Genomic DNA, 62,997 nt, shown 5'->3' on the forward strand with positions numbered 1-62,997 from the left:
ATGTAATAAAAGAAACAAAAGTAAATAAATATTACAATTTTGATCAAGCAAAAAAAACAACTAACACATAGGAAACAAACAAACAATGTTAGTAAATAATAATAATAAAAATCTGCTTTGTTTTTTTTTTTCCAAGACAACCGAGTTGTCATGAGGGATAAACCATGGGTCCCCAGTGGAGTCGTCAGCTGTAGCTACATGGTTTTCGTCATTATGACGGCCACATCTACTAAATATTGGAGTCGCCACCATTCAAATTGGAAGTGGGTGTGAATGGTCACCCGAGGTACATTTTTCAAATAATGGCATTTTTGGCATTTTAGTGACTCACAATGGATAAGGGGTGGTCAAACCTTGAGATTCGGATAAGCGGCTTGATTGGAGAAAAGGGAAGGTGTTAGGCACCCTTTTCTCCCCACCAAATGGCGGTAAACTCAAAAAACTCAGTCATTTTAGTTTTTAAAAGAAAGTGAAAAGTGTGCCACGTGGGCGCATTTGTTCCCTAATTAGGGATTTAATTTTAGCTTGATCATAGGGTCATTTCATTTATGGAAATGACCCTTATGAACCTTTAGCCTTGGGGTCTAATCATTACAAAGGTAAAATAAAATAGAAGAGGGGATGTTAGAAAAGGGAAGAGGAGAAGGTTAGAGAGAGAGGGGAGGGGGAAGTCTAGGACCCACCTTGAAGCTTATTTCCTCTTCTTTCTTCTTCTTCTAGATCTTCTTAGGTCCTTAGTGAAGTATGTGAATGAAGTTACTTTTTAGAAGGTAGTATGAGAGAGTAGTAGAGTAGAAGAGGGGTGAGTAGATTTTATTTTTTCTAAGACTTGGTAATCATTTTTGGGAGGAGGAGAGGGGTATTTATAGGTGTTGGGAGAGTATTTGGGGGTATAATGGGGTGAGAGGTTGAAAAGATGGATAATAACATAGATTTTAAAGGTAGGGGTATGAAATTTAGAATGGAAGTGGGGGTAATTGTGTAATGAGTGGAAATGGGTATTGTTTAGATCCAAATGGTTTGGATCTTACCCAAACCATTTGGGTTGAGTGTTTGGTGAGGTGAGATGATGGGTATTTAAGAGGGTGGTTGGTTGATTGAGTGGTGTTTGATTTTAAAAGAATGGAGGGTGTAAGAGGGTGGTTGGGAGGTTGAAGGAGATGGTGACATATGGCATGATGTGTGGATGTTCGAGATTTAGATTTAATTTATGGGAGAGGTTGAGTGTTTGATTTGAGAGGATGGGTGTAGGTTTAGGTTGTAGAGATGGGTTTATAGGAAATTATGATAGTAGATTAGGGAGAGATATGATGATGGTAGGTTAGGGGGAGGTGTGGGTTGATGTGTTTGATTTGAGAGAATAGGGATTAGGGAGTTATGAGGGTAGGTTAGGGGAGTGTGGGTTGATGGTGTTTGATTTGAGAGAATAGGGATTAGGGAGTTATGAGGGTAGGTTAGGAAAGTGTGGGTTGATGTGATTTTTTAGAGAAAAGGTGATGTGGGTAGTTAATTTTTTGGAGAAAGGTGATGGGTAGTTGGTTTGATGAGGGAGGTGAGAAGGGATAATGACATGTGTCACCTTTTGATGGTAAAAGAGTAATTGGTTGATGTGGGTTATGATTTATGGGTTAAGGTTGTGGGTTAGATATGAATTGGATATGGGTTTGGGCTTAGAGGCATTGGGCTTGGGTTTTAAGAAAGGTTAGGGGTTTTTTGGATTGGGTTGGGGTCATTTTGGATTGGATTTTTTAGGGTGGGTAGGTTTTAGGTTTTTAGATGGTGTGGGATTGGATTTAGGTTAGGGATGAGGTGGGAAATTGATTTTTGGAGAATTAAGGGTTCGTGGGCTATTGGTGGGCTTAGGTTTTTGGATTTGGAGATGGAGCGGTGAAGGGATATAGGAGGTGGTAGGCGTCCCCAGGTCTCATTTTTTTATTTTTATTGATTTTTGAACTCATTGATTTGATTAGAAATGCCACGTGTTGGCAAATCGGGCTTTTTAGGCCCGTTGAAGGGTTTTATCGATTTTTTTTATGTAAGCGTGAAGTGGTGAAGGTTGGGTCATCATGGGATGGGTCCAATCCCTTTGGCGGGTCCCTCAGACCATTGGGTGGTCTTGGGGGCCTTGGTTCAATGAAATTGTCACTTTTTAGTGATTCGGGCTTTGAGGCCCGTTGGCTCATTTATTTGGAAAATCGATATTTTGAATGGGACGGGGTAATGGGAGCATGCCGAATCCTTTTAGTGGACCTACTAACCCATTGAGAGGTGTTAGAGGCTTTGATTCTGGCGAAGATGTCATGTTTCGATGATTCGGGCCATCGAGGCCAGTTGGCCAATTTTATTGAAACATTGTTATTTTTGGGCCCTTTCGAATATGGGCTCGTTCAAATTGGGGTGTCTACAAGAAGTGATAAAGGAGGTTAATATGAAGTACCCATTGGTGAGTTCTGTTTAGAACATGGTATTATTCACCAAACTACTGCTCCTTATTCATTACAATCTAATGGTGTTAGTGAATGTAAAAAATCGAACCTTAAAAGAAATGATAAATACTATATTGATTAAGTTCTGGTTTACCCCAAGATTTATAGGGGGAAACAATCATTTCAACAAATCATATTCTTAACAAAATACTTCACACAAAATTAGACCAAACTCCATATGAGTTATGAAAATGTTAAAGACCATCTTATAAATATTTAAAAGTGTGGGGGTGTTTAGCTAAGGTAATGATTCCTAATCCTAAAAAGGTTAAGATAAGATAAAAAACCACTGATTGTATATTCATTTGTTATGCACATAATAGTAGTGCATATTGATTCCTTATGCACAAATTTGACATTCCAGACATTCATCCTAATATCATTATTGAATTAAAGAATACTTCATTTTTTTAGAATATTTTTCTGTGTAAAAATGTACAAGAAATAAGTTCTCATAAAAGAATTTATGATACTGTGATTATTAGTCCACAAGATAATATAGATAAAAAATCTAAAGTGACTAACTCATTTGGTCATTGTAGACACCCCAATTTGAGCAGGCCCCTACTCGAAAGAATCCAAAAATACTGATTTTTCAACAAAGGTTGCCAACGAGCCTCAAAGGACCAAATCATAAAAAAAAAATGATATGTCGATCGAAACGAGATTCCCAAGACCCCTGATAGTTTAGTGGGCCCACTCAAAAAGATTTGGTGTACCTCCATCTTCCCCGTTTCGCTTTCGAAACTAAAAATATCAGATTTCAATAAAAGTCGCCAATAGGCCTAAAAAGCCCAATTTGCCAACACGTGGCATTTTAACTTAACGATCCCCAAAATCCCTAAAAAGATAAATAAAATTAAAATGAGACTTGGGATACCCACTATTGTCCATAAACCTCACTACTCTACCTTCGAATCTGAAAAAAATCTTAAGCCCGTTCAAAGCTTACAAACCCTCAACTTTCCAACCTACTCACCCTAAAACCTAAATTCAATCCCATATCACTTAAACCCTAAAACCGACCCACCCTCAAAATTCATTCCTAAAACAATCCTACCCAATCCCAAAATTTTTTACAACCTAAGTCCAATACACTAAAAAGCCTACAAACCCTTATCCATATCCAATTCATATCTAACCCATAATCTTAACCCAGAAACCACTATCCACATCAATCAATCATCATTTTGACCATCAAATATGACACATGTTATCACCTCCTCTGACCTCCCTCATCCAACTACCTACTCCCATCATGTTTCTCTAATTATCCATCTACCCACATCACCTCTCTCCAAAAATCATCTCAGCCTATACCATTTCCTAACCTAATGTAGACACCCCATTTTTGCATCTGTCTGATTAATCAACTCGTCAACCCGATTGCAACGGTTCCCACTGATGGATGATCATTCCAATACTTTATTTTGTTATCAGATATGTTTCATAAATCCGGATAAAGTATCTCGAACTAACAAAACTATAGAAATCATGATACGTTAGGAAAATATAACCCCAAAAGCTTAGAAATAATTATTTTTCAAACAAAAAGAAGCTTCACGATAAAAATCACTAAAAAATGATCAAATTACCAAAAGTCCCATAACTTTAAAACATCCCTAGAGCCTACGTTACACTTAGAAAAATCATTTCGAACACATAAAATAACAAAATGAAATCAAATAAACCATTTCGTCAAGTTTCACAAAATTCAACAAAATTACGAAAATGCCCCTCATAAAGTTTAAGACCATTTCGCACAAAAAATTTCATAAATGACACAAACCATTTCTTACAAAATCATTCTCACAAACCTAACCAGCACTCCTCCTCCCCAATCAAATACCTACTCTCACCCATCAATTCATCTAATCACCCCATCTCCCCATCCTTTTAACATATGGCATCATCTCATTAATCTTCCCAAATTTAAACACTTTGCCTCTTCAATAAACCTAACACTCAATCAAACACCTAACACCTTACACTCTCATTCTCTCCATCTCATCTCATCAAACACTCTATCCAAATGGATTGATTAAGATCCAAACCATTTGGATCCAAGTACTACCCATTTACCCTCATTCCAACTATAAATTTCGTACCCCCCACCTTTAAAACCTATGTCATTCTCTACTCTCCCAATAATTCAGCCCATTATACTCCTAAAATATCCTCCCAACACGTATAAATACCCCCTCATCCCCTTCCATAAATGGTTACCGATTCTCCCCCCAAGTTTCACAAAAAAAAGAACTCAACTCAACTCTACTCTTCTCTTCATTATTCGCTTACATTATCTTCTAAAGAAGAATTTCATTCTCATAAATCATTAAGGACTCAAGAAGAATTAAAAAGAAAGAATCTAAGAAGAAGAAGATAGAAGTTTCAAGGTAGGTTCAAAGAAACCCCATCTCTTTTTCTCTCTACCCTCTCCAACTCCCTCTTCTACTATCCCCCTCATTTCTTTATTTTATTTTTAAAAAGACCTAAAATGTAATGTTTTCCCTCCCCTATCTCCGGTAGAACGGACTTTGGTTCGGTTGAAAGTATATGAGTTGTAATCTCTTTTAAAAATAAAAATCGGTTTTAATCCTAAAACTATTTTGAGACAATTGGAATACAGATCCTCCTCAATTCATGATAATGGATTCATGATCTTAGCCAACACTTTCCAAATATTGATTATGTCCAAAGCTAATGCCCTTTGGGATCATCTCTTTCGATGAGATGACCCTTACAAGCTAAAGCCAAAAACAAGTCCCTACTCAGGGAACAAGCCCCCGACACGTGGCATTTTATTTTGTTTACAATTTTATTAAAAAATGACCGAGTTGTGTTAAGGTTATCGCCACTTGGCAGGGAGAAAATGGTGCCTAACACCTTCCATTTTCTCCAAACGACCCGCTTACCCCGATCTCAAGGTTAGATTGGCTTTTTATCCAACGAGAATCACTAAACGTCAAAAATAACATTATTTCAAAAATATACATTCCGAGTGACCATTCACACCCACTTACAATATGAATGGTGGTGACTCCAATCCTTAGTAGATGTGGTACTCGTAATCGAGGATCACATATCTTTAGTTATGATTTTCTAACTTTTTTGTTATAAAATAAACCTCAAACCTTTTAAGGAACCCATATCTATACCTTAAACACCTTATAAAGGCTGTGAATAGCAAAATTGATTCAATTTTGCAAAATCACAATTAGAAATTGGTGGATATTCCACCAAGTAGCAAGCCCAAATGGATGTTCAAAAAAATATAAAACTTGATGGTTCCTTAAACAAGTATAAGGCAAGACTTGTTGCCAAATGGTTCAAACAAAAAGAAGATTTGAACTATTTTGACACATATTCACCAGTTATAAGAATAACATTCATTCGCATGTTGATAGTTATTGCAGCGTTGCGTAACCTAGAAATACATCAAATGGATGTTAAAACTATTTTTTTTTTAAAGTAACTTAAATAAAAAAATTTATATGAAACAACCAAAAGATTTTATTATCAAAGGATAGGAAAGAAAAGTGTGCAGACTTATTAAATTACTTTATGGATTGAAACAAACACCTAAATAATGGTATGAAAAATTTGATAGTGTAATATTGTCGAATGGTTTCAAAATTAATGAATGTGACAAATGCGTTTACCTTAAAAGCATTAAAGATGCTTATGTCATTGTTTGCCTTTATATTGATGATATGTTAATTTTAGGAATTAAAAAAAATATCATCAAGTCAACAAAGAAAATGTTGACTAATAAATTTAAAATGAAAGACTTAAGTGTTGTAGATGTTATACTAGGAATAAAAATTAGTAGAACTTCAGAAGGACTTGTACTATCTCAATCACATTACATTGAGAAAATGTTTAAGAAATTTAATCAATTTAATTGTAGCCTTGTTAAAATACCAATAGAAGTTAATTTTCATTTGAAGAAAAATACTGGTGAGAATATCTTTCAGTTAGAGTACTCTCATATAACTAGTAGTTTAATGTATCTCATGAACTGCACAAGGCAAAACATTACTTACTTAGTTAACAAACTAAGTAGACATACAAGTAATCAAGGATCAGATCACTAGAAGGCATTAGTTAGGAGTTTAAGTTACTAAAAATTTACTTTGGACTATGAGTTGCACTACACTAGGTATCCAACGATACTTGAAGGATATTGTGCTGCCAATTGGATATTAGATTCTGAAAAACCAAAATCCACAGGTGTATATATTTTCACACTTAGAGGCGCGGTTGTTTCTTGGGAATCTTCTAAGCATGTATGTATAGCCTGATCCACCATGGAATCAAAATTTATAACTTTAAATAAAGTAGGAAAAGAAGCTGAGTAGTTTCAATTTTTTTTAGAGGATGTTTCATTACGGCCAAAAACCATGCCCACCATCTATGTACATTGTGATCATCAAGTAACGATAGCAAGGGCACAAAAATAATATGTATAATAGTAAGTTTCGACATACTCTTCATAGACACAATACTCTTAATCAGTTGCTCTCAAATACAATTATAATTATATAAAGTCTAAGGACAATCTTATGGATCCGCTTACCAAAGGTCTAACAAAAGAGCAAATATACTACATATCGAGGTGAATGAGATTAAAGCCTACATAAAAGGGTCATCACAATGGCAATCCAACTTAGTTAATTGGAGATCCTAAGATCTAGGTTCAATAAGACAACAAGTTATGTGTGACTCACTAGTAGCACTGAGAAGATAAACCCTCCTATTCACTCATATGATGTCATGGTGTTGCTTGTAGCAGTTTTTAGGTTAAGCTTTGCTTTTAATGATGCCTATAACTTGATTCTCAAGTGGGGTACAACATGATACCCTTAATAGGAATCACCTATGTGAGTATGAAGTTAGGCCACTTCCATGAGAATTTATAAAGGCTAAGCTTCTCTATAGCACTCATGAATCCAAGATTGTTAGGACCAAAATGAGCAAAATCGTGAGAATTGACTATGTCAGAAAAGAAACTATATGAATTTTATTATCTTGATTTACACTTAAGGTTAAACAGTTTAAGATATCGTGTTCAATGATTAGCTAGTAAATCATATAGTTTTTACTAGGGAAGATTCGAAGCCACAAGCTACTTATCCCAATGTAGTATATTTCCTATTTGTAATCTCTTTGTTTTGTTTTATCATCATTTAAGTTGTCGTTATTTTCATTCATGTGGAGAGATTGTTGAAAACATCTGCAGAATTTTTTAGACTTTTGTGACCAAGTAGGTCTCTTTGAACTATGATTTAAGTAGGTCCCACACTTTGTTTTAGACGGGACCACTTGGAAACTTATTATTCTCTTTGAAGAGAATAATTTCATTTATTTAGTTGTCGAAAATCCTTTTTGAGTGAATGAGAATCGGTTCCAAACAACTCCTACTAGTCATGGTTTGTTATATGTGATTTGTAGAACTATTGAGTTTGTTAGTGAAACATTTTAGTCCCATATCGGATAGGAATAAGAAATTTCTATAGTTCTTATATAGAACTTCTCATATCACTGAAGTGAATATGAGAGAGAGACTTAGATAAGCCGACACACGTGCAAAGGGCCCATAAGCTCAAGAAGGATTTAAACCATTGGTCCAAAAAATCTTTAATGCATGTACATGTACAAGATGCTCGTGTGGGGGGGTCGTAAATTTTGACAATTTGATTTTACGTGGGTATGCGCAACGGGCCCTTTTCCTAATTTAAGTGTTGGGCTTAGGCCTGAACTTAATTCGGATTTTCTTTTGAAGAGGCGTACAATTTAAATCCTATCATGATTTCCATGGGTGCCTGTTTTTCCAAGAAGGTTGTCTTCAAGAACGTACCTCTTTCCTTTTGGTTTTTGGGTTGTCTCTTAAAAGGCACCTGTCCTTTTCCAAGAGACATCATGTCTGTTACAATCCTTATATTTTTAAGAGACACCATGTCTCTTCCTTTTCTATAAATAGGTCATTTCAACATTGATTTGTTCATTCAATTTTTTTTTCTCTTATCTCATGTTTTAACTTGCATTCTGAATTTCTCATCGACATTTTCTTGAGAGTACAAATTTTACGTTCGGTTCGTTAGATGTGTAGATTGAAGTGTTGCCTCTGCACGTGTGATCGTTGTATCCTAGGAGACAATTATTCATTGATCCGTGGGCACTAAATTGCGGGAAGAAAATTGTCTTAAGGACATTGTGTTCAACACAAGCCTTGATCAATCTTTATTTTATTCACTTCTCGGGTATCTAACAAATAACAATATATCTATCATATATCATAAAAAAACGAAACGAAAACTCTAAATTCCAGGTTATATGGATTTACCTTTTATTTTGCTCAAGTAACAATTTAACTAAAAGAATAACATCTACGACTTTGATTTCTATCCAGATTCCTATCAGTTATAGTTCCAAAATCACAATCACACCCCTTCATTTTTCTTTAGGGGATTACACAATCATATACATTGCTAGACTCACTAATAAGGGCTACGCCAATCTTGCTTTAGCCCATTAATAAAATGTGCCAGATTTGGGTTATGTAACATTAAATTAAAATTTATGTTAGGCCATGCATTTCCCATTATTGTATCTACAAGTAGGTGGCACTAGCAAATGCATATATATTCAAAAATTAAGATTTATGCATGATAAAAAAATTTCTTATCCCGAGGCCCATCTTTGTCTCAATCCTTACTTCATAAAGGACATCTCTATAGACAATTTTCAACTTTACCGCAGTTTCTCTTTTACTCCCATTAACCCCAAAGAGGATGCCCGCCATGGGAAACTCTAGCTGGTGATTTAATATGCTACAAAGTTCTTTTTATAATTTAAAATTATAACTAAGGTGAGTTTGAAGTTAACCGTAATAAAAGATATTTTTGTAATTTACATAACATTTTAGGCTGTCCATTAAATTAAACATACCATAAGTAAGATGCATATTAGATCATTTTTTAAGAGTCCGGAGCATTATTTAAGTTTACTAGTTTAGTACACTTAGTCAATATAAAATTCATTTGAGTCTAGTTAAAGAGTTTTGATTCTTAGAATCAAGCCACGTACCTTGACTATTTCATACATTGACAACAAGGCTTAGAATAGTTAGGTGAGGCATCTAAGAAACTTAATCATCTATTAGTTGTCGAATTATGCCATGTCTTCTTGTCTTTAATTCGATTTACCTACGTGGAATGCACGTGGCATTTTTTTCCCCCTCATATTTTGGTTATTGGGCAAATGAATATGGACACGAACTCATTCATCCTTTCTCTGTTTACTCTCATATTAGTCACAACCCTTGCATATATCTCCTTAACTATGTCAAATGTGTCCATTCAGCACTCCATTCTTTCCTAATACTCACTAAATTAGCTCCGATGATTTTGGTATTTGAAATATAATTGGTCTCTGTTTTAAAGAACCCAAATGTTGAATAGATGATTCAGATGGATTGCAAGAAAGTAGCACCTGCAATTGTCAAGTGTCTCATTGCATTTACATCTCTATACCTCTGCTTAGTTATGATCTGAAATAATATTTGAGTTTGTATTATTGCTCTAACAACTAGTAGTGATTTGTTTGTGGTCTTCCCAAGTGAGAAAATTCACCTAATTTTGATTGAGCTTGTTGTCTAAACATTTTGCGATGTGTCGTCTCTATCACTTAGAGACTCTTTGGCATTTATTTCCTGGTTTCAACTATCATGAAGAAGCATTTGTAGTCTTTAATCAATCAAGGTACCAATGCAGATCCACAAATTTGAAATTCACCCATATCGATACAATGTTACATGTGCCATAAAACATACAATACAGGTGGGAATTGAAAAACTATTACCGACCAGCAAGAGCTAAAGCATCAGTAAGTAAAGAAACAGCCAACCAAACTTGCAAGCAAATTTGATGACCAGCCATAGATAAAGGGTTGATGTGTTAAACTGTTATCTCACTAGTAGATTGAAGAATACAATGATTAAAGGGTTGATGGAAGACAAATCCCTGATCTATTTGTGTTCAGCAAGAGGTTCTTACCTTTGGAAGTCAACAGAGATCGATCGGACCTCGAACAGAGCAAACAGGTACAGCATATTGGTTGCCTTAAAAGGAGATGGTGAAATCCCTCAGTCTTGTTTGCATTGCCAATAAAACAGCTACGAGTTTCATTTATAGTGTACATCGTCGCCTAATGGTAATAATAAAATCAATTATTATATGTTAAAATTTTATACTTCAAATATATATGCTACAAAAAAAAAAAAAAAATCAAAATTAACCAATACTCACAGTTGCTGAATTACCAAACTCTGTGGTTGAAATATCGTCGTAAGTGAGCACCTTCTCCATTGATTTCAGAAGGAGATGAAGTTGCTTAAGATGTCCCCATTTTGGTTGATTTAAGTTGCCCATATGATTCATTATTGGCTAACTAAGTATATAATTTACAAAATAATTTTTTATTTCATTTTATTTATATAAATTTTGGTGAATATTAACCATGTAATAATTTTGGAAAGTGCCTCCAAACTGAAAGAAACGAGCAATGGCAAATGCAAGATCTTCAGCAGTTCTGTGTGGATCTTTACCACCCCAATTCTTATACCTGAACTGAAAAAAAAAAAAACCCATTTTAAAATACCAATTTATTTATGATAATAAAATAAGTAAAAATAAATCAAAATAATAATAAACTCACCAGCCAGTCCAATTCTCAGTCCACATCTTTGGACTATTTGGATTATTAGGCTCAAAACCATCACAGTACCATCCATTGCAAGTGTTGATCTGTTTAGAAATATTAACATAATTTATATAACCTCTATGAGTAAATATAAATAAAATTAATTGTGAAAATATGCAAAGAAATGGTAATTAGTGATTATTTAGACTAAAACAATAATAAAATAAGTACCATTGGCTGAGGGGGCATCTTCCTGTTGGCACATAATCCATGGGACACCGATGGATATTTTTATGCACGAGTCCCTCCGTCTTAATTATTTTTAAGACAAATGAGCATAAACACAAGTGGAGGGATGACAGCCGACAACGATCATGAGCAACCAGCCACACGTGTTAGTTATTCCATGCCCTGCACAAGGCCATGTGATGCCTCTCATGAAACTCTCATGTTGCTTGGCTGATAGAGGGTTCAAGATCGCATTTGTGAACACTAACGGCATCCATGCTAGAGTCATCATGGCAGCTTCACCAGTGAAGGAAAATGAGGTTGGAAAGATATGTTTAGTTTCCATTCCAGATGGGCTTACACCAGAAGAACGGAGTGATTCCTTGAAGAAATTTGACACCATCCCTAAAACCATGCCGGCCCAATTAGAGAAACTTATTAGGAAGATCATCAAATCTAGTAGAAGTGAGAAGATTGCATGTGTCATCGCCGACACAACCGTAGGATGGGCGACCCCAAATTGCATTTTCCAAATAAAAATAACATTGTCCAAATTTGATGGACTTATATCCTCATGATTGTGTATACAAGGTAAGCATCATCTTTATGCAAATAACATTGTTACTAGTGGTAATAGCATGACATGCATTGAGATTACTTTAGAGGCTTCTAACAATGAAGTAATGACACTCATTCCATACCCACAGCACCTCACCCAATTTTCAAGCCTCAATACATTGGGATCTAGACAGTCTTAAGGTTTTCAAATTAGTTTCAAGCTTTCAAGGCAACAGCCTAACATATTGAATCAGCAATCTGAAAATTTTCGTTAAGCGTTAAGCACAACTTTAATGCAACTATAAGATAATGGGATATATATATATATATATATATTTTTTTTTTAATTGATTATTTAATTTATCTACTTGCAAACTAAAATATGGGATTTTATACTCGAACACTTACCTCACTTTGAGAGCAGCAGTGGCAGTGCACTGTACCTGGATGCTATAACCAGTGCAGCCACAATATATTTTTTCATTTGAGATGGCAAGGCACTTAACATGTTTGTTGAAGTTTATGTTCTTTGGAACTCCACCCCACTTATATACCTGCAAACAAAGAATTTGATTAAGGAAGCGTACTTGTTTCAATTGTTCAAACAGCATCCCACTACAGGAAAATAGGGCTATAGCGACGGTCGCGACCGCCGCTATAGGTAAACAAACCGTCGCAAAAGCATCTAACAACAGCCAAGGAGACCGTCGGTAGTCGTCGCTAATAATCCCATCGCTAAATGTTATATCGACGGCCAAAACAGAAACGTCGTTAGGTACATGACTTATAGCGACAGCCGCTATTGGCCGTCGCTATAAGGTAGTCTTTTTAAAAAAAATAAAAAAAAGTTATTCTTCAGCCGCGGTAAAAGCTTTTGAAAAAAATAAATTTAATTTTACACCAGCCCCCTCATTTATTGTTGAATATTGGTGATATCCTATGTTTTGAAATTGATGACCACAACCCCAACTATCAATATGAAAAGAACCAAATGCCCTCTCTATTAGAGCTCATTGTGTTACTATTACAGACTGATAAAAATTCTCACAGAATCCAACTCACACACACACATAATAAAATGGTCACCGGAATCCAACTCACGCACAGGCACGCGTGCACACACACACTCCAACTCACACAATATGAGCCCTTCACCCTCTCTCTCTCAGCTTTCCATCTCAATATCAATCAACTTAAAAGAAATAGAAGGGAAAAAAAAATTAAAAAAACTCTGCATTCAAGTTGACCTCTTCAAGAAAATCATGCTTCAGATTCAGAGTCAGAGGAGTTCAAACCAGAGGAAGTATCATCACAACTACTCACATAGGAGTTGGGCAACAACAGAAGTTTCTGTTGTCGAATCCCTTAGCACGTATTCAAGGACGGCTTCAATTTCATGTACTGCACAAGAAAACAAACATGGCCAATATAAGTAAAAATATGCAACACAGTGTATATACGATTAACCAAACAACTTCAACTAAATCAAATGGAAAACACCGAGTGATGAGGATTCAGTACCTCCTTGTAGAACTCATTGATCTCTCCTCCTCTGTCAGACATTCCACTTCAGAATTTTCCTTCCACCCAAGTAATCGAAGCAATGCAACCTCCTTCTCATCCGAATCAACAACTTCAAAGCCATTTAAGTGCTTCTCTCCATTGCTATGGCATTTCTGAGACTCTTGACAGGCATCACCATTATTGGCAATGTTAACTGCTGTCTCAGTTGACCAATCCAGACAAGAGGGATCTGACGAAGGAGATTCACAACTCTGAGGGCTAACAGGAACAGTAGCAACCTTTGTGATCGATTCCCCGGACCTTTCCAAGGCAGTTGATGACAATACAGGACTTGGATCTGAGGCAGTAGAAGAAACGTTTATTGAACTTTTCTTCCTCATGAGATTGAAGAACTCATTACGGCTCTGGGTTTGAGACGTAATGGGCCTCTTCTCCATGGAAGATGTCCTGGTGGCAGCAGTAAGCTTTTGGTTGTTTGGGCTCCTAAGAGGTGGTGCAAGAAGAGCCGAAGGAGCAACTGTAAATGGATTATTTGCTACTCTGCCACCGGCATTTGTTGGACTCAAACCGTCCTTGGAAGTAGGTGAGATGCCATTATTCTCTCGTGTAGCTTTGAGGACCTGAAGCTTTCCAATGTGGAATGATTTTGTAACATCAGATCTGGCAGCTCCGCCATGATTAACAAGTTGTGATGATGATGATAGCTGTTGGTTCCCAATCTTGGAAGCCAGACTCATCTCACTTTTGGATGTTACTTTGGGTTTTGATTTATCTGAATTCAAGACCTGAAAAAGAAATTAGATGGTGTTTATCCATTTTGACAATATTGTATTTATCAGCCTAAAACAAGAAATAGATACGGTTTTTGACAAGGTAAAAAAAGGCATACCTGTTCGATTAGGACAATTAGTTTCAATGTGTGCAATAATGGTGATGGAAACGAAAAATGGTGAGTGGATCAGCCGTAAGTTCATTTCTTTTTTGCACTAACTATTAATAGAGTTACACACAAAATAAAATGAAATAAAACAGAAGTTATTGATGGCTTTACTCCTCAAATTCTATAAGCAGATGATGCCATGTTTCTTGATGAAACTAGAGATGAAGTAAATGCAAATCTGGACTCTGAAGGGACAACATATAAAATAAAGATTTTAAGATGGGAGAGTACAAAATATAACTAGTGCAACTTTGACAATGACACTCAAAAGGAAGATGTGTTAGCGAAGATCAACAGGAATGGAATACCCCAAAGCCACCACTTCGATCATTAGGTTCAATGAGCGATAAAGAAGGAGAGATTGGTAAAGATGTTAGCCACAAAATTAGTGTTAGGTAACTAAAGTGAAGACATCCTATAAGATGTTAGCCTCAAGGGCACTGATCTACCCCTGAAATATCCATAAAGGAAGACGGCATTACAGATTTACAGTATCATACTTATAGTGGTGATTCATTCAAGACTTACAAGTAAATATAGAATATTTCAGTATTGTGGTTACTTGTTTAGCTCCTATAAGTAGATATAGAATATTTCAGTATTTTGGTTACTTGTTTAACTCACAAAATGGAAAATAAGAATAAGAAGAAGAAAAAAATCTTGCCTCTAGAGCAGCAGATGCTCCATTCCTTTCCATTTGAATCTTACCTTCCGCTCTCGAAGCAGTCCAATAGAATTAACGAGCGTTGCTTCCATTTGTTTGAGTAGGACCGGATCATTAACAGTTTCAGGATTAGTCCAATGGCTGCAAGTATTTTACCAATCACAATTATAACCAAAATACTGAAGTGAAAGAAGTGCAACCCAAAAAAAGGGCCTCTATGCTACCATATCCTTCGAGCAAAGGCTAACAAAGGACAAATAATCAAGATAAAACATTTTCGCATTCGAAACACGTTGAATTGCACACGAAAAAGAATGAAATAAATACTGACTTATACAGATGAAGATCATGTCTATAAATGTCCATTGTAATTTTTGGCATCCCTATTGATTCAGGATCCTCACACAGGAACCCTCTTGCTTCTGTACCTATCTAAGAACTGCATAAAGAGAAACAAGCAAATCCCAATTTAGACAGGGTATAGGCTTCATTATGAATTTGATGGACACTGCAGTGGACTAAGGGCTGTCAATGTATTGGATTAGATAAAAAGTCTAATCTGTTCCAATATGATAACTACAGAATGGTGTCCCATTCCTATTGCAAGATACATTCATAGTGACAAAAATCTTTACACAGTAGGACACACATTAAAAACAAAAAGAAGCATAAAGAGAGAAAAAAAATAGAAAATATGGAGTCGTGGACGACAACATCCTTGCAATTTCTGTTTGTTTGAGTATCACCATAGTTGATAGAAAAAAAGTTTACATTTGTTATTAAGATTAAGATAAGAGATGTTAACACCACCAAAAAAATTGGATTAACTAGAAGCACTAAACAAGAAGCTCACTTCTTTTTTTATAGCTTTTAAGACCAGAACTAAGAAAACATAACTGACACAAAAAGAGTTGGCTAAGATTGTTTTAGATCATTATTGTTAGAATCATAGTTTAAATCATCATACGATTTAAGAATGTACTGGCCGATACAAACAATTATTTGAATCCTCCTATGCAAAACCTATCTAAGATCAAATTTTCAATGAATGTTCGGTTTTTCTTGAAATGTTCTGGAAATGTCTCAGAATGTTTCAATAGAAACATTCCAAGGCAAACCAAAACATAATAAAACCAAATCAAAAATGAGGATCACTTTCTTTGTGACCCTCCTAATTATAGTTTCCAACCGAAATTGAACCATGAATTCTATGAGTAACATGTCAATAACAATGCCTGAGCGAACAAAACAATATGCAAGTTAACTAGAAGAGGCTTTATGATAGAGGAATAAAAATAAAGGCTAGAAGTCAGAATATATTAAGAGCAATGTAAGCCTGGCCTCACATAGTTTCAGCAATTCTGTCTATGAACTATGACCACATGAGTTTATACGACCCTTGTTTATGTAAATAAAACTAACGCTGGCATTTAAATCCATTGTAGTATTTTTCAATTCCTAGAGGTACAGAGGTACTTTCAATTCCCATCATGTAGGTCACCAATTTATATTGTTTTCTAGTTTTCATTATGTTTTCTTTGCAAAAAATCCATCTTAAATTGGTTTGCTGGACTTGAAAATTTATTGTCATGTATACAACATCTAATTGATTATTCAACTATGAAAGACACTAAATATGTAACTCAAAAATAAAAAGGCCCGAAACAAATTGGAATGTGTAGAAGGATAAAAGTAAAATACTATAGAAGTTGGGTTCAAACATAAACAAATGAGTCCACAAGAATGCTGGACAAGGATCTTTCAGCATTAACAAAATTTGTTAAAAAATGAAAAAAAAAATAAAAAATCTACAAAGACATATTGCTTGATGATGTTCAATAAATTAAATCCAATACCTCTTTAGGATCTCCTAACATCGAGACAATGGCAGTATCAATAGCATCTTGATTTTCCAATCTTGAAGCTCTAGCAGCCATCAGTACAACCATATCCTTGACAACACCTTTTGCAAAAACCTGTGGCAACATAATAATTTCTTGCAAATCCAACCAGAAACTTCACTCTAAACTCAAATACATGTTCGAACTCTTCGAATTCATAATCGAGAACACAGATTCAGCCACAAGGACAATAATGTCATCAATTTAATTGGTTTGATAGAAAAAAATCAATATCTGAGTTCAAATTCAACTGGAAAAGGTACAAATCATGAAGAAATCCAATCATTAAAGCTCAATTAAGTGTGACAGAGGTAGGTTTCGAATGCAGAATCACATACCTAGAAGAAAATTTTCTGCTATTTTGAGATCTAAATGGTTTGTTGAATCCATCCCTCTAACTTCGAAAATCACACAACGTGAGTCAAAAATCGAAACCCTAATGTAATTTAATTAGGGTTTGAGACTGTGGCAATGGTGGCAAAGATTCTCAGGTCACTGATCGAGAAAAGAAAGAGAAATTGGAGAAAATCCAAAATGAACATACAAAAATACAGAGAAGAATCACAGAAAAAATAAAATAAAAAATTCTTACCCGATTTGCAGGATTTTTTGGCGATGGTGGCAGCAAACACTTCGAACCTCGAAGAGAGAGAGAGAGAGACAGAGAGAGTTATAAAAAAAATGAGAGAGAGGCGATGGTCGCAGCAAAAAGACTCTTCGAACCTCAAACGAGAGAATACCGTAACGACGGATGAGTTAATAAGTTGTCGGTAGCTACTCTACTGCGACGACTAGGGGCTGATTGTCGCTAATTTTCGTTGCTATACGTCTAATTTCCTGTAGTGACCCTTACCTAAAATGCCCTCAAAATAATTATTTTCCACAAAAAAGCTAAGAATTTCTATGGGCACTCCAACTTTTGCTTATTACACACTGATTTCTTAAATCATTTATCACACCCTAATTAAAGATTAAAACACACTCTTCAAACATCACAAAGGAAAATATGCAATCAAACACCTAAAAATTATTATATTTTTCATGCCCAATCAATCAATCTGACCCAGAACTGTTTCTTTGATAACTAAGTTTAATGGATTTACGTACCATGTGCAGGAGAGATTGGTGGTGCATCTGGGATTGTAGACGGAAGAGGAGGGGTTACCGATGCCTTGGGTGTTGCTGGAGGGTCTGCTGTTACATTCATCGCGCCTGTAGCATTTCTTGATGTTGCAGGAGGTGATGCTGCTGCACCCGGCGCTGCACGTGGAGGATTTCTGCTAATGGTAGGATCGGGAATTGTTGCACAATTATGGCCGTTATTGCAACCATTGTTACTTATATCATCACATAAAGATTTGGGTAGATTGATGATGATGATGATCAAGTAGAAGAAAATATTAAGTTTGATGAGATGAAGAAAGAAATGGAGATGAATTTGCTTCATTTTGAAACAGACTCATAAAAGATAGGAGAGTGAGTGGAGATGTCTAATCTTTGATGACTTATAATTAGATTGAATGTGGAAGAAAGAAGAACGAACTCATATTGTAATGGCCAGTGGGACCCTGACGCGTTGAAATTAAATTAAAGCTAGAATCATTGTGTCAAGACTCAAGACTCAAGGCTAGAGGAGTCTTCATGGTTTATGGATCCATGATGACTTCTGGAAATCCCTAGGGTGTAACCTTCTCATTTCAGCCATTCGTTTGATTGATCAATTCACGAAGCAGGTATTTTCCAAAGGAAAAGGTGAAAAAGAAGAGAGGCAAAGAGTTAAGATTGAATTAATAAATCTAATTGTGCGAGAAAACAATGATGATTTAGATACATGCAGTTCGCTGGATTTTGGTTAATATTTGGAACACCCTGACCCCCTTGACCATCCTCTTTTTGAACTACCATTCCCTTCAATCACTTGCTAATTAGAAACAAGTGTAATGATTTTCTTACTCAACTGTAACAAACTAACTCAAAAACTCACTGACTTGGCTTGTATAAGAACCAAAGAATTTTTTCCCTCGTGATTCACAACTACACATGCCATGTCAATGAGTTTTAGAGTTATTCTGTCTGGTTGAGTTAGAAAATCGGCACTCTAAAAGGAATCGTGTTAAATCAACCCATCAAAACATATACGGTCTTTATGTAGCTGACGTGGCAAGGGCACCGAACCATAGATCTTTGTCTTTGGGATACACAAGGAAAAATATCAACGATTCTATGCCCTTGCCACGTCAACTGCATACAGACTGCGTATGTTTGTCGCGTCAATATTGTTGTAGGATTCATAGTTAATATTATTTATTGGGTTTTGTTGGGAGTAAGATTTGAAGTCAAGATCATCTTTTTTCTTGAGTGTGGTGGCGTAGGATATTTCCATTTCTGGTGAAGCTTTAGCTAAAAATGTATTTTCATTATTTGTGATAGTTGAATAGTTAAAGATTCTTTGATTTGCTTTTTCTTGAGAGTTGTAGAAATAACTCTTTAAATATTTAGTCCCACATTGGATAAATATAAGACTTGTCCCGACGTGCATGCATATAAAGGCCTTAGGCACTATGGGACTACAGCTCAATGTGTTTGAGTCAACATGTTGAAAACCTTAGTGCAAGTGTGAATGCCATGGGCGTAGGGAGGTGCAAATCTCGGATCTAAGTCTCACGTGATAGGCCCATTTTTACTAAAATTTGTTTGGTTATTTTTTACTTTATTCATCTCGACCGTTGATCAAGCTAACCATTAGAGAGAATGTGTGTTAACCATTTGAATCCTCCAACGTTCAGAAACGATATCATCTTAAGGAGATGGACAACGGCTTCTCCTTGCCCCAGTTACTTTATCAAACCCATAAATTCATTTCATCTCTTCTTATTGTCCGATTTAATATAACCTAATTCTAATTCAGATTTATACATTAGGTCCAACAGATTTATCATTAGTCAATTAAAAACCACTATTTTTTTAGTAGTGATAAATTGACGTTCTAAAACTAGTGTTTTTAGTCACTCTTAACATGACAATACATAAAATCATAAAACGTTTTCTCCAGGATACACAAGGAAAAGGTTTATAACTCTATTCACATGACATGTCAAAAGCATTAGTTTATCATTAGTTTTATTTTTTTTTTCTCCAATAGACCTTTGGCTTCAACTTTGGGTTTTGGTGACAAGATCACTACTTGTTCTTAATACATTTTGATAAATATATTAAGTGATTTTCTCTTTTATTTCTTATTTTTAAAGTGATGGAAAGGAAAATAAAATTTCATTGGGAGAATTGTGTAGATACGAGGGCTTTGAAACCTTTGGGGAGGTTTTTGAGTTCATCAATACAAGTTTGAATTGGCACCATGGAAAAATTTTATAAAATTTTATTTTTTGGCTTGTAGTGACTCACATATCCAAAAGTCGAGGCTCTAACTTGCCCTTATGATCAAATGGCTTAAGTTAAGTTCAATGATTAAAAAAATTGCAATGTGTTCCAACAAAAGTTGATTGGTTTCTTTTTTGAAAGCCCTTGTGATTTTGTAGATTGATGCTCATGTTGAGATATGGTTGTATGATAACATGGGTTCAAGAGTTGACTATGATGTACTATGGTTGTAGGAGTTGTGTTTATATCTCGAGTTTCTCAAGTCTTGGACTCTTTGTAAATTTTCTTGACCCAATGGTTATTGGGTGAGTGGCTCTAATCGTCATACTTTTAAAATTGAGTGGCTCCTCACTTATGTATTTGTGAAGTTAAGTGTTAAGTTATGTCTTATATTATTGTATATGGAGAGTTGTCGTGGATCCAACTTAGATCTTTTGATGATCCATTAACGGTCCGCATGACCCGTTTAATTGGTAATGTGTGGGGTTTCCCCACTATTACCGGGGTTCCAGAGGCTTTGCCCTCGAGCAAAATATTGTACCTATTTGGTTTGGTTTTGGATCCAACCCGTTAACCTCTTTGTAACCCTAAGTATATAAAGGGTAAGAGATGAAACCCTAAACGGATGTGAGAGATATACGATAGGCAGAGAGAAATTGTAATTTAGTTCTTCTTTGGTTATCATAGTGAAATCGTCATTTTTCACCTGTGGACATAGGTCGATACTTTGATCGAATCGCGTATATCTTGTGTTTTGTGAGATTTTTGTGTTCTTGTTGATTTATACTTCGAATCTTAGGGTTATTTCTAACATTAAGAATATAAAATAAAGAGGGTATTAAATTTAATCTCAAATCCAATATTACTTACTTAAATTAAAATCAAGATTGTCTAATTCATGAATGTCCTCGCCTTACTAAACATATTATTTTATTCATCATTTTTTTGTTTGAATCCATCATTTGCCATTAACTCACATGTGTCATCATCTAAACAACGATATATAGTGAAAGAATAAAATTATTTATGGGGCTTTAACCTGAGCAGCTAACTCGAAGTCAACGCGGGCTCAACCCGATTGATGGGGGAGCATGAGTTGGTTTATATGGAAAATGAGTTAAGCCTAAGCTAGGAAATTTCAATCTGAATTTTAAATCCAATGCTATATATTTACATATAAATATTTTAATTTAATTAAAAAAAATACTAATTTTCTCTTCCTAAATATATTTGTAAAATTGAGATATTTTCTTTCTACATTTTAAGTTATTGCTATTGCAATATTGTATGTATATGTATTTTACAGGTTTTTGAAGATGAAGAGTTGTTTTTACATAAATTTTGATGAGAAAAAAATAAATAAATAAAAAAAGGCTCCAAGAATGACAAATCACAATGGTGTATGCTCTCATCTCAATCGTTTCTTTGATGGGGATGATCCTGAAAGTTGCCAAAAAGGCAATAAAGAAGAGTCAAGTATCCAAGACCACGAAATTTTGACTTTCGATGCCAAACACAACACTAACGTGTAGTGTCAAAACAATTGTGACTTAGAGAAAGCCCTCTGAATTTGGCTGGTCAAAGATTCACTATCATTCCATTGTAGCCGAATGTTGTAAGCCACCTAACAATTTCCAATTGGCCATAATACCCATCGTACGTAAATTATGACTAGTTTCATGAGGTCCATCCAGAATATGATGGCCCTAAGCCCTTGAATCTGGATTTGATCAGCAAAAATCAACGGCCCAAAGCCAGTGAATCTGGTATGCCAAAGTGCATTCGATAGTCTTGGGCAGCCAAACCTGAACCTACACGTGCAACCAAACAAAAATTATAGGGTAATTTACCAAAAAGTACCACAAATAACTTGTTTTACTAAAACGATAAAATTTGAAACAAACAATATTTTATTATCAAAAATGTCCTTTCATCATCTTTCTTATAATATAATTATAATACACACATCCCCTGTTTAAGTGGTGTTGGATTGGCAATTTGATAATCCGTGTGGGCCCAACGATCTTTAGTAAGATTTCAACATAAGTGGGGCTAGTCTTTGTTTATTAGAAAGAAAGGTTTAGTAAGTACAAAAATCGATAAAGTAGAATGGACCAGATTGGTCTCTCCCGTAAATGTTTCTTTATAATTCTATGGCAATGAGAAAGCCTACAAAATTATTAATCCGCAGCCCTCTTACCTATAAAGTTGTCGTCTTTCTTGACCGTCAAAAGTTTGTAAGCTCTAAATGAAGTGATGTACATTTGGATAAATCCGAATCAAATTTTCGGAGTTTGGTCCGAGTTTAATTAAAATCAAGAACAGACCGAAAGTTTTGGGCTGGGGTTCTGTTCGAGCTCAAGTCTCAAACATCATAATCAAACCAAGACTGAACCAAAATTTTCGGATAAATTTAGAATTCAGATTCGGCCCGAGTTCAGGTAAACCCGAATTTTTTGAATTTGAAATTTGAAGTAAAACTGTTGTAATTTTGAATTATGTTTTAAAAAATGGTTCCAATTTTTTTATTCTGGTCGATTCAATTTAACATTTCAATATTAGCCTATATAAGTTTATAATACATAATACATAAGTTTATAAATATAAATCAATAAATTTATATATATTTATACAACTTATAAATATGTATCTAAATAATTTATATATATTATATAACTATATAACTTAAATATATTTATATAAATAATTTATTTTTATGATTATATAAATTATATAACTTATAAATAACTATATAACTTATACTTTTAAATATATCACAAAATGAATAAATTAAAATTGGATCTTAACTCTTGTATTGATGAAATTGTAAAATTACATTGAGTACATTATATTAATTATAAAAGTAAATTATAAAATTAAACTAATTATGATTATAAAGATGGAGAGGCACTGTATCACAATAGTATGAATACATCATATCTATCATATGTACAATTAAACTCAAATAAATAATAAAAAATCAAATCAAATTTGCAATTCATCTAATGATTATTCTAATCATATTTCTTCATTTTGTTGTTTTCCTCTTTCGTCTTACCACCAATCCTTTAAATAGATTAAAACTTCTAATGTATCCAGAACTAAACGACTTCTATATTGAGATAAGATTCCCCCACCCATACCATCTGTTGATTTTGAAGTCACAATAAATTCAAAAATTGTTAGTAGATCGCATGCCATCATAAATAACACGCAATATTACATACTATAATTTTTCATGATATCAAAATTCAAATAACTTTGTAATTCGAAAGTTTGATTATGATCGCTAAAAGTTATAGGTGCTCTTAATAAAAGTTAAAGAAATGTATATTTGAAACTAGAAGATGATGATGCTATATTAGAATTAGTCATATTATTAGTATTAATTAAATCATATCTAATTTCATAAAGTTTATAAAATTTGAATATATTTTTTTATATTTCAACTTCAACATCAAGATTATTATTTAAATTAAAAATAAGTTGTAAAACCTTAGTTTTACATTTAAGATTCATAATTGAAGAAAATGTTAAATTATATGGAATAGTTTTTCAATATTTATTAAATTTGTAATTCATTTATGTGTCATTGTTATTATTAAAATTAAAATTATATATATATGTATTAGACAAACATTTTTGACAAAGCATTTTGTCTTTTATGGGTTAAATTTTTTGGCATTTGCTGATTTTTTGTGAGGATGATCTTTATGATGAGAAAATCATCATTACAAGTTTTGAAATTTCTAACCCTAGTTTATAAGATGAAGAATCGTGAACCGTTAGTTTGTAACCACTTTTCATGGGGTTAGATGTTTTAGAATTGGTTGATTTTTTGTAAGGATGATCAACCGACTATAGAGATCATCCTCACAAAAAATCATTCCATTTTGAAACTTTTTAGTCATTTAAGACAAAATTTTGTCTAGAACAAGCTAGGATTTTGGTTGTTGATCCCTTCCCATATATGTGAGCTTGCACACAAAATTCAACAGATATATCATATTTTTGTCTTGAAGAAGTTTTTGTAATTTTAGTAAAATTTTGAAAATAATTATAAATATTAGATGTATTATCCTAATTTATTTTTTTTATAATTGTCTTACTATGTATTTCTTCTAAAATTATTTTTAATAGATTTTTCTAATAAATTATGTATTGTAACATATAATAGGTGGACTTCCACCGATGCAACGCATCTCATGATAATCTAGTATGTTAACGAGGGATGGTTATAGGCTTATAGTATTATAATGTTTTTTTTTTTTTTTTTTAATTGAAAAGATAAAACCAAATAACTTCGGCCTAGTGACTTGGTTTGAAGGCCCAGTTAAGATGACAAAAAAGACAGGTTCAATCTCGTCCCCCCCTCCCCTTTTTTTATTTATTTTTTTAATAAAATAAAGCAAAGACTGATTCTGCTGTCCACTATTAAAGGTATGGGGGTTGGTGATGGTCGTCAACATTTCAAGAGGAAGGCATTGGATATTACTTTTAGGATCAAATTGACTTATTACGTGGGCATACTTACCATTACAAGGACCTACTTTAGTCATCACACATCTCACGTTGAGACTTTTGATAACAGGCTGATTGTTTATATATTAAAATAAAAAAACACGTTTTTATTTAAAGCACATCTTGCACCTCTGTGGATTAAAATGATAAAAAATATATATTTTTTTAAACACACTTCCTATTTTTAATATGGGATTCGACAGATAATAGAATTTGATGATTCATAAATGTAGAAATATAGGATTTGATGATAATATCTTAATGCTATGATTTTTTTAGTTTTTAAATGTATTATGTTGAACAAATGATACATTTTTGAGTAAAGTTTTTTTTATATCATAATATGTATAATTATGTTAGAAATGATGTTACATGGGAAACATAGAATAAATTAAAATAAATGTCTTATCTATTATTTTAATCAAAACGTCTTATCTATTATTAGATATATACAATTTTTTCATCATTTTTAATATATTTCTTTTATGTTTTATGTATCATCGGTTCTTTTTTTTTTTTCTTCTACGTTTTTTCTAAAGTTTTCTCTTAACATTTTAAACCCATACTCTGACTTCGTGACTATGCATATATCTACATGCAGATACATACTCATCCGTCGAATAGTAGAGTTATGTCCCAAAAGTTTTTTGGCATATACTGATGAAATGTTAGTCCTTACATTATAGTAAAATATGGATATAGCAACAGGCTTTGATTGTCACTATAGGGGAAAAACTGTTGCAAATATATATAGCATTAGCCACGCCGGTCGTTGCTAAAACCTCTAACGCTATGTGTATTATCGATGGCCAACTATTCATAAAATTGTCGCTATATATGGGACCTATAACGACAGCCGCTATTTGCCGTCGTTACAAGATATTTTTTATATAAAAAAGTTAGGTCTTTAGTTATGGTTGTGACTGTCGCTATAGGGTATTTAAAAAAAATATATATATTAGGTATTTAGCTATGAAAACTTTTGAAAAAAATATTTAATTTTACACATGCCCCCCTTAGATGTTGTTGAATATTGGAGATACCCCTATGTTTTGAAATTGATGACCTAGACCCCAACTAGTAACATGAAAGACCCAAATGCTACTTGTCTTCAACTTTCATAAATCTAACTATTTTCTGAATCACCTGTTGTAAATTATCTATTGTTAGAAGTTAAAATAAAACAATTATGCAAATATAACTACCGGTCCAAATTCTAGTTTACAATTTAAAATTATCGAGAACCCATTATTAGGATTGATTTCAAATGCATTTTTCAAGTCCAACTCAGCTAGTCCAAATCAAGTGTCTCCATGTATGCTTTGGCTCTTCGGAAAAGCGCTTTTACATTGCTAGCTTCAAGCTTCAATACTTGTTTTGAAATAAAACAAAATAACTTTGATGCGAACTAATCAGATGGAAATGTAATCAAGATTACCATTGAGCACAATTTAGCGGCTTCACTAAATTCCTTCAACTTAAGTTTGCATGCAGCATTGTTCAGATTGCAAGAGACTTTGAAAAACATCCTCAGGTTCTTCTACTCTTTATTGAAAGTGCTATTGAAATATATGTATTTTGCAACCTAACCGAAGGAGAAATGTTTCAATAATTTATTTAGACAGCAATTGTGATTCCGAATGTTAAAACAATGTAACTATGCAGTATCATTCTTAATTAATTGTCTTTCAAGACTAAAATAATTATTAGGAAGAACAAATGGAAAAGAAAGATTTACGATAAATTTTTTAGTGAAAAAAATAACAACCATTTAAACTGAACAAAGGTTAAGATCATCAAAGATAGGCGGGTGATGAGATATATAAATCAATATAAAAACACTATTCAACCAATACTCAATGATGCTTCCCTTCATTTCTTAGTCTTTAATGTCAATATCATTAATAAAATGACTCTTCATCTTCAAAGAAATCTATGCATACTATATATATATATATATATATATATATATATATATATAGCAATGGACTCAAATAGAAAGAAAAGACAAAAAATATTTTTTTCTTAGTTATAGGAAAAAATAATTTAAAAAATATATAACTAATATGGACTATTTATATATTAGCATATAACATCAGGTTCAGGTTGAGTTGGGTTTGCCCGAACCCTCAAGTCGAATTGAGATTAGGTTGAGATATTCTAACCTAGGCTCAACTCATCTTCTACATAACTCAGCCCAGGCTCACCATCAATCAGGTTAAGGCCGGTTGAGTTCAACCCAAACCGCCCAAGTTGCAGCCCTAGTTGTAGCAGTGGTTGGGGGGCTATATCATGTCAAACACCAACCCCACTAAGAAAATCAGCATGATCTCGAGGGTCCATACAAAAAAACAATAGTGTGAAAAAGCTATTAAACTAAGTAATGAGTGGCTAGATGCTCTTCAGGATGAACTTCCATGTACGAGTCGAAATCCAGTAAAGTGTCTCATTCCTATAAATAAGTAAGAACGGTGTCTACGTATAAAGAAGGAGATAGAGCCATCGTGGAAATACTCAAAATTGTCAAGGAGATTCAATTATTACAAAATTCATTTACTACTTGTATCTTCGAATTCTTTTAGAGAGAAACTATAACAGGGCTAATGATCATTTAGCTCGGTTAGGGACCTATGTTGATCAACTATTTATAGTTGGAGAGGAAGACAATACTCCTCAAGAGCTTCATAGAATTTTAGAGGAAGATCTCACTTGTAACTAAGCATTGCAACCTGGGCGGGTTGGAGGGTAAACTCAGGCTCAACCCAAGTAGCAGAAGTCACAAGCCCAACTCAACTCAATCTGGCCATGAGGCCTAGGATCACTAACCCAAGCTTGAAATTCTAAAATCGGATTGAGTTGTAGTTAGCCCAAGTTTAAATAAGTTTGGGTGGTTTGCTTGGGTTGGGCAGGTTAGACTTGTTGAATAACCCTATTTGCATTTTGGTTAGCAAATAAATTTAATATTTTTAAACAGATATACAAAATAAAAAACAAAACTACTATTAAATAAAATCGCATATAACCCTTAAATCCATCGTTGAGAGGATATTTAGAGAAACCATAATCAATCAAAGTTCACATTAATATTTACCTAATTGTCCATAAATCATAATATAATAAGATGGAATAAAAAACCTAATATAGCATTGGGTTTGGATTGAGTCGGACTGCTCGTATCCTCAACTCGATCATAACTCGAATTGAAATCGAATTGAGATATTCTAACTCAGGCTCACCTCATTTCTACATAACTTGACCCAAGCTCTCAATCACATTGAGCCCGGGTTGAGTTCGGGCCAGCACGCTCGGATTGCAGCCCTAGTAATTACATTCATTAGTAGTATTTTTTTGGGAGGGGTTGGTCAACCCCAGCTAATAATTCAAAATAAAAAAGAATGGGTTCTACATGTCATATTTTAATTGGAGATTAAACACATCGGGCTGTGTGCCACATTGAAAACAGCTTGATTAGGATCCCAATGTGTTTTAAAATCCAACTAAAACATGCCACATAGACACCCTTCCTATCATAGGAACGGACACCTAACCTGATCCTTATTCTTCATGTAACTCTGTCGGTGTTTAAATTTATGTTGAATATCACGGATGAAAACCTTCAAATTCTAGTCCCAAAATAGCACACTTTCACTATTTTCTGTTATTTCCTAAATGATTATTTTATGAGTTGTTCAAGTATTTGGATAATCAAACACCTCTAAATTAGTAGATTTATTGTAATTAGTACTTAGGAGAATTTATACATTGTAGCTAGAATATAGGAGATCTAGAACAGTTTTAGTTAGGGGCCACCAGCTCCAGAAAGAAACATTCAATGATTTTATGCCCAGCCAACACTAGATGCATTTACAAGGAAAACAATTGAGAAATCAAATACCAAAGTGTTTGAAGCTCAGTACATCAACCTCTAAAAATCTCAAGGCATAAGCAATATTCCACAAGGGATCTTGAACTTAAAATAAGAACAACTAATTCTATGTAATAACTTTTATTTGGCCTGTCCTAACATATTGTTATAGATTTACATCACCAATAAGGTGGTCTAATGCAGAAATGTGTCATCCATTAAGTATAATTTCACAACTTACATTAGGGTTCCATTCATAATTGAAGTTTTTGGTAAGGAGAAAATTCAGCTTGTGGAAAATTTTCAACTGACGAAAATTCTGCAAAGAAGAAAGGTTATATAACTGTTAATAACTTTTCTCACACAAACTCAGTAGACATAAATGAATATACTACGTTATGCCTGATTTTGGATATTGGCCTCTTAGTAAAATTTTGATCCTTTGACACTATGATATCTGAGCTGGGTAGGAGAAAACATCTGAGATGCCACAATAGCTTTTCTGATTAATTCCATTTTATGTAAAACTGGTTGGGAAGAAAAGATACAAAATTAAAAATATGAAACATAGAATGCTTTCTATAGGATCCTCATGACTGGGAACAACAGTAGACCTCTTACCTTTTCCTCTACCTCTACCCGTAACAAATTTGGCGAGTTGATAAATGGATTTTTTTAGCTTAGCTAGTGGTCATTTTTTCTTCAATTATTTCATAAAATTTGTTTATGGAACTATTTTTTTTTTGGTAAAATGGTTGAAGCTTTGTTCAGTTAGAGAGGCTTAGAGCACATCAAAACAATAATCAAATTCAAGTTCTAGATCGAAGCTTACCTCTGTGTATAGAAAGAATCTACAGGAGATCCGAGATGATTTAATCATAACTAAAACCTTCAATAAAGCAACAAAAAATGTTCTTAAAAGATCAAACAAGAGATTAAACCCTACATTGATCGGAATTCCATCTAAGAAATTCAAAATCACTGAAATTCAAATTTAGGGATCGAAGATGTACCAAATGCAAATCGAAGTAGCAATACTAGCGAAACTCAACCTATTTACTCCAAACGCAACCATCTCAACCAAAAATTAGCAAATCAAATCAGATCTAACGAAGAATCGTGTCATAGGGTTCCAAAATCATAAAAAATGATAGATCAAAGAGAAAATTGAAAGAAAGTAATATCTTACATGGGAGATGAAGGGATGTCGACAATTCCAACCTTAGGTTTCGCAGATCTTAGACAAAAAATCGATCGACACTGAAGGACAAAATGAATTTTCTCACCAAAATTGATAAATCTTCGTCAATCCTAAGTTCATCGAAAAACGACTGGATTTTCGTAGATTTTCAAGAAACTTTCCTTTTCTCTCGAACTCTTTCCGTCTTTCATTCTTGTAACAAAGAGAGAATGACTTCTTCAGTTTGATTCGGGTTAAAACGAGAGGAATACGATTTAGAAGTGCTTTCTAATATAAAAAACAGTTTTAACCTGTTTTTTTATTACAAATGGTCAAAGTCCGTTTTGCTCGCTTGTTCCAAAATAGACATTTTCTTGTAGTGTTTTGGAAGCCAAGATATTTCACAAGTTCCGAAGAATACAATATACCATGCAAAATCCTTTTCTAATCGAAATTGTATGATCCACCCACAAAAGACCATTCCATTATTATATATAAAAAAAGCCTAACCTTGGAACCTGTGATGCCTTCTTTTTAACTTCCGTTTTGTCCTTGTTGAGCAAATCTGCTGAAGACTCGAATACTGTGGAGGCACCAGAATCACTTAAACTCTCATCATCATCCTCCATGACTCGCTCAAAATGTTCCAAAATCAATGAGACATGCTTCTTGAAAGACGCGGGATGTAAGGACTGATACTCTTGAGAGAACTCATCAACTTCAAAGTCTTGAACAAGAAACCAAAAAACAAACATGATTTAGTACGAAGTGTAAGTAACAAAAAACTTGACACAAAAATAGGGTACATGACGACACCTGATTACACCTTTAGGATGATGCAAAATAAAACACTTCCTCATTCATGTGTCATGCACACTCTTACCATTTTCACAAAAAATCAGCTCATTCTAAAACTTCCAACCCCATAAAAAATGGTTTACAAATAATTGACAGTCCAGGATTCTTCAACTTGTAAAGTGGAGTTAGAAGCTTTAGAATGGGCTGATTTTTCGTGAGAATGGTCTCTAACCCATATAGGATGAAACACGTTGGCAAAAATATTTGGCCCTTGGATGGTCCCCTATATATATGGATCAAGATCAAGAGGCCAACATGTTTTGTCCCATATAGGTTAAAGTTTAGGAATGGGCTGTCTTTTTGTGAGGATGATCTCTACTCCTGTTTACAAGTTGAAGAATCGTGGGCCATCCAATTTTTTGTAAACCACTTTTTTATAGTTAAAGGGTTAGTGGTTGGCAATGTGAAGGTGTGAAGGTGGGTTCAAGGGGGGTTTGAAGTTTGAACATAAGACCTGGGAAAACATTCCACACATCATCAACTTAGCTAAGATGTCACTTTAGAGAAGTCATATCACCACATCAAATTTTTATCACACCATTCAAAATATTTAAATTATCTAAGGGGTGGGGTATGGGGATGACCATTTTTGTTTCTTCATCATTCACGCCATTCCCTTCTCTTCAACTAGAGAGGGAGGGAGGGAGAGAGTATACAAAAGTACATCAATTGGTGTCATGGTGTTATATAAAAAAGATATGGAATATAAGCTTTCTACATTTATGTGATGTTTCAAGATTCTTGTTACCGATACTATAGTTAAAATAGTCACTGGTGGCATTATTAATTTATCAAACAGACTTCATAACATGTGGAAATAATAAATTAATGCCCAGATTTGATACATTAGAAACATTTCCGAATGATCGATTGATTTGGTACCTTGTTTGCAAACATCGCCGCCAAACGTTCATCTTTCATCACCTCACCGCCTAGTCCTTTCTTTTTCTTAGATGATTTCTTCTTTGCATAAGCATCCGCATCATTGTCATCTTTCACTTCACCTTCTGCAGCTTCTTCATTTTCAAGAAGACGAGTGGCAAGAACATGATTAACTTTAGGTAATTTCCTCTTGATCTGCAGAAAATCAAAAGAAGGATGAGATGAGTATCAAACCTGTATCAAAAATGTTAAAATGCTAACTAGTTGAAGGAGAGAAGCTAGCCGAATCAAAAAAGAGAAGATAGAGATATATCTGACCGTAATTCGAGAAGCACGATCTGCCTCTAGCTTCTCTTTTTTCCACTGCTCTATATAAGCATCATACGCAAATGGATCTACTAATGATTTTGCCTGCAACAGTGAATGAGGAATCATGATATCCAACAGAATCAATAAGCCACGAGTTGTACGGAAAGATTCAAAGTATTACTCCACGTTTTATCATTAAGAAAAATTTGAAACACTAAATATAATTGATCGGGTTCCATTTCAAAAATATATAATGCCTCGTAGTATACCAAAAAAATGTAAATAAAGGAAGCAGCCAAAAGAAGGAACAAAACAGAGATGATTTTGCTGAAATGATTTTTATTACTCAATGAAGATGTGTTTCAAACCTACAATTACAGACTTTATAAATACTAAAGAATTTCCTAAAATATCTCAATCAACACCAAGTGTTCTCTGAGTTTATTTGCCTAATTAAAAGCCACTAACTCCTAAATAAAAGGAAGACTGAAAACAATCTAGACTTATTCAGCAAAGACTAATTCAACAACTTCTAACTATCTAGAATGTGACAGTAAGTTTCACTAATTTGTAACACTCCCCCTTAGTGCAAACTTACTATCAACAACACCCAGAGCACTTCGAAACTCTTCAAATTTTGCTTTGCCAAGTGCTTTGGTAAACATATCGGCAACTTGATCTTCAATTCGTACTTTCCACAGCTGAATGTCCTGGGTCAAAGCCTTTTCTCGAACGAAATGATAATGTGTTTCAATGTGTTTTGTGCGGGCATGAAACACTGAATTTAAAGCAAGCTTAATTGCACTTTCATTATCACAGTGAATGGGAACTGGATAGTCCAAGGCTGAAAACATTTCTTGAATAAGCCTCTTAAGCCAAATACACTCTTGCGTTGCCATGGTAGCTACTACATATTCAGCTTCACAACTTGAAAGAGCAACAGTAGTTTGCTTTTTGCTGCACCATGAGATTGCTGCTGAACCTGTATTGAAACAATACCCTGTGGTGGAGCGCCTATCATTCACGTCACTAGCCCAGTCTGCATCTACAAAACTAGTCAAAAAAATTGGTGTATCCTGCCTATATAATAACCCAAAATTCAGAGTGCTTTTTACATAACGAAGAATCCTCTTTGCTGCAATTAAATGACTCTCACGTGATTTGTCCATGAATTGAGAGATGACTCCTACGGAATATGTAATGTCATGCCTTGTGATGGTTAAATAAAATAAACTACCAACAAGCTGTCAAAAAAGTGTTGCATCTTCCAATAGTTTTCCTCCATCTTTAGTTAACTTCAAGCACGGTTCCATAGGAGTAGTCATTGCCTTCGACTCCTCCATACAAAAACGATTCAATAAACTTGCTGCATATCCTTTTTGAGAGACAAAATATCCATGTGACTTTATAACCTCTAGGCCAAGAAAACAACTAGCTTCTCCCAAATTCTTCATTTCAAAACGAAGAGACAAAGCATCTTGAAGATGAGCTATTTCAGCATTGTCATCACCAATAATAATCATATCATCCACATAAAGAAGTAGCATTGTGCACACTGAGGATGTTTTCTTAACAAATAAACTTGGATCTGCATTTGAAGACTTGAAACCACAAAAAACAAGGTATTGAGCGATTTTACCATACCAAGCACGTGGAGCTTGCTTGAGGCCATACAAAGCCTTCTTGAGTCGGCACACATAATCAGGAAACTCCTTAGAAGTAAATCCAAGCGGTTGCTCTATAAAGATATCACGATCTAACTCTTCATAGAGGAATGCATTCTTCACGTTTAGTTGCCACAATTTCCAGCCTTTGTAAGCAGTCAATGAAATAATTGTTCGAATCGTCACCATTTTGGCAACAGGGCTGAAAGTCTCCTTGTAGTCTAGACCATATTGTTGAGAAAACCCACGAGCAACAAGATGAGCTTTATACCTTTTAATGAAGCCATTAGCCCTTTTCTTCAACTTGTAAACCCATTTACAAGTAACTAATTCAGCATTCTTTGATTTTGGAACAAGCTCCCACATGCAGTTTTTGTTTAGAGCTGATATTTCCTCCCGCATTGCATCTTCCCATTCAGAAATCCCTTTAGCTTCATTGTAAGACTTTGGCTCATTTTCACACGAATCGCCCATCATAAAACATGACACAACAGAACAATGATTTAACTGAGCTTCATAATCAGCTAAATAATTAGGCTGCTTTCTTTGTCTAGAAGACCTTCGAATCACAGCCTCAGTAGTCTCATCTTGTTGAATATTTTCCCTGGATGGAGTGACATTGCTCTCCCTTTCACTAGATGCAACATCACCAAAGAAAGGCGTAAGATCAATTTTGTTGCTGTCCATATTTGAAACTTGATGCGATGAAACTTCATCAAACACCACATCACGAGAAACAACAACCTTATTTGTTTCTGGATCCATACATCTCCATCCCTTTCTGTGAGTGTCATAACCAACAAAAATACAACACCTTGCCTTTGGGTCAAGTTTAGTCCGATTACTTTTTGATATATGAACATAACAAACTGAGCCAAAAACTCGAAAATAACTCACATTTGGTTTGCAATGGTATAATGCTTCAAAAGGAGATGATTCTATCCTTGGCCATGGAAGCAAGCGATTGATGACATGACAAGCTGATTTAATAGCTGCTGCCTACAGCTCCCTTGAAAGATTCTTTGCATGATGACAAGCACATAGCTGTAAGATGTGCTAACTTACGCTCAACAACTCCATTTTGTTGTGGAGTTTTTGGACAAGTCATTTGACGCCGAATCCCATGTTCCCTGCAATATTCAAGAAATCGATTGGACATGAATTCCCCTCCATTATTAGTGCGTAAACACTTTATTGGTAGCCCAAATTCTTTCTCCACTTGCTCTTTGAATTGAATAAATTTGAAGAAAGCTTCACTCTTGTGTTCCAAGAAATACACCCAAGTGAACCAAGAGAAGTCGTCCACAATAACCATCACATAACAGAAACCAACATAACTAGGTGTTCGTGTTGGCCCCAAGAGATCTGAATGCACCAGCTCTAGTGCAATAGAAGCTCTATTCTTTGAATGCGGGAAAGGGAGACGATGTGATTTTCCGTATTGACAACCAGCACAAACCATATCATGATGAAATTCCTTAAAGAGAGGAATTCCATCAAGAAGTTTCTTTGTAGAAATTTTCTGTAGCAATTAATAGCCAACATGGCCTAACTGAGCATGCCAAAGTGTTGCACTTGCGTTCTGACCTGTCTTTTCCACATATGCTTCACTTGCAAACAATACATATAGTGAATATTTTATTTTTCCAGTAAATAAAGCATCAGCTTCAATGTGTTTTATATTGGAAATAATTTGCACATCATCTGGACCAAAAAGAACATACCTCCCAGAATCAGCCATTTGCGAAACGGAAGCGAGATTCTTTTTGAAACCTGGAACATGATAAACATCTCTGAGAGAGACACCTTCTCCATTTGAGTTGCTTTCCTTGATATTGAAATGCCCTTCTTTCACTACAGGATGTATTGAATTATGAGCTGTTACAATGGCCCTTTTTCCACCATGCGGACGAATATCAGAAAGTAGAGAAACATTTCCCATTGCATGATGAGAGCAACAGGAATCAACGATCCATTCCTTGTTGTAGTCTATGGCAACATCAGCATATGTTTCTATGTTGGTTTGGTGCACAACAGAAGACACATTAACCGGTTGATCAATAACTTCAATGGATTAGCATTGCTCCCATTTGGGTTGTTCAGACTTAGTAGTTTCATGTGCAATATTTGCTCCTGCTTTTGTGAGATTTACTCTACAATTTTGTTTAATATGGCCTGATTTCCCGCACCGATTACACATCACCTTCACACGACAATCACACTTTAAGTGTCCCAGCTTCCCACACCTATAACAACCTTTTGAATTTCCTCTGGACTGCCCTTCAGTGTTGGATTGCTTGCTGTCACCTGAAGAATGCTTAGTAGAAAAATTATGTTTTTCCTTGTCTTTTTTGTAAAGAACATCCTCTACTTGTGAGAGAGATTGCTTGCTGCTGCTGGCCATCTGTTTCACCGAAGCTTCTTGATTTGAGAGCAAGTTCTCCAATTCAATGATAGAAGGTTGATTTGCCCACCCTTGTATCGAAGAAATAAAGGGCATAAACTCTTTCCGCAATAAACGAATGAGATAACGATGCAAATGAGCCTCACTCACGGGCTCATCCGTATCCAATTATGAAATTTCAGCACACAAAGTTTTAATTTTCAGAAAATATTCTGAAATTGAAAGATTACCTTGTGTCATCCCAGCAAGTTTGTTCTCCAAATATTGCAGCCTCATCGTGTTCTTTTGTGTGAACAACCTTTCAAGTGTCTCCCATACTTACTTTGGTGACTTTACATCACGAACATGCTCCATGTACTCTTTACTAATTGATGTTCGCAAGGCAAACAAAGTTTTGCCACACTTTTTATCTTCCATTTTCATCCCAATTCAGCATTTTTGGGATTATCTTCTGGAATTACTGTTTCATCACCAGTTATAAGATCCCACAAATCATGTCCTTGTAGAAAAGCTTCCATACAATGCTTCCAGTAACTATAGTTGTTACTAACAAGCTTTTCTACAGAAGCATAGGAGGTAGCACTTCCACCATTCATCTTCAAAGAGCAATAAAATCAAACAACTATTAGGCAACCTTGCTCTGATACCATATACCAAAAAAATGTAAATAAAGGAAACAGCCAAAAGAAAGAACAAAACAGAGATGATTTTGCTGAAATGATTTTTATTACTCAATGAAGATATGTTTCAAACCTACAATTATAGACTTTATAAATACTAAAGAATTTCCTAAAATATCTCAACCAACACTAAGTGTTCTCTGAGTTTATTTGCCTAATTAAAAGCCACTAACTCCTAAATAAAAGGAAGACTGAAAACAAATCTAGACTTATTCAGCAAAGACTAATTCAACAACTTCTAACAATCCAGAATGTGACAATAAGTTTCACTAATTTGTAACACGTAGAAGATATATGTTTAAGACAAGAAGACAGCATTACCTTTTTATACAACCGATGATCTATAATGAAGCCATGCATGAACGCTCTTAGAAGATTAGTGCCAATCAAATTCGTCAAGTTCAACCGCTCAAGGTCTTCTTTAGTCAAGAATTTGAAATCATCATAAATAGTTGTTTGTGCACCCTCCTCCAATTCTTCCTGTAATTATATATATATATATATATATATATATATATATATATATATATATATATATATATATATATATATATATTTTTTTTTTTTTTTTTTCATTTAACAGAGGTGTGATTAATAAACTATGAACCAAATGGAAAGGAAGTAAGAATATTAAGGCGTATAATTTTATTAAAAGAACAGATAAAATCTCATTAAATACTCATACCATTAAGTTTTCCAGGTACGAGCACCACTTTGGGACAGGTCCTAAAGTGGGTATGAAGTAAGATGGTACATGGCTAGAGTCCAGAGCCAACAACATCAATCCACTCTCACGAAACACACATACATCATTGATAGTTTCGCCTGTTGTTTCAATGCTGGTCATACCATCTCCCTGAAAGCCATAAACAAATCAGATGTTCAGGAAAGAAAATACTCAGCTATATTATCAATTAGTCGGCAGCCCTGACATTCTTACTCACCCAAGCGTTGCAAAAGTATTAAACACTAGCAAGAAAACTCATTTAAATGATTTGGGCACCGAATACAAGGCCTCAACAACTTGGCTAAAAACTTTTCCCCTAATCATGACTTGAGCCACAACCAAACTTCTAAAACAAGAAGAATGTATCGAATCAGCCACCGTAAAGGAAGAAGAGGGTTTCAAAAAGAGGTGATTGCAAAAACTAGGGCTCACAATTGAAGTGTCGAACCTACCATTAGATTGTGCCCAGATTGTCAAAGATGAAGACACCAAGGCTATGAAGCTGAGACCAAAAAAAAAAAAATTGAGCTGCTGAAACAACACCTATGCACGTGAAGTCTCAGTCTCAGTGACTTGTAAAGGAAACAAAACGTTGAGCCTTAGTGACTTGTCACAGAGGAAGTCGAACCCCTTCGAAATCAAAAATTCCAAACCCCAACAACGTTACTGTCGCCAAAGCAATGGCTAGGGACTTTGGAGACATTGGGAAGGTGACACAAGGGCAAGACACCAAGTCTGTCTTCAAGCAATAAAGGAAATCCTTGGGGAGCCAACCCTTCAAAATTGGAAACATTAAATCCAACAACGTGAATGTCGCTAAAGCAATGGCTGGGGACTTTGGAGCATGGTTTTTAAACTCGTCCGAGACTGAGACGTATCGCCCAAGTTAACTCGATATCACAGTCTGATGAGACCAACTCACAATGTGTCATGAGACGATTGCGTATCGTGAGATAAGCGAGTCGTCTCAGATAATATTTTCGTAAAACTCGGGCGATATGAACGAGATATACGAGATAACATAGATATTATGTTAACTCGCGAGACAAACGAGTTGTATCGGACGAGATTTTCAAAATCTCGTCCGAGTTAATCGAGATAACCGAGTTTTACCTCAATCCTCAACTACTTCACCCCTAAATTGATTTTCCTTGATTATTTCTTCATCTTCTCCACCAAGTGAACAAAATAAGGTAAGATTTTGGGAGAAAATTTCATTTTCTCTATCAAGTTAAGCCTCAATCCTCCATTATTTTACCCCTTAAATCAATTTTTCTTTATTTTTTCTTCATCTTCTCCACCAAGTGAAAAAAAAAGTCAAGGGTTTGGAAAAAAATTTATCTTCTTCATCCAATTCAAGAAGAAATTCGAAGTGAAAGGTGGATTTACTTCATCTTCCTCCAAATCAAGTAAGATTTAGCTTCTTCCATGTAATGTGTATGTGATTTTAATTTGTTATCAAATATATCTAATTAATCATTTTTCGATTTAATTTTTTATTCAAAATATTTTTTTGTAGGTGAGTGGGTTACATGTTCTATCGGATATCGGTGCAAATTTCAATTTATCTCATTGTGGTGCTTTGACTTTCATGATTTCTATCTTTACAAGTCTTTCTTAGTTAATGTTTGCCTTAAATTGGAATTACTCTAAACTCAAACTGAGTGTTATTAATATATTTAAATTATTTTTGCATGTATGAACCTATTCGTTATCATGTATTTACATTTTCTCGAATTAAAATTAGTGTTTTAATTGATATTTTTGATGGTAAGTTTGGTGCTCTTTAAATATTGTGTTTGAAAAATAAGTTTGGTGCACTTGTGCAATGAAAATGAAATAACGTAACAATATAAATATTTAATTAATTTATTTTGATAGGTATATTATGATTTTTTTTTAATTTTATAATTTTTTGGGGGTTCATTTTTTAATAAGAATCAATTCTGAATTTTTCCTGAATTTTTTAGATTTTTTAAATGGTTAAAAACCATTGTCTCAATGTCGAACAAGACGAGATGTATCGTCCAAGTCAACTCGGTAGGTGAACAAGACGATACCAAATACCGAATTTAAAAACCATGCTTTGGAGATAGTGGGAAGATGGCACCACGCCTGTCTTCGTGCAATGAAGGAAACCCTTGGGGAGTCAGGGACCTTTGAGAAGTTTCCAAGGCAAAAAGAAATTAAGCAAATAGGGTCACTCTATTTATAAAGAAGAGTGGGACATGGATAACGATAATGTTTTGACCGCTCATTCCATGACAACAATAAATAATAAAATAAAAAAAGGAGAGAAAAAAAAAAAAAGAAATGCACAAAAGATTACGTATTCGACAGAATACATGAGCAATTCTACAAGTACCCCGACTCACAGGTAGGGGACTAAATGTGGGTGGTCAAATAGAATTTGGCCATAAAATGACAATGTGGCATGGCCATCATGACATGGATGAATAGGATACCGTCCAACAAAGTCTTAGCAAAGGAGTGAATGGCATGGCCCTGGAGGGTGTGAATAGATATTACTAGGAGGAAGCAAAGGCATCATTGGAAGTCTCGGTGAGAAAGGAGTAGAACATGTCGCGTAAGGGGGATTACCTCATTTTTGATAGAAAAGTGGTAAATAGTAGGAGCAATAATGAAGCAAGGGTCTTTTCCCCGCATTTTCACACTGGCCAAGAGAATCATAATTCTGGATCTTTGGGTCATCTCCAATGTAAAAGGAGAAAGTTTCTATCACGAACTCGATGTTTGGTATTCCAAGGCTTGGAAAACTATCCTTGACCGACTGTTGACGTGGCATAGGCATTGGTAGGGGACTACTGGACATGTAAATCTGTAATACATTTAAAACCTTATCTACTGTGTACATTTCACATTTATGGTCATCGACACCTTTATTATACCCTTTCTGAAATTCAATTGATTCTCTTCTTCATCCTTTGATTCTCCTTCCATATCCAGTGCCTAAAAAACATTTTCAATTCTCATGGGTTGCATGCACAAAGCAATTTCCAATCCCCTCTGCTAGATCATTTTCTTGAACATGGATAACCTATCCTTTTATTGAAATATTTCTAACTGAACCCTTTCTCTTTTGACTTACTACTTCCCATCCATCTTTGAAAGAAGTTTCCTAAGATTTGGATACTTCCAATGAAGATTGCACAACGACATCCTCTCCCGTATTTCCTTACAAAATTACATCACCTTCATTTTCAAAATTCTCCAGCTGTGTTGCAACTCATCATCTTCTTCTCCATCTTGCGCATTCATGGCAAGCTCTCAGTTTGCTTCCTCTGAATCATCATGGATAAGTTGCAATTGGCTTCCTCTTTCAATTTGGTTTTATCGCACCTCTGCTAGTGCTTCAGGTTTTGTGGCATCTTTATTTGCAGCCTTCTCTTTTTGAACCCATATTTTGTTCATTATTTTCTTAGGTAGATCTTTTGCACGGCTTAGGCTTCCACCTGTACAATATATTTTGATTAATTTTGAAACCATCTTCACGCTCTAGCAAAATAGAATTTGGAAAGCTACACTGAGTATCAATTTATATGCAAATTAGTGCAAAACCAAGATGAGATCTATATGCATTTGCTTTATCCATATGTAATGGTGTTCCAATCCTTCCCAAACAGTCCATGAACCAAAATTGAAGGCTAGATGGGGAAGTCTTACGTACCTAGATTAGAAATGTAGATCATTTTTCGTATTGGTTTTGTGTCTAACATCCACTTCCTTAAGATCAAGGGCCTTCCATGTACATTCATATAGCTGAGTTCAGGACCTAAATATTGTTAAACTTGAACCGAAGGAATCCTTCTTCAAGAGAAAGGATTGCTTTGTATGTGAACACTTTTGTGAAGCTCATTTAGTAATTTGATTAAATACCTATTGGGTATTTCACCAAACACCTTGTATGCCACACCTTCTAACACAATGTGAAAAAAACTCAAATTTAAAGGCCCTAAGCCATCAAATTTCATAAAGTCAAATTTTTCATTGTCAATTTTTCTTTTCAACGAGTTGAAACTGTCAAATTAATGAAGGATGGGAGAAATTCGACAGCTCTAAGTCATAAAATCTGGAAACATCAAGAATTTCAATGGTTCTAGACCGTCAAAATTCAGTTTCTAAAATTCGTGGGCCTTGGCCCATCAATTTTTTCTATCGAATTTTTCAATTTTCACCTAGTGTAAAACCTTGTTTGATAATGGCAATGAAGGACAAACCCAACTAATAGTAGCGAAAGCAAAAAAGATAAACAATAACACAAAGAAAGTGTAAGAACACAATACCCACAATACGAGATTTTACATGATTCACCTAAAGGTTATATCCATGGAGGTATAAGAGTTGGAGTTCGATTTCACTGTGAGACTTAAAACTTAGAGTAACAACAAAAGAAAAATAAAACGCTTTTTCGAAGTACCACATAAGTGGGCTACTTACATAAGTTACAATCCCAACCCAAATTACCTTGGATCGACCCAAAAACACACACTTTGACGGGGCCTAATTGATTTTGAGACATGACATCAACAAGGATTTCCATGTGACCTTTAATCTTTCACATCGAGTTTACCACCACTTCTAATCCATGGAAGTAAAGTCTCTTTCCCAGTAGATAAGCTACTAGCACTACGTGAAAACTTAAAAATTCTACAGAAAAAATTGATGGGCCAAGGCCCACAGATTTTAGAAACTGAAATTTGACGGTCTAAGATCGTCAAAATTCTTGATGTTCCCAGATTTGACGGCTTAGAATTGTCGAATTTCTCCCATCCTTCATTAATTTGATAGTTTCAACCCGTCAAAAACACAAATTTGACAATGAAAAATTTGATGCCAATTCGACTCCTTTGTCTGTCGAATTTTATGAAATTTGACGGCCCAAGACAGTCAAATATGGGCTTTTTCACATAGTGTAGGGAATTCTCTGTTTAATATTTTCAAAATAAAATAAGATTTATTGGTTTGTTTTTCTTAAGTTAGTTATTTGAGGTTTTTGTGTATATATAAGGTTTAGTCCCACATCACTCACAAGTAAGAAAGTGGTGTACCTTATAAGTAATAGCCAACTTAGTTAGTTGTATTTGTGTCACACCTTTAGGCTTTGATCCAGTACTTCGAGGTGGTGCGAAGCACCACCCGCGCACGCTCAGGTGCGAAAGGGCGCATTGGGCGCACTTTGCACTTTGCACGTACGCATCTTCGAGAGGAGCTGGGGAGCTGGGGAGCCTTAAAGTTTTCGAGATACGAAACCATCCAACGATTGTTGTTGATCCGTCACGTGTGATGGATCGAGTGCGATCAGCACCGCACGATCAAGTTAGTATCCGATTGGGAACCAATCGGATACGATGGATCGAAATAATACCAGATCGAGAACGATCCGATGCATTGATTCATGATTGTACCTGATCAGAAACGATCAGATGCGTTGATTCATGATTGTACCTAATCAGAATCGATCAGGTGTGTTGGTTCATGATTGGTATTCGATCAGGAACGATCGGATCCGTTAGATCAAATGACAACTGATCGGACGCGATCAGAGACACTAGATCAAACATATCCAACTAAAAGGTATTAGTTAAAGGATATGAGACACATTCTTTCGATAGGGTGCAATCTGGATCGTTAGATCTCAGATAAGGCACAATCTAACGGCTATTAGACCAAGAGACATTAAATCATGACTCTTGGTCAACAAACACAGAAATGGCCATAAAAAGCCAACCAGAATTCAGATTTCTTCACTGAAAAATTCTGTATTCTCCTTTCTCTAAGCTTAAGATCTAGGCATCATCAGTTTGTTATTTTTCCGAGTGTTCTAGGCTAAATCAGATCGTACATAATTTGATTTAGTATATTGAGTGTAAGGCTTCTTTGTATCCTGAAGGCATTTGTTCGTCGATCCCTTGTGTACTTTGGTTCAACCAGTCGGGGAGAATATTTGTCTAAAAGAGATCGAATCTTTTCGAGCCTAGAAGTTATTGTCTTCCTCTATCTTAATTATTTTCCAACATTCTCCCAATGTATAGCTTCAGATTCAATCACCTTTTATAGTATTAAAATTGAACCAATATTTCTTATTTCCAAGAAGACCTCTAGGATTCTCTCTTCGTACAAAGTTCCTACGTTGAAAAGGTCTTTCCAAGAAAGACTTGAAGAAAAAGCTACCATCCAGGTTCATGGTGGTAGGATCACTAAGAATGGCAATTGAAACTTAGTTGTCCTCCTCACAAAGAGGAAGACTGATCAAATTCCCTTTTATGCTTCCCTTTGATACTTTCTCTATTCAAGCCATCTATTTTCCTTTGGTGCCTTTGTCCAAAACTCAACATTTTGGATGCTTCTACCATGATGATGAAGTTGCTAAATTCATCACATCCTAAGTTGTAGACCTCTTCAATTTGTTGTTGGAAGCATATCGACATATCAAATCTAGTTTGCATTTCAACATAATCAAAACAAAGACTAATTATATACAACAGTTCTAATTAATTTTTTTCGTCTCTCATACAAGAGAAGATTGTGCCAGAACCAGAGCAGATAAATATCTGACTTCTACTAGGTATTCACCATATATAATATTTATATATCAATCATATATCATAAAAAACAAAATGAAAACTCTAAATTCCAAGTTATATGGATTTATCTTTTATTTTGCTCAAGTAACAATTTAACTAAAAGAAAAACTATCTATGACTTCGATTTCTATCTAGATTCCTATCAGTTGTGGTTCCAAAATTCCAATCACACCCGTTCATTTTTCTTTAGGGGGTTACACAATCACATATATTGCTAGATCCACTAATAAGGGCTACGCCCATCATGCTTTAGGCCCACTAATAAAATGTGCCAGATTTGGGTTATATCACATTAAATTAGAATTTATGTTAGGCCATGCATTTCCCATTATTGTATCTGCAAGTAGGCTGCACTAACAAATGCATATGTAGTAAAAAATTAGGATTTAATATACGATTAAAAAATTTCTCTAAAGAATGTATCTCGAGGCCTATCTTTGTCTCAATCCTTATTTCATATAGAACATCTCTATAGACAACTTTCAACTTTACTGTATTTTCACTTTTACACCCATTAACCCCAAAGAGGATGCCCGCCATGAGAAACTCTAGCTGGTGATTTAATATGGTATAAAGTTTTTTTTATAATTTAAAATTATAATTAAGGTGAGTTTGAAGTTAACCGTAGTAAAAGATATTTTTGTAATTTACATAACGTTTTAGGCTGTCCATTAAATTAAACATACCATAAGTAAGATGCGTCTTAGATCATATTAGTGGCTGGGATGAGAATCCATTTCTCCAATAAGGATGGAAAATGGTCAAAGGTGAAAAAAATTAAATTTCAAGGAATATATATATATATATATATATATATATATATATAGGGTCCCTTTCAGCAACAAACATTTTGACAAACATTTTGGCAAAACATTTTTCAAAACATGGGTTATAAGTTTTGGAATGGGCTGATTTTTGGTGAGGATGATCTCTACGGTGAGGAGATCATCCTCATCAAAAATCAGCTCATTCCAAAACTTCTAGCCCCATGTTTACAAGTTGAAAAATTGTGGACCGTCCATTTTTTGTAAATCATTTTTTATGGGTTAGAAGTTTTAGAATGGGCTGATTTTTGGTGATGATGATCTCCTCTCCGTAGACATCATCCTCACCAAAAATCAGCCCATTCCAAAACCTCTAACCCATATTTTGAAAAATGTTTTGCCAAAATGTTTGTCAAAATGTTTGTTGCTGAACATTTCCCATATATATATATAGGGAAATGTTCAGCACCCTAAGTTTTACCACACACTTTAACAAATGTTTTTTGTCCTACATGGGTTAGAAGTTTTTGAATGGGCTGATTTTGGTGAGGATGATCTCTATGATTAAAAGATCATCCTCACCAAAAATCAGCCAATTCTGAAATGTTTAGCCCCATGTTTACACGTTGAAAAATCGTGGACCGTCCATTTTTTGGAAACCATTTTTGATAGGGTTAGAAGTTTTGGAATGAGCTGATTTTTGGTGAGGATGATCTCCCCACCATAGAGATCATCCTCACCAAAAATCAGCCCATTCCAAAACTTCTAACCCATGTAAGACAAAACACGTTTGTTAAAGTGTGTGGTAAAGCTTAGGGTGCTGAACGGGACCCATATATATAGGGAAATGTTCAGCAACAAACATTTTGACAAACATTTTGGCAAAACATTTTTCAAAACATGGGTTAGAGGTTTTGGAATGGGCTGATTTTTGGTGAGGATGATCTCTACGGTGAGGAGATCATCATCACCAAAAATCAGCCCATTCCAAAACTTCTAACCCCATCAAAAATGGTTTATAAAAAATGGACGGTCCACGATTTTTCAACTTGTAAACTGGGGCTAGAAGTTTTGGAATGGGCTGAGTTTTGGTGAGGATGATCTCCTCACCGTAGAGATCATCCTCACCAAAAATCAGCCCATTCCAAAACCTCTAACCCATGTTTTGAAAAATGTTTTGCCAAAATGTTTGTCAAAATGTTTGTTGCTGAACGGGACCCATATATATATATATATATATATATATATATATATATATATATATATATATATATATATATATTTATGGGAAATGTTCAGCACCCTAAGTTTTACCACACACTTTAACAAACATTTTTTGTCCTACATGGGTTAGAAGTTTTGGAATGAGCTGATTTTTGGTGAGGATGATCTCTATGATTAGAAGATCATCCTCCCCAAAAATCAGCCCATTCCGAAATGTTTAGCCCCATGTTTACACGTTGAAAAATCGTGGACCGTCCATTTTTTGTATATCAATTTTGATGGGGTTAGAAGTTTTGGAATGAGCTGATTTTTGGTGAGGATGATCTCCTCACCATAGAGATCATCCTCACCAAAAATCAGCTCATTCCGAAACTTCTAACCCATGTAAGACAAAACGCGTTTGTTAAAGTGTGTGGTAAAACTAAGGGTGGCGAACGGGACCCTATATATATTCGCCACCCTTAGTTTTACCACACACTTTAACAAACGCGTTTTGTCTTACATGGGTTAGAAGTTTCGGAATGAGCTGATTTTTGGTGAGGATGATCTCTATGGTGAGGAGATCATCCTCACCAAAAATCAGCTCATTCCAAAACTTCTATCCCCATCAAAATTGATATACAAAAAATGGACGGTCCACGATTTTTCAACATGTAAACATGGGGCTAAACATTTCGGAATGGGCTGATTTTTGGGGAGGATGATCTTCTAATCATAGAGATCATCCTCACCAAAAATCAGCTCATTCCAAAACTTCTAACCCATGTAGGACAAAAAACGTTTGTTAAAGTGTGTGGTAAAACTTAGGGTGCTGAACATTACCCTATATATATATATATTATAAGCAATCAACAGCCTTAAAATTACATTTTCTAAAGAAAATCGATTTTTCATATATACCCAATTAATCAGAACCATAGTTGTTTCTTTGCTGGCTAAATTTAAGGAATTTACTTACTATGAGGGCGAGGGATCGATGTTGCATCCGCTACTGTGGATGGAAGAGGAAGGGCTGATGATGCCGTAGGGTGTGCTGTTACATTCTTCGCATTATTATTGTTTGGTGCTGCATTTAGGACAGTAGGGTTAATTTCTTGACACTTTTGGGGCTAAATTGCAAATTGTGTTCCTTACATATGTTGACATAAAAGATATCGGTGGATAATTATAAAGTTAACAATGAAGTAGTAGAAGACATTAAGTTCAATGAGATGAACAAAAAACATGGAGTTGAAACTTCATTTTGAAATAGACTCACAAATGATAGTTTCAAGAGCGGTGCTGGGGTGGCACAATGACTTGGTGGCCACTACAAGAAAATAGTGAATCAGGAATCAAATTATAAGACAGATTTTATCCGTTTCTAATTAAAAATGGGTTTAAACCGTTTTATTTATTAAAACCGTTTTAATTGGATTTTAAATGTCCCAATTCCCGTTTCATTATATGGGAACGAATCTCTCTCTCCCTCTCTCTCTCACAGTCGTTCCCTCAATCAACCTTTCGATCTCCTCTCGATCTCATCTCTCTCTCTCAGTCGCTCCTTCAATCGACCTCTCAGTCTCTCCCTTGATCAACCTCTTGATCTCATATCTCTCTCTCTCTCTCAGTTGGATTGGAATGAGTTTGTTTCTAGGTTTTGAGCTGTAGTTGCCATTAATGAGAGCTTATGAGCTCTTTGAAACCTCTAAGCACAGTTGGTTAAGTTAGTTGCATTTTTTATTAGGGGTTATCAGATTTAAGTGTTTCTGTGAGAAATCTGAGGTTTTAATAGTCAGATTCGATGAAATTTGTTGTTCTTGTGTATTTTTTTATAGTTTAGATCTTAAATGCTTGAGATGCTTGAGATATTGATGAATGCAGTTATTTATGTGTTTTTTGTGTGACTTCAATCCACATCTATTAGTTTTTGTAAGGCTTTTGGTTATGTATTCTTCAATTACTATAGAATCTGAAATTAGGATTTATCTATTGATGCTGTGGTTCTCTGGATTTGTAGTAGTTCTTTGAGTGATAATTTGATTGGAACTATTTCGTAAACCTATAGTTTCATCTCTGAAAATGGATTATTTTCTTATTAACTATTAGGTTTTCTCTTGACATCGATATCCCAATTTATATAAGAAGTTTATCTTTTAGATATTACAAGGGATTAAGATATATCGAATCTATATTTTCAGAGCTATAGATTTCTGTAAGTGGCCATACGATTGTTAATAAGTATTTGAAGCACCGGATGTACTATTTGGAAACATATAGTTCTAGTTTTTCTGTCATTAGTTAGGGATACAAGTGTATTTGGGCTGCAAAGGGTAGGATCTCGTGTGTGTTCAGGATAGTATTAGATAATATCAACATATGCAGTATAATTTCATGGTGTAACCATTTCTGATATTTTCCTTGCGGCATTATATTTTAGGCGAATACACATGTAAATGTTCATCAAGATCTCAAGGATGTTAAGCTCTGGCAAGCTGAACATTTTCTACTGTGAAGTACATATTTTCTTCTGGATCTTATATTTCAACTTAAATATGCATCCTTAGATATTTCCTTTTTATTGTATCAGGGCCATACTCTCTTGAAAGGATTAGAAAAAATGATGTTAGTGCAGGCATTCCAATGGTAGTTTGTGGGGATTTTAATTCTATTCTTGGAAGGTATGGTTTTGTTATGATATCCAGTTCACATGGAATACAGAATTCATCTAATAATTTTTTAACTTATTACACCCCAATTAAAAATATAGAAAATAAATGAATGGTTGAGGACAAGTAAAAGTTGGGGTGCCATTAGAAGCTCTCTCATTTGTTTTGTTAGATTTCTATATTTGAGTATTGATTTTATATGGGCTTAATCCTAATTGTAAACAACTATTGAAATTGTTTGAATGTGTTATAATGTTGAGATAATAAGTTGAGCCAAACCTTTGCAATGTTTGAATATTGTGTTTTAATCTTTAATTGGGGGGTGATAATAATTTAAGAAAATGGGGAGTAACTATTAAAAGTTGGGCTGCCACTAGCAGCTCCTTTTTTTCCCCTTCTTACTATGATTGAGGAGACTTGATTGCAGTGCTCCTCATGCACTTATTTCAAGGGGTAAGGTCGATCCAATGCATCCAGATTTAGTAATGGACCCCTAGGAATTTTGCGGCCTACTAGCAAGTTCATCAGCTTCCATTGGTAAACATATTTTCCAATATTTGCTTGGCGTGAAAATTTGAGAACTTTTGCTAATTTTGAGACTTCATTTGTTTTATAGGTCAGTGCTTATTCATCCTTTAGAATGGGTGTTGGTCGTGGTTTAGAGCAACAACGAAGGAGAATGGATTCGACAACAAATGAACCCTTATTTACAAATTGCACTAGAGATTTTATTGGTACCGTTGATTACATATTTTACATAGGTAGGCTTGGCTTGTAGCTATTCTTCATATTTTTGTAAGAGAGCATTCTAATGGATCAACTTTTGGTTTCAGCGGACTCTTTAACAGTGGAATCCTTATTAGAACTCTTGGATGAGGAGAGCTCAAGGAAAGATACAGCACTCCCATCCCCAGGTTGGTCCTCTAATCATATAGCACTATTAGCCGAATTCCACTGCAAGCCCAGAACAAGGCGTTGACACTATAGGGTAAGCAGTTGGTTTCTTTACATTCATCCTTTCATTTCAAGGTTATTTTGCTGCCTGTTGACAGAGATACGTCCTTGTCAAATTTTGAGGTTATTATCCCAAGAGATAATTTTCTGTTAGGATTTGGAATTAGCTTTGATTTATTTGTTTTCACTGGTCTTTGCTGATGACCAAAAGCATATTTAGTTGGCTATCGTTTGTTTGTTTTTTCCCTTTAGGCCTCCCTAAGTCTCAACCTAAACAACAAAGAAATAGGCACTGGATACGTTTTCTTTGCCAACTTGTTGGTTGATTCTTTTTTGAAAATTAATATATCTAAGCTTCTTATTATTGGATCAATTGCTTCAAAGGGTTTGTTGCAAGAATTTTTGAGGTGAAAGTTCTTGAAAACATAACACATTGTCATTTTGTCAGAAAGATTTATGTTTCTTATTAGAGTCTAATTGTCAGGTTGAATTAGCAAGCTTGAGCCTACAAACATATTTAGATCTCTAGCACTATTCAAGCTTCTATCAATGCAATAGACAATAGTTATTTGAGTAATTTAGTTGTCTTGTAGTATTGGTTTTTGGATTATAGGTTATGCACGGTGGGTTATCTTCATCTCTCTCCTTCTCTCTATTTTATAGGTAAACCATGAGTAATTTATTTGTCTTGAAAATTATGTATCAACAGAGAATCACATCACACTTGATAGAGAAGGAGCTGTCCTTGACTATGAGCTGCATTGTGAAGCAAATTCTGAAATATCAGAGGCTGCTGCACTTGAGCAAGACAATCCTTGATACACAAGGTTGCATTTTGATGAGAAGTTTATATTTCTCCAACGTGATCTCTACTTTAGTATTTACTGTCTTAATATTCTATGTTTATTGAATTTTAATTGGGAATTGGTCCCTCTGCTGTTTGTTGTGACAATTGTATGTCTTAACCACAGAAAGGGAGGAATTCACTAAATGCCACATAAAACATTCAAAAAATAAAAATAAAAAATCAAGATGTGATGGAAAAATCAGGGTGATCCAGACGATATGGAAGGAAAAGTTATCCAGTTTGAATCACGAAACACACATGAATCATCTCTGGGTCCTCGGCAATACTGAGATGGATGCACATACATGCACACACACACACACAATTGGGAAAAATAGAGGGGTACATGTGGTCTGTTTAGTGATTATAGGCTAATAAGTCTGCATTACAGTTTGGGCACACTTATCTGCTAATTCATGTCCCTATTCTTGCTTTGCATTTTTTTCATGTTGCCCAAAATATCTATGGGTTTCTGTCATTTTTTTTTTGCTGATTGTTGGTTGTTCTTGTTTTAAAGAGTTCAATTCATTGTTGCATGCAGGTTTACTCTGGTCTTCATGCTCATGCTGGCATGTCAAACCATATTGCTGATGGTTTTTCATGGACCCTTCTTAAATGTATCCGTGGTGACCAAAAAGTTTGTTCTGCACAAAGATTTGCACTTATGGCTGAATGCAATTCAAAATTGGTTGTTGCTCTTGGTATTGTGGAGGAATGCTTTCTCTCAATGTTGGATACAAGAACAGGCATAGACATGATACCACATGTCTTATACAATTGGGTGCGTGTATTTCTTCTGTATTATTATTTGTCCATTTCCTTAATTTGTTTGACAAAGTGCATATTTTTTTTTTACGTTGTTTGCATATTCTTTTCTGGGCTATTCCACATCATTTCCACTTAAATGTGCAATATTATACTTGTTGCAATTGTAGCTTCTTTCGCATTTATTCCTTGGTAGTAATCTATGATTACCGTCACCAAAATTTGTGAGTTCATCTTTGGTTTTTGTGCAAGGTGCATGGAATCACAACTGCAGAGATGCCTCTTGTTGCAACTCACATCGAGCATCGTCACCAGGGAATGTGCCGACATCTTTTAAATGCTATTGAAGAGGTATTTTGAATATGAGACTTTTATGTTTGAGTGAATTTTCTTGAGGCATTCCTCATGGCATGCATAAATCCTGGTTCAATCGAAATGTATGAAAACATTGGCTTTAAATCGAATAAACTAGTTTTATTTATAGATGAATAAATCAAACTATTTTTAAATGTTTAAAATGAAAGCTAGAATTAATAATCACACTTGCCTTTATTAATACACATTACAAATGTTTCTAAACATTCTGGAGGAAGCATATGTACATCAAAACATTGCATGTGATACATATGTAATGTAGGAAAAGTTTTTATTATATTTTTATTTGTCTTAATGATTCTTGGAAGTTATGTAGTTTGTTTATGCTTCATTTATTATCGAGTACCCATGACTTAATGGGAGTACATATGTTTTTCTATTACGTTCCTTAATGTTTTGAAAACATTGAGATACATTTGGAATTTCAAAACAATATTAATGTGGCATTCCTTTTTTCTTTGAAAGGTAAAGATTGTTGGAGATTAAATAATGTGGCATTCTTGTATGTCAAAAAAACAGAAAGTTTAGGCTGAAACATTCAGGAGTGACACAAAACTTTAAACCAGATAATATATCCTCTTTTTAATGCTCATTTAAAATTGGAAATTCGGTGTTAGTGTTATGTCTATCTAATCTAAGCTTGTAAGTTCTTGTAGTGTAGTTGTGCTTGGGATATTAAAATGATGGAGGCTCTAAGCTGGGCTTGCAAATATGCTGTGAGTGTAACACTGAGGAGCTTAGATAGCCCTCTGCCCAAAAGTAGGCACACCCACAGAAAGGGATTAGATATCAATCTAGTGATTCTCTATGCTAAGCAAGAAGAGACCCAGTAGTTTTCAATGAGGAAGCTGTATTGACATGGATAATTATATTCTTCGCAATTATTTTGGCCAAATATTGGCATTTTTCCCATCTAACTTACTCTCTATTTTCATTCTTGCTTTCAGAAAGGCTTGCAATTCCATATTGACATTCTTATCCGATGTCTTTGATCTTGCAAACTCTCATCGGGGAGAGCAATACAAATCTATTAGGGATAATGTGATAATTCCTCGAGATGCAAGCATCACTAGAATCTTGTACCTATGACTCATTGTAACTCTTTTTGTGTATAAATTAATGTGATAGAGTTTTCTATTTTGACGCGGGTAATAAGTGCGTAGAAAAAACAAATTTAATTTTTAATTTTTTTAAAAGTTTAGATATCGGTTTGTAATCGATGCCTAAAGTCTCAGATTTAGTACATCACTCTTATAGACATCGGATTTTAAATCAATGTCTAAGATATGTGTTTTTTTTTTATTTAAATACAGATTTGGAACGGTTTTAAGCCGTTCCAAAATCTGAGTTTTGGAACGGTTTTTAACCGTTCCAAACTCTGAGATCTAGAACGCCTTCTAGCCTTTTAAATTCATTAACGATGTCTCGATTAGAGATGCTCAGTAAACCGTTTCATACTGGCTTAGGAACGGTTATAAACCTCCAATTTCAACTAATTACATGCCCCATTTGCCCACACTCCACTCCCTCACCTCCCTCCAATTTTTTCACCCCCCTTTCAATTTTTTAAAGATCTCATTGCCTCTTGACTTGGACCTTTTCTCAGAGAGTAATTTGAAATTACCTGTTTTCTTCAATTTCTAACCAAAATACTTTGAATTCTTCTCCAAATCATTCATCTTCAAACTCTTCAACAATACTATTAACTATGGTCTGCCCCCACTACAAGAAAATCTTGGCTCTACCCTTACGTCTTGTATCTTTCATGGATGAGACCGAGTTTTCTCAGAAGGGTGAACTCATCTCAAAAGAGATTTAACTCAGTTTACCATTATTTATACATATGGTCGAGTTCAAGGGACAAAGTTGTGGATAAAGTGTTTTGTCTTTTATGAGCTAGAAGATTCGAAATGGGCTGATTTTTTGTGAGGATAGTCTCTATGGTGAGGAGATCATCGTCACAAAAAACCAGCCCATTATAAAATTTCTAACCCTAATTTACAAGTTGAAGAATCGTAGATCATCAACTTTTATAGTAGTTTATAAACCAAGTAAGCTTACAAATACTTGTCATGATCAGGTGCTTTTTAAGTCGTCTCATGCCTTGCAATTGCTGTTTATCTCCAAAATCTCTCGAGTAATTGAGAGTTATTGTATAAACCTTTTATTAGTCATTTAAATTGTATAAAAAATATGAAAAAATGACTGAAAGTTCATTTAGAGAAAACTCCACATTTTTCTTTATATTTAATTTTACATCAACTACATTTAATTTAAATATCTATTTGTAAGTACTGAATTAGACTACTAATTTTATTACAATATTATAAATTTACTAGTCCGATATCCATTCTATAAGGTCTTTAAAATAGCTACCCAGAACCTAAATAACAAATGATTGGGTCCATTTTGGTAGACTCAAAACCGACTAATTGGTTTTGGTTAATTGGGTACCCATTGACACCCGTACCTGAAATGCCCTCAAAAGAATTGTTTTCTATGAGCACTCCAACTTTTGCTTATTACACACCAATTTCTAAAATCATTTATCACACCCCAATTGAAGATTAAAACACACTCTTCAAACATCACAATGGAAAATATGCAATCAAACACCTAAAAATTATTACTATAACATTTTTGATTTACAGCGGCGGTTTATAACAACGGATCATTATATCCGACACTATATATAGACTTTTTTGCAGTGGATAATTGTATCTGCTGCTATAGGGACCCGGACAAATGCAAAACATTCACTCTAAGAAGTTTCCTATTTATTCAGTTCATATAGCAGTGGAACAATATATCTGCCACTACAAAAACCAATTTTCTTTTATATTAAAAGTTAAGTTTAGTGAGTTCTTCTTATCAAATTTTTTTTAATTGAATATAGTAGCGGATTAATAGATCTGCCACTAAAAAATCAATTTTTTTAATATAAAAAGTTCGGTTAATGAATTCCTCTTTATCAATTTATTTTAAATTGAATATAGCAGCGAATTAACAGATCCACCACTAAAAATCAATTTTTTTTAATATAAAAAGTTCGGTTAATGAGTTCCTCTTTATCAATTTATTTTCAATTGAATATAGTAGCGGATTACCATATCTGTCACTACAAAATGAATTTTTTTAAATATAAAATGTTTCAGTTTAGTGAGTTCCTTTTTTTTAAAATTGAATATAGCAGCGGATTTATAGATCCGCCACTAAAAAATCAAATTTTTTCAATATAGAAAGTTCAATTAATGAGTTCTTTTTTATCAATTTATTTTAAATTAAATATAACAGTGGATTAATATATCTGTTAGTAAACAATGAAATTTTTTATAAAAATTTTGATTTTTTTTAATTGAATATGGCAGTGGATTATTATATCGTCACTAAAAAATTTATTTTTTTAATGTAAAAAATTCGGTTAATGAGTTCGTCTTTTATCAATTTTTTTAAAAAAATTTAATATTGCAGTGGATTATTATATCCGCCACTAAAAAATCTATTTTTTTTTATAGAAAAAATTCGATTTAGTGAGTTCCCTCGCATAAATTTTTTTTAATTGAATATAACAGCGGATTGTTTGTTCCACAGTTGTACAGTGCATACTCTATTTTAAGAAATGCTGCACAATTGATTTGGCGCAAAATTTTCACCTGGTAATTTTAGAGAACCAAGCTTCAAAAGTCTGTCATTTTCTCTCTGCCATTTTCACTTTTCTTCTTCTCATTGATCTCTTTGAAATCCCTAAAACTTGGAGTTTCAGTCGACCCTTCCGTATAGAGGCTTGGTTCGGCCCCTGATTTCATCATTTTGTATAGCACCTGCTTTGTGGTTGTTGTCATGAGGGTTGACGCTGGATTGTTTCGCCACCCTACTTGGCCTGTACTGCCAGGAGCGGAGAGGGACTTGAACCCTCAACCTCAGCTGCCACAAATTCTCCTCAATCTCAATTTCTCCTTTCGATCTTAATTACTAGTGTAGTTCTTCAATTTCGATTTGCATCTCAGGTACTCTTTTGATGTTGAATTACGATTGTTCTAAATGTTTTCAAGCTGAAACCCTAGCTTTTCGATGTAGAAATTTGCAATTAGCTTTCGAGTTCGAATCTCAGCTACTCTTTTGTTAATAATATGCAAATGTTCTAGAAGCTATTAGGCATAAACCCTAGATTTGTAATGGAAAGTCACAATTTTTCTAAATAATGACATCCAAATTATATTTTTAAACTGATTATTGATAACCTAGAGAGGAGAAGTTAGTGAACTTTTATTATGGGGTAGTGGGAACTTTTATTTTTTATTTTTTTTCAATGTTTAATCTAATTTATAGTTGGTTGACAAGCTATACAGCTTTTTATTATTATTTTATAAATTTATTTTTTAATGATATTCTCAATGTGGTTGTGAAATTGAAATTTATGGAGATAGCCTGATGATTGTGTGTATGTGTGTGTGATGGAAAGGAGAGGAACACTTCCATGTACAATGTGCTTATAAATTTCGATTGTTAGAAATGATTTGAAGAAGACCGAGGTGACATTAATCGAAATGGAGAGGAAAGATATTGGTTTTGATTCTATCATGGTTAATACTGGTGAATTGGTATTCTAAAAGAGGGACCTTTAGATAAATCTCGAGATTTATTTTGTTCAATGGTTAGAAAGGCCATTATGGAAAGTATAATAGTTTATGGCACACCTACTAATCGATTTTGCAAAGAGGGGGATGTTGACAAAGGAAAACAAATGATCTTAGAAAAGAATAGTTTTGGTGTAGGGCATGATTGTTGTACAAAATCCGTAAGGCAGGACATAGTTTTAATTTTACTTTATGTTTATTACATGTGTGGTGAGACAAATAAATTGAAATAGATGATAATGGTGACAAAAGTGAGACGAATATAGTCTCAGGGGGATTTCATCCTTGTTGTGCAACCAGAAGAGTTGTGGCAAAAACGTGAATAAACTTTGATCACCTTTAAAGCCAAGTTTTATTGAGGGAAACTAGGAAAAACCTTCTTCAGAGTGCTAATCTTAATGATCTTGAATGTTCTTAAACGAACTAAATAAAATCCTAAAGATACATCTTATTCATTATCATCATCATCAACAACAACAAAGCTTTGTAAAGACTAAAATACTGCCAAAAGCGAGATAATTGTGATAGATTTGTTGAATCTATTCTTGCTTCTCCAACACCAAAATATCGATGATACAGACAAAATATGACAATATGGCTCATAGAAGCAACGATTGTCCAATTGATGTTTCGAGTTCAAATGAGAGAATCAGTCCCTTTAAATAGATAGTGAAAGGGGGCTTAAGAAACCCTTTAAGACAAAAGGTCGAAGGTCAATGGTTGCCAAAATAACCTTTAGTAGTCAAAAGTCCAAGGGGCAAAGGGTGCAATTAATATGATTCCTCACATCACCTATATAGTAATAATTTGCAGATGGTTGCAGATTAACAATTTTTCTATTGTACTTTTATACAGTAATAATTTGTGTTTTACAGTGGTGTAAAGTTATTTTAATGCTTTTAGTGCTAAAGCATATGAACGAGAGTAATAATTTGTGGTTTTAAGTGTCATTGTCTCACTCATGTTTGCTACATTGTTCGACATGCTCATTATTGTGTGACTGCAAGAAACTCCCGTCTCAGATCAGGACCAAATGAAAAGAACAACTTGATTATCCCAAAAATAGCATCGTGGCACTAAGCCCCTACTCATATTGTAGGCTTTTGTCAGATGGCTCAAGTCTCACTAGAGACTTCCATACAATCTAAATATGCTTCATTATTAAACAAATGGGTTCTTGTTTAAATTTTTATCTACATATGACCCCATGGGTTTGGTGAATATGGAAATTTTTTTGTCCGAGCAGTGTGCAGACATTGTGTTCTGTCAGAGGTAATTGCTTTGGTATTACTGGGATATCAGTGATGACATTGCATGTAATTGATGTTACAAAACTGTTGTTTTGGGATGAAATCTATGCCCATAAAAATTAACATCTTGTGAGTTGTGACTACATCCAAACATTGTCAGAGTATGACACTAGTCTTCAAGGAAGAACGGGCATGGTGGCCTGAAAAATTTATGGAAATTGACCATCCATGCTGAGGAAATAAATGCTTCAAGGCAAGCTTTTGTGATGACATTCCACTGTTCTCACTTGGAAAACAAGGATCTCTTTTCTAAAGTGTATGCGTCTTTATCATGATGTCCTTCATGAGATTTATATATATATATATACTCATGTATATATAGGTCTCAAAATCAATTTTTGTTTTCTTTTTGTAGAACCCTTTCTTAAGAATATCTAGGATTGTTGAGAATGGAGGTTCTGTCCCAATTTGTAAGACAGAAGTGGTGAATGTCAACATCAATCCGACTTGGAAACCAGTATGCCGGACTACACAGCAAATTGATAGCAAGGCAAGTTTGTTGCTTTTTTATTTTGCGATTCTTTACGTGCCTCGATAGCATGTTCAATAGCGAACAGAATATGCCACACGTCTCTGTACTTTGTAATGTCAAGTAACTCTCAATCTAACTTGATATGGATGCTTGCAAGTTTCAACACCATGAATCTTACTATCCTGGTGTTTCAACCATAATGTAGATAACAAAATAGTGCCTTGTGTTCTATGCTTATATTATTTGCTTCCTAACAAATATTTGTTTGATGCAGGACAATCCCTTAGTTATACAGTGTTTTGATTTCAATAGCAACGGCAAACATGAACTTATAGGGTAACCAATTAATGCTTGGGCCACTTTACTTAGCTTTCTGATGTAATCAGTTGTTTTATTCCTGGTTATATAACATTTCATCCATTTAATCCAACAGAAAACTTCAGATCTCAGTGGCAGAATTGGAAAGACTTCATAAGGAAAAAATTGGAGAAAGGTTACACAGGCCCATCTTCTGCTCGGAAGGACCATATGAAGGTAATTATTTTTAATGATTTATTGAATGAAGTTGTTGTGTCACACTGCTTATGTTACAACATTTTCTCTACAGACGCTTAAGGTCAACTTTTCGTTGATGGGTCAGGAAAACACTATATAGTTTTTTGGACCATATCTCTAGTGGATTTGAACTCAAATTTTATGGTTGTTGTTGATTTCACAGGTATATAGCTTCCATGCTCTACAATTGGATAATAGAAGAATAACTAAAACAGTAACTCTTCAGGAAAAAAATAGCTGCTAAAGGTCTAATGAAATTGTTCATCGGTAACTCATTGAATGTTTGACGAAGTGTTTTCCTTCCAACTCACCCTTGTATGCACTACAATTGGATAGCCTTTAATTTTTTTTTGTTTTCATTTACCATTAGTCACTGCTAGGAATATGGAGTTAAAGAGAGTTGGTGATGTGGATTAGTAACTCCGATGTCAGTTTTCAGTGTTCATGTTAGCGGCCTTTGGTGCAGTTGGCCAGCTTGTTGGACAATTTGCCAAGTTGATGGGTTGCTATGTGGTTGGAAGCACCGGATCCAAAGAAAAGGTACTTTTGTAGGAGGTTCATGTCACCTAGTATCTAAACATAAAAAGCGTCTACAATTATGAGTGCACCACCACATCATTTTTGTCACCTTTGTGTCATTCCAGCATTTTCCCATGGGGAACCCATTACTCTATATGTAATCATAAATGAAAAGTATCCACTCTTTAGAAGTTGCTGTCATTACAAACCTTACGAATTTCATTTTGCAGGTTACACCAGGTAAACATTTGTGGGGTGTAATTAGTCCATCTGTTAGAAAGGAACAACTAGAAGATGAATTTTTGAAGTTTGGAAGAACAGAGGATTTTAAAATCCTCAGGACCAAAATTCGGCACTTATCACCTATTGATTATGCTTCCTTCCATGCAAGAAAGATGGATAATCAGGGAGTTAGGAGAGACCAACCATATGGGTTCGGGCCACAACTAGATAGACTTCCAGCTATAAGCATGATTCTTCCTAAAGGCTTACTTATTTATTTTTTGGTATTTGTTTATTATCACAGGAATTATTTTCTAGACTATTTTCCATACTATGACTGCCCAGAGATTGTGATTAATTGGAATGGCTATGCTTTCCTTGTTTAGTCAATTTTTTTTTTCATAGGAGATATTCATGATGGGACAACTACTTCTCTCATCATTTCCCATTTTAATGCCGGTATGTCATGTCGTTTTTGCAGCCCCTTCGCCCTATCTAGCGACTTCAACCTATTAGTCGAGTGCAGGCCTTACCTTTTGCTCCCTGTCCGCCTTTACTGTCATTGGTTCGGAATGTGACTCTGCAAACTGTTGATGCGGATGTATCTCGATCTGACGAGATCTAAGTAGGTCATAAGGGGTGCTTGCTTTGGGCGGTGCTTTCTAACTCAACTAGATCACATTCACTGAGATTGAGAATTGCTCTGAAAGAACATGATTGGATATGCTTACAAAACACTTTGCTGAGGCCAAGTGTTTTTTTTATTTATTTACATTTACATCAGCTCATGGATATAATTGAGTGTTTTTTTTTTTTCATTTACATCAGCTCATGGAACTCTAGCTACATTAGTCTTCAATTTGGATTGAAGAAGTATCAATCTTCGATTTCAGATACTTATTCTTGTAAATTTCGCTTCTTTGACAGGTCAAAGAAGTGTACGATGGGTGCTGTTTACATGATGAGGACTTTGAAGAGTATGTAAATCCCAACAGTTTTGTTTACAGAAACTGTTTCTGTCTCAGAAAGCATAGAATAGAAAAGACATACAACAGTCAGCAAGAAAACAATTCAAAGTTTGATATACCCAATAATCTCCACTTGTATCTACAAAATGCAAACTTTATTTTCGAAATACAAGTATTTATTTATTTATTGAATGACAAGTTGCAGAAACACTAGTATTGCCGAAAATGAAAACCAATCAAAGAGAAATGATAAGTTGCAGACCAAACAAAGAGAAATGAAATATCAATTGAATCCAAAGTTAACCATTTAGCACAAAGCACAGAGATAAAAACAGACAAAATTGAAAAGTCACCCATTAAAGCTGTAAATATATCGAAAGATAATGATCTGCCTGGGCTTCTGTCCTTTACTTGTTTGATAAAATTCAATCAGCAACTCCCTGAAATCCAAAGCAAAGCCCATCTTCAACAACAAGGTGGAGTTAAAACACCAAATTGTTTGAACTTGCAAAACTAAAGATCTACAAAACCTATGTAATATTTAAATAGGGAAAGCACCATTTTATTCGATTAAAACGACCAGCTTATAATAATAAGTGTTTCTTGAGATAATGATAAGATGTCACAATAGTGGTAGTGGTAATGAAAATGGTAACATGATATAGAAATAGTAGTAGTAATTGTAGAGTTGTTTCAAAAGCGACCTAATAATGCCATCATCCTCCCCATTTGATAGTGGTTTGGAGGAGAGCTGTTTATGTCATAAGGAGTACTGTCATGTGATGGGTCGGGAAAACACTATATAGTTTTTTATACTAAAGGCTTTTACATTTCTCTTTTCTGTTCTATGCATGCTCTTTTTTTTTTGAGTTTTCAATGTATGTAGGCAGGAGGACATAGGTTAAATGTATAATATATATATATGAAAAAAAAAAAAACTTACAGTAGCGGATAATATTATGTGCCTCTATAAGTATTATATTCTATGTTCTAAAGATTGATCTATTGCAGCGGATATCAAGATCCGCCGCTATATGTAGTATATTTTATTAATTAAAAAACTGATTATTGCAGCAGATATTAAGATCCGTTGCTATAGGTAGTATATTCTATTAATTAAAAAATCAACATATTGCAGCGGCTAGTAAGATCCGTTGCTATATGTACTATATTCTATTAATTAAAAAATTGACCTATTGCAGCGGATATTAAGATCCGCCGCTAAATGTACTACCTGCAACAGCGGAAAAGATTATCCACTGTTATATTTAGCGACCGGGGCAACCACATCGGATCTTTGGTTCCGCTGCTCATCGCCGCAATAGCTTTTACCAGCGGAAAAATTACCCTGTAGCGGTGGAAAAATCTGTCGCTGTAGATAAAAAATGTTGTAGTATCATACCCAATCAATCTGACCCAAAACGGTTTCTTTGATAACTAAGTTTAATGGATTTACGTACTATGTGCAGGAGAGATCTGTGGTGCATCTGGGATTGTAGATGGAAGAGGAGGGGTTACCAATGCCTTGGGTGTTGCAAGAGGGTCTGCTGTTACATTCATTGCACCTGTAGCATTTCTTGATGCTGCAGGAGGCATTGCTACTGCATCGGGCGCTGCACGTGGAGGATTTCTGCTAATGGTAGGATAGGTAATTGTTTCACAATTATGGCCCTCATTGCAGGCGTTGTTACTTATATCATCACATAAAGATTTGGGTAGAATGATGATGATGATCAAGTAGAAGAAAATATTAAGTTTGATTAGATGAAGAAAGAAATGGAGATGAATTTTCTTCATTTTGAAACAGACTCATAAAAGATAGGAGAGTGAGTGGAGATGTCTAATCTTTGATGAGTTATAATTAGATTGAATGTGGAAGAAAGAAGAACGAACTCATATTGTAATGGCCGGTGGGACCCTGATGCGTTGAAATTAAATTAAAGCTAGAATCATTGTGTCAAGACTCAAGACTCAAGACTCAAGGCTAGAAGAGTCTTCATGGTTTATGGATCCATGATGACTTTTGGAAATCCCTAGGGTTTAACCTTCTCATTTCAGCCATTCGTTAGATTGATCAATTCATGAAGCAGGTATTTTCCAAAGGAAAAGGTGAAAAAGAAGAGAGGCAAAGAGTCAAGATTGAATTAATAAATCTATTGTGCGAGAAAACAATGATGATTTAAATACATGCAGTTCAGTTCGCTAGCTGGATTTGAACTACCTTTCTCTTCAATCACTTGCTAATTAAAAACAAGTGGTATCATTCTAACTCAACTCTGACAAACTAACTCAAAAACTCACTGACTTAGCTTGTACAAGAACCGAATAATTTTTTTCCTCGAAATACACAACTGCACATCCCCATAAACATGTGCAGTTGTGTATCACGAGAGAAAAATCTACTGCTCTTACACATGCCACGTCAATGAGTTTTAGAGTTATTCTGTCTGGTTGAGTTAGAAAATCAGCACTCTAAAGGGAATCATGATAAATCGACCAATCAAAACATTTGCGGTCTTTATGCAGCTGGCGTGGCAAGGGCACCGAACCATAGATCTTTGTCTTCGGGATACACAAGGAAAGAGATGAACGATTCAATGCGCTTGCCACATCAACCACGTATAGACTGTGTATGTTTGTCTCGTTGATATTGTTATAGG

The 62,997-nt window shown here is 34.7% G+C and overlaps 3 protein-coding genes and 1 long non-coding RNA gene across 34 annotated transcripts; 1 reads left to right on the forward strand and 3 right to left on the reverse strand.

Annotated features, from left to right (window-relative positions):
- Positions 1-9,468: 9,468 nt before the first annotated feature.
- On the reverse strand, positions 9,469-12,379 carry LOC147394378 (uncharacterized). 2 transcript variants are annotated; one of them, XR_015181885.1, is made up of 4 exons: positions 11,421-12,379; positions 11,205-11,293; positions 10,796-11,111; positions 9,469-10,694 (listed from the first exon to the last, which is right to left on the reverse strand). It is a non-coding gene; the product is annotated as an uncharacterized LOC147394378 (long non-coding RNA). The 2 variants fall into 2 exon arrangements; XR_015181884.1 differs by having other exon boundaries at positions 10,796-11,116; positions 11,421-12,378.
- Positions 12,380-12,949: 570 nt separating this feature from the next.
- Positions 12,950-17,868, reverse strand: LOC147394379 (uncharacterized). 8 transcript variants are annotated; one of them, XM_086454595.1, is made up of 7 exons: positions 17,597-17,851; positions 17,343-17,499; positions 16,960-17,079; positions 15,435-15,542; positions 15,148-15,244; positions 13,497-14,284; positions 12,950-13,376 (listed from the first exon to the last, which is right to left on the reverse strand). In XM_086454595.1, exons 4-7 carry the CDS (start codon positions 15,482-15,484, stop codon positions 13,370-13,372), a joined length of 942 nt encoding a protein of 313 aa, XP_086310721.1. In that variant the 5' UTR covers positions 15,485-15,542; positions 16,960-17,079; positions 17,343-17,499; positions 17,597-17,851; the 3' UTR covers positions 12,950-13,369. The 8 variants fall into 8 exon arrangements, 7 of the variants coding, with proteins under 7 accessions (XP_086310721.1, XP_086310722.1, XP_086310720.1 ...); XM_086454596.1 differs by lacking the exon at positions 17,343-17,499 and having other exon boundaries at positions 16,960-17,029; XM_086454594.1 differs by lacking the exon at positions 17,343-17,499.
- Positions 17,869-29,102: 11,234 nt separating this feature from the next.
- LOC147394380 (uncharacterized) lies at positions 29,103-37,619 on the reverse strand. The gene is made up of 5 exons (XM_086454832.1): positions 37,431-37,619; positions 37,067-37,225; positions 32,007-32,099; positions 31,689-31,883; positions 29,103-30,675 (listed from the first exon to the last, which is right to left on the reverse strand). Exons 1-5 carry the CDS (start codon positions 37,590-37,592, stop codon positions 30,601-30,603), a joined length of 684 nt encoding a protein of 227 aa, XP_086310958.1. The 5' UTR covers positions 37,593-37,619; the 3' UTR covers positions 29,103-30,600.
- A 9,650-nt stretch (positions 37,620-47,269) lies between these two features.
- On the forward strand, positions 47,270-60,320 carry LOC147394381 (increased DNA methylation 1-like). 23 transcript variants are annotated; one of them, XM_086453616.1, is made up of 10 exons: positions 47,271-48,725; positions 49,141-49,250; positions 49,330-49,447; positions 49,547-49,627; positions 51,056-51,301; positions 51,532-51,630; positions 57,957-58,091; positions 58,348-58,409; positions 58,507-58,607; positions 58,999-60,320. In XM_086453616.1, exons 4-10 carry the CDS (start codon positions 49,586-49,588, stop codon positions 59,043-59,045), a joined length of 732 nt encoding a protein of 243 aa, XP_086309742.1. In that variant the 5' UTR covers positions 47,271-48,725; positions 49,141-49,250; positions 49,330-49,447; positions 49,547-49,585; the 3' UTR covers positions 59,046-60,320. The 23 variants fall into 23 exon arrangements, with proteins under 23 accessions (XP_086309743.1, XP_086309742.1, XP_086309738.1 ...); XM_086453612.1 differs by having other exon boundaries at positions 47,271-47,770; positions 48,635-48,725; positions 49,141-49,474; XM_086453613.1 differs by lacking the exon at positions 49,141-49,250 and having other exon boundaries at positions 47,271-47,770; positions 48,635-48,725; positions 49,330-49,474.
- Positions 60,321-62,997: the final 2,677 nt, after the last annotated feature.

The sequence above is a fragment of the Akebia trifoliata genome, chromosome 9 (genome assembly GCF_017979445.1).
Source record: "Akebia trifoliata isolate Shusen 1 chromosome 9, ASM1797944v1, whole genome shotgun sequence".
NCBI lineage: Eukaryota > Viridiplantae > Streptophyta > Magnoliopsida > Ranunculales > Lardizabalaceae > Akebia > Akebia trifoliata.

Coding starts and splice junctions, on each gene's coding strand:
- LOC147394379 (XM_086454596.1), bottom strand. CDS start 15,484: ATGCCAAAAATTACAATGGACATTTATAGACATGATCTTCATCTGTAT. Junction 15,245..15,434: donor CATGATCTTCATCTGTATAA/GTCAGTATTTAT, acceptor AAATACTTGCAG/CCATTGGACTAATCCTGAAA. Junction 14,285..15,147: donor GACTGCTTCGAGAGCGGAAG/GTAAGATTCAAA, acceptor TTTCTTTTTCAG/GTCTTGAATTCAGATAAATC.
- LOC147394380 (XM_086454832.1), bottom strand. CDS start 37,592: ATGACCAGCATTGAAACAACAGGCGAAACTATCAATGATGTATGTGTG. Junction 32,100..37,066: donor ATCATCGGTTGTATAAAAAG/GTAATGCTGTCT, acceptor TCACTGTTGCAG/GCAAAATCATTAGTAGATCC. Junction 31,884..32,006: donor ATCGTGCTTCTCGAATTACG/GTCAGATATATC, acceptor GATTTTCTGCAG/ATCAAGAGGAAATTACCTAA.
- LOC147394381 (XM_086453617.1), top strand. CDS start 49,586: ATGAGGAGAGCTCAAGGAAAGATACAGCACTCCCATCCCCAG. Junction 49,628..51,055: donor TACAGCACTCCCATCCCCAG/GTTGGTCCTCTA, acceptor TGTTGCATGCAG/GTTTACTCTGGTCTTCATGC. Junction 51,302..51,531: donor TCTTATACAATTGGGTGCGT/GTATTTCTTCTG, acceptor TTTTTGTGCAAG/GTGCATGGAATCACAACTGC.